We start from the raw sequence: 60,948 nt of genomic DNA, 5'->3' as shown, positions 1-60,948 counted from the left end.
GGATCGCAGCCCTTCTGACTGGCGTGAAATGATACCTCATTGTGTGTTTTTTTTTTTAATTTTTTTAAAAATTTTATTTTTTAAACTTTATATAATTGTATTAGTTTTGCCAAATATCAAAATGAATCCGCCACAGGTATACATGTGTTCCCCATCCTGAACCCTCCTCCCTCTTCCCTCCCCATTCCATCCCTCTGGGTCATCCCAGTGCACCAGCCCCAAGCATCCAGTATCGTGCATCGAACCTGGACTGGCGACTCGTTTCATACATGATATTTTACATGTTTCAATGCCATTCTCCCAAATCTTCCCACCCTCTCCCTCTCTCTCAGAGTCCATAAGACTGTTCTATACATCTGTGTCTCTTTTGCTGTCTCGTACACAGGGTTATTGTTACCATCTTTCTAAATTCCATATATATGCGTTAGTATACTGTATTGGTGTTTTTCTTTCTTGCTTACTTCACTCTGTATAATAGGCTCCAGTGTCATCCACCTCATTAGAACTGATTCAAATGTATTCTTTTTAATGGCTGAGTAATACTCCATTGTGTATATGTACCACCGCTTTCTTATCCATTCATCTGCTGATGGACATCTAGGTTGCTTCCATGTCCTGGCTGTTATAAACAGTGCTGCGATGAACATTGGGGTACACGTGTCTCTTTCCCTTCTGGTTTCCTCGGTGTGTATGCCCAGCAGTGGGATTGCTGGATCATAAGGCAGTTCTATTTCCAGTTTTTTCAGGCATCTCCACACTGTTCTCCATAGTGGCTGTACTAGTTTGCATTCCCACCAACAGTGTAAGAGGGTTCCCTTTTCTCCACACCCTCTCCAGCATTTATTACTTGTAGACCTTTGGATTGCAGCCATTCTGACTGGTGTGAAATGGTACCTCATAGTGGTTTTGATTTGCATTTCTCTGATAATGAGTGATGTTGAGCATCTTTTCATGTGTTTGTTAGCCATCTGTATGTCTTCTTTGGAGAAATGCCTATTTAGTTCTTTGGCCCATTTTTTGATTGGGTCATTTATTTTTCTGGAGTTGAGCTGTAGGAGTTGCTTGTATATTTTTGAGATTAGTTGTTTGTCAGTTGCTTCATTTGCTATTATCTTCTCCCATTCTGAAGGCTGTCTTTTCACCTTGCTAATAGTTTCCTTTGATGTGCAGAAGCTTTTAAGGTTAATTAGGTCCCATTTGTTTATTTTTGCTTTTATTTCCAATATTCTGGGAGGTGGGTCATAGAGGATCCTGCTGTGATGTATGTCGGAGAGTGTTTTGCCTATGTTCTCCTCTAGGAGTTTTATAGTTTCTGGTCTTACATTTAGATCTTTAATCCATTTTGAGTTTATTTTTGTGTATGGTGTTAGAAAGTGTTCTAGTTTCATTCTTTTACAAGTGGTTGACCAGATTTCCCAGCACAACTTGTGGTTTTGATTTGCATTTCTCTGATAATGAGTGATGTTGAGCATCTTTTCATGTGTTTGTTAGCCATCTGTATGTCTTCTTTGGAGAAATATCTATTTAGTTCTTTGGCTCATTTTTTGATTGGGTCATTTATTTTTCTGGAATTGAGCTGCAGGAGTTGCTTGTATATTTTTGAGATTAGTTGTTTGTCAGTTGCTTCATTTGCTATTATTTTCTCCCATTCTGAAGGCTGTCTTTTCACCTTGCTTATAGTTTCCTTTGTTGTGCAGAAGCTTTTAAGTTTAATTAGGTCCCATTTGTTTATTTTTGCTTTTATTTCCAATATTCTGGGAGGTGGGTCATAGAGGATCCTGCTGTGATGTATGTCGGAGAGTGTTTTGCCTATGTTCTCCTCTAGGAGTTTTATAGTTTCTGGTCTTACGTTTAGATCTTTAATCCATTTTGAGTTTATTTTTGTGTATGGTGTTAGAAAGTGTTCTAGTTTCATTCTTTTACAAGTGGTTGACCAGTTTTCCCAGCACCACTTGTTAAAAAGATTGTCTTTAATCCATTGTATATTCCTGCCTCCTTTGTCAAAGATAAGGTGTCCATATGTGTGTGGATTTATTTCTGGGCCTTCTATTTTGTTCCATTGATCTATATTTCTGTCTTTGTGCCAGTACCATACCGTCTTGATGACTGTGGCTTTGTAGTAGAGCCTGAAGTCAGGCAGGTTGATTCCTCAACCATGATCCCGTTGCCATTTACAGTCACAAAATTATTATATATATATATATATATGAAGTTTGCTCCACAAAACAATAAAGTAAATGGCAATAGGATCATACTTATCAATAATTACCTTAAACGTAAATGGGCTGAATGCCCCAACCAAAAGACAAAGACTGGCTGAATGGATACAAAAACAAGAACCCAAATACAAACCCTTTTTGTGTTTCCTGTCTAGAGATCCTTTAGCATTTGTTGGAGAGATGGCTTGGTGGTGCTGAATTCTCTCAGCTTTTGCTTGTCTGTAAAGCTTTTGATTTCTCCTTCATATTTGAATGAGATCCTTGCTGGACTTCCCTGGTGGCTCAGACGGTAAAGCGTCTGTCTACGATGTGGGAGACCCAGGTTCGATCCCTGGGTTGGGAAGATCCTTTGGAGAAGGAAATGGCAATCCACTCCAGTACTATTGCCTGGAAAATCCCATGGACAGAGGAGCCTGGTAGACTACAGTCCATGGGGTCGCAAAGAGTCGGACACGACTGAGCGACTTCACGTTCACGTTCTTGCTGGGTACAGTAATGTGGGCTGTAGGTTATTTTCTTTCATCACTTTAAGTATATCCTGCCATTCCCTCCTGGCCTGAAGAGTTTCTATTGAAAGATCAGCTGTTATCCTTATGGAAATCCCCTTGTATGTTATTTGTTGTTTTTCCCTTGCTGCTTTTAATATTTGTTCTTTGTGTTTGATCTTTGTTAATTTGATTAATATGTGTCTTGGGGTGTTTTGCCTTGGGTTTATCCTGTTTGGGACTCTCTGGGTTTCTTGGACTTGGGTGATTATTTCCTTCCCCGTTTTAGGGAAGTTTTCAACTATTATCTCCTCAAGTATTTTCTCATGGTCTTTCTTTTTGTCTTCTTCTTCTGGGACTCCTATGATTCAAATGTTGGGGCATTTAACATTGTCCCAGAGGTCTCTGAGATTATCCTCATTTCTTTTAATTCATTTTTCTTTTTTCCTCTCTGTTTCATTTGTTTCTACCATTCTATCTTCTACCTCACTTAACTTATCTTCTGCCTCCATTATTCTGCTGTGGGTCCCCTCCAGAGTGTTTTTGATCTCATTTACTGCATTATTCATTATATATTGACTCTTTTTTATTTCTTCTAGGTCCTTGTTAAACCTTTCTTGCATCTTCTCAATCCTTGTCTCCAGGCTATTAATCTGTGATTCCATTTTGATTTCAAGATTTTGGATCAATTTCACTATCATTATTCGGAATTCTCTATCAGGAAGATTCCCTATCTCTTTCTCTTTTGTTTGGTTTGGTGGGCATTTATCCTGTTCCTTTACCTGCTGGCTATTCCTCTGTCACTTCGTCTTGTTTAAACTGCTGAGTTTGGGGTGTCGTTTCTGTATTCTGGCAGTTTGTGGAGTTCTCTTTATTGTGGCATTTCCTCAGTGTGTGGGGGTTTGTACAGGTGGCTTGTCAAGGTTTCTTGGTTAGGGAAGGTTGTGTTGGTGTTCTGGTGGGTGGAGCTGTATTTCTTCTCTCTGGAGTGCAATGAAGTGTCCAGTAATGAGTTATGAGATGTCTATGGTTTGGGGGTGACTTAGGGCAGCCTGTATCTTGGAGCTCAGGGCTGTGTTCCTTTGTTGCTGGAGAATTTGCTTGGTATGTCTTGCCCTGGAGCTTGTTGGCCCTTGTGTGGTGCTTGGTTTCAGTGTATGTATGGAGGCGTTTGATGAGCTTCTGTCGTTTAATGTTCCCTGGAGTCAGGAGTTCCCTGGAGTTAGGGTTTGGACTTAAGCCTCCTGCTTCCAGTTATCGGTCTTATTTTTACAGTAGTTTCAAAACTTCTCCTTCTATACAGCACCACTGATAAAACATCTACATTAAAGATGAAAAGTTTCTCCACCATGAGGGCCACCCAGAGAGGCTCACAGCGTTACATGGAGAAGAGAAGAGGGAGGAGGGAGTTAGAGCTGACCCGAATGAGATGAGGTGGAATCAATAGAGGAGAGAGCAGGCTAGCCAGTAATCACTTCCTTATGTGCACTCCACAATTGGACCGCTCAGGATGTTCACAGAATTATACAGAGAAGAGAAGAAGGAGGAAGGAGACAGAGGTGGTCAGCAGGATAAAAGGGGGGAATGAAAAGGAGGGAGACAGATCCAGCCAGTAATCAGTTCCCTAAGTGTTCTCCACTGTCCGGAACACACAGAAATTCACAGAGTTGCATAGAGTAGAGAGGGGTTAGGGAGGAGACACAGGTGACCTGGTGGAGAAAAAGAAGAGTCCAAAGAGGGAGAAAGCAGTCAAGCCAGTAGTCTCGCTCCCTAGTGAAAAATGGGTACTGAAGATTGGGTTCTTAAAGGTACACAATTGGTAAGAAATACATCAAAGCAAAAATTAAAAATCTAGAGTAGAGTTTGGAATTTCAAAAATACAATGTTAAAGAAAAGAAGAAGGAAAAGAAAGAGAGAAAAAAACAAAGTCACAAAAATTATAAAGAAAATATAGGTACAAAATTGATAACAAATACCAAAAAGCCAAAGTTAAAAATCTAGAGTAGAGTCTGGAATTTCAAAAATACAATGTGAAAAAAAAACAATAATGAAAAGAAAGAGAAAAACAAACAAACAAACACAAACCAAGTTGCAAAAATTATAAAGAAAATATTGGTACAAAATTGATAACAAATACCAAAAAGCAAAAGTTAAAAATCTAGAGTAGAGTTTGGAATTTCAAAAATACAATGTTAAAGAAAAGAAGAAAAAAAAAACAAGGTCACAAAAATCAGAAAAAAAATATATATGAAGTTTGCTTTCTTAAAAAAAAATAGGGTCTCTCTTTTTTTTTTCAAAGTAATAGTAGGTTATAAAAGTGAAAATTTAAGGACTAATAGAGGACTTAAAATTTTTTTTAATTAAAAAAAAAAGATCATAAAAATAGTAAAAATATATCTAGGACTTCCTCTGATTTTGTTTTGGGTATTGTGGGGTCAGTTCATTTTCGGCTAGTTCCTTGGTCTGACTTATATTTCTCAAGGTCTATAGGCCCCTTCCTATGTATTCAGTTCTAACCACAGGGTTTTTAATCTATTGCCTGTAGCTTCCAAGGCGGTTCCCTCTGTTATAGCTTCTTCTGTTTGCTGGTCTCTTCAGTGTCTGGCTTCCGCCCTGACACAAAGGGGACGGTGGTGGACACTTTTTTCTTTCTTTCTTTTTTTTATTTTAGGCTCACTTGTTCAGTCGCGCTGTGGGGAGGGAGGGACGCTGCAAACAAATAACACTGGCGCGTGCTCGCAGTGCCTCAGCCACACTGGGCCTGCCTCCGCTTACAGCGTGTGTAGCCTCCGTGTCCACACTGCTCAGGCTCTAGGTTGCTCCACCAGGAACCATCCATGGCCGGCCCTGGGCTGCTTGCACCTCCCAGGTCCAAGCCGCTCAGGTTCAGGCACTCGGGTAGTCCTCAGAGGCGCAGACTCAGTTGGGCCAGCGTTTTGTGCCCTTCCCATGTCCGAGCAGCTCAGGTGATGAGGTTTTTGGCGAGCGCGATTGCTGCATATTATCACCTCCCCGCCGCTCGGTTATCTAGGTGTACAACTGGCGCACCTTCTCAGGTGGATGTTGACCGTCCAGACCCCCAAGAAGTTTTAGTTAGCAAAGAAGCCTGCTTACAGTTTTGTAGATAATGTCTCTCTGGGGCTGTGATTGCCCCCTTCCAGCTCTGGCTGCCTGTCACCAGAGGGGGACGGTCTGCAGCCGGCTATGTCTGTATAGTCCTTTGTTTCTTGCGGGGGCCTGGCAGTGTCTTAGGTTAGGGCTGGCTTTTTGTGTGGTAAATATCCCACAGTCTGGTTTGCTAGCCCAAATTATTTTGCTCAGATAGCGCTCGGGGTATTCAGGCCAGATCCTTATTCTAAGCGATACAGCCTGCGCCGTGCCTCCCTGCCCAGCCCCCGCTTGCTAATGGCAGAGGCAGGCGTCTGTGCTGCTTCTCCGCTGGGGGAGTTAGCGTAGGGCTCGTAATCTGCGGGTTTTAATTGTTTATTTATTTTTCCTCCCTGTTAAGTTGCTTGCTGTGCTTCCAAGGCTCGGCACAGATTCGGCAGTGAGCAGGTTTCCTGGTGTTTGGAAACTTCTCTCTTTTTAAGACCCCTTCCTGGGACAGAGCTCCGTCCCTCTCCCTTTTATCTCTTTTTTTGTCTTATATATTTTTTCCTACCTCCTTTGGAAGACGTGGGTTGTTTTTCTGGGTGCCTGATGTCCTCTGCCGGCATTCAGAAGTTGTTTTGTGGATTTACTCGGCATTTAAATGCTCTTTTGATGAATTTGTGGGGGAGAAAGTGTTCTCCCCGTCCTACTCCTCTGCCATCTTAGCTCCTCCACCCTGTCTCTGCTTTTGAATATGCTATCTAGGTTGGTTATAACTTGCCTTCCAAGGAGTAAGCATCTTTTAATTTCATGGGTTCAGTCACCATCTGCAGTGATTTTGGAGCCCCGAAAAATAAAGTCTGACACTGTTTCCACTCTTTCCCCATCTATATTCCATGAAGTGATGGGACCAGATGCCATGATCTTCGTTTTCTGAATCAACATTCAGCTTAAAGCCAACTTTTTCACTCTCCACTTTCATTTTCATCAAGAGGCCTTTTAGCTACTCTTCACTTTCTGCCATAAGGGTGGTGACATCTGCATATCTGAGGTTATTGATATTTCTCCCAGCAATCTTGATTCCAGCTTGTGCTTCGTCCAGCCAGGCGTTTCTCATGATGTACTCTGCATAGAAGTTAAATAAGCAGGGTGACAATATACAGCCTTGATGTACTCCTTTTCCTATTTGGAACCAGTCTGTTGTTCCATGTCCAGTTCTAGCTGTTGCTTCCTGACCTGCATAGAGGTTTCTCAAGAGGCAGGTCAGGTGCTCTGGTATTCCCATCTCTTTCAGAATTTTCCCGTTGATTGTGATCCACACAGGCAAAGGCTCTGGCATAGTCAATAAAGCAGAAATAGATGTTTCTCTGGAACTCTCTTGCTTTTTCCATGATCCAGTGGATGTTGGCAATTTGATCTCTGGTTCCTCTGCCTTTTCTAAAACCAGCTTGAACATCTGGAAGTTCACAGTTCACGTATTGCTGAAGCCTGGCTTAGAATTTTGAGCATTACTTTACTAGCATGTGAGATAGTGCAATTGTGCGCTCACAGTGTGGTCTGACACAATGTGGTCCACTGGAGAAGGGAATGGCAAACCACTTCAGTATTCTTGCCTTGAGAACCCCATGCAATTTCATCAAGTGTCCCATAAATCCTTCTTAATGAAAAGGTCTAATTCAGAATCGAGTGCTATAATTTGGCTGTCATGTTTTTCAGTTTCCTTCCATCTAGTTCACTTCAGCTTTTCCTTGACTTTTATGACTTTAACCCTTTTGAAGACCTCAACCAGTCATTGTGTAAAATGGCCTAAGGTTTTTCTGATATTCTCTGGAGTAGGTTAGGTTATGCACCTTTGGCAGGGATACCACAGATGTGATCCTGTGTTCTTCCCGATGCATCCTTTCAAGTGACATGCAGTTCTGAAATGTTCTACTACTGATGATGTTTGCATTGATCATTTGATTTAGGTGATGTCTGCAGATCACCTCCACTGTGAAGTATTTGGGAGAGGGGGAGGCACTTTGAGGAATTTTATTCCACAACAAAGTTTCAATTTTTATATTCACTTATTATATCAGCATGGGCTTCCCCAGTGACTCAGTGATAAAGAATTTGCCTGCCAATGCAGGAGACGCCAGAGACATGGGTTTGATCCCTGGGTCAGGAAGATCCCCTGGAGAGGAAACTGGCTATATGCTCCAGTTTTCTTGCCTGGATAATTCCAAGGACAGAGGAGCCTGGTGGGCTGCAGTCCCTGGGGTTGCAAAGAGCAGGCATACACACATTATATCAGTATGGACCCCTGGTTTCCTACTTTACTCCAATTACAATGAATCATAATTCATTGCTATCATTTATTTTGATGTTCATATTTTGCCTGATTTGGCAATAGGAGTCTCTGCCAGCTAAGTCTGTCATTTTGAATTGTCCCCATTATTCTCTGGCCACCTGTTTGTTTTCTCTCACAGGATGTTCTAAGAGTCACGTTGTACTTTTCCTCCTTCAGCCTGGAATCAGGTATTTTGCCAAAAAGCCCTTATTCCTCACAGAGGACAATGATATGTAAAAAACTAAGCACTGGGCACTAGAGTATCACTGTTCCCAGGTTCCATCTATGGATAGAGCTGGAGAATGAATACATTTACATAGTTTTATCTATTTAAACTGAATTCATATAACACGTCTTATTCCACTCTCACACTACAAGGTTAATTTTAGTTATTAAGTAAATTTCCTTTCCTCTGTTGGAAACTCCATAGCATGACAGTGAGAAACCAAGCTCCCACTGTCTGTAATACCTTTAAAAGTATCTGAGCATCTGCAAAGATTTGATCAATTTGCCTATATGTAATCAGTCTTTCAACTCTGCCATACTGTGGAATAGATGCTTTTCATTCAGTCGTTGATTCCCCTCACTGAGGCACCTCTTCTTCCACATCTCTTCACCTTCTCTACTGTGTTACATCTCTAGCACATCATGTTTGGTCACTGGGCCTTACAGGAAGGTGGGCAGAAACTTTTTACTCCTGTTTTCATCCATACTCCAAACACCTGCAAGAGTGCCTGTAACATGATACATGACCAATAAATATCAGTTGATTGAATCAATCTCTCCAATTATTTAGCATATTCCCCCAAGGTGGGCATTTTGAGAGCTTTCTTACTTTCTCATCCCACATGATTCCAGTACAGCAGCTTCTGAGGCTCCAAGGGTCAGGTCTCAAGTCTATGTGACCAGCCATGGGAGGACAGATTAGTAAAAGCTGGCCCAAAGGGAAAGCAATGTCTGTTAAGGATTTTGCTTAGCCTTTTTTTTTTTTTTAATTGACTTTTAATTCCTTTACAATGCTGTGTTAGTTTTTGCTGTGTAACAAAAGTCCAGGGCCAGATGGCTTCTTGGCAAGTTCTAACCAACATTCAGAGAAGAATTAGGTCTCATCCTTCTCAAACTTTTGCAAAAAATTGCAGAGTAAAGAACACTCCCAAGCTCATTCTATGAGCCCACCATTATTCTGATACCAAAACCAGACAAAGATATCACCAAAATATGAAAGACCAAGAAATTTTAAATTAAATCACAATTAAAAGACCAATATCACTGATGAGCATGGACACAAAAATCTTCAACAAAATAACTAGCAAACAGAATCCAATAACACAGTATAAGAATCATACCAGGATTGTGGGATCTCAGGGATACAAGGACTCTTCAATGTACACAAATCAATCAATGTGACACACCATACTAACAAATTAAAGAATAAAAACCATAAGATCATCTCAATAGGCACAGGAAAAGCAATTCACAAAATTAAACACACATTTATGATAAAAACTCTCTAGAAAGTAGACAGAGAGGGAACCTGCCTTAGCATAATAAAGGACATAAACAACAAACCCACAGGAAACATCATTCGCGATGGTGAAAAACTGAAAGCATATCCTCTAAGATAAAGAACAAGACAAGGATGTCTACTCTCGCCATTATTCAACATAGTTTTGGTAGCCCTAGCCACAGCAATCAGAGAAGAAAAAGAAGTAGAAGGAATCCAAATTGGAAAAGAAGTAGTAAAACTGTCACTGTTTGCAGATGACATGATATTATACGAAGAAAATTCGAAAGCTGTCACCAGAAAACTACCATAGCTAATCACTGAATTTGGTAAAGCAGCAGGATACACAGTGAATGCAGAAATTTCTTGCATTCCTGTACACTAACAATGAAAAAGCAGAAAATGAAGTTAAGGAAACAATCCCATTTACCATTGCAACAAAAACACACATGAAAAGATGCTCATCACTAATTACTAGAAAAATGCAGATCAAAACTACAATAAGGTATCAACTCACAGGGTCAAAATGGCAAGAATCAAAAAAAATCTACAAACAATAAATGCTGGAGAGGGTGTGGAGAAAAGGGAACCCTTTTGCACTGTTGGTGAGAATGTGGACTGATACAGCCATTATGGAGAGCAATATGGAAGTTCCTTAAAAAACTAAAAATAGAACTACCATATGATCCAGCAATCCATTCCTGGGCACATGCCTTGAGAAAACTGTAATTCTAAGAGACACGTGCACCCCAGGGTTCACTGCAGCACTGTCTACAGTAGCCAGGGCATGGAAGCAACCTAAGTGTCCACTGACTGATGAGTGGATAAAGAAGATGTGGTACATACATACAATGAAATGTTACTCAGCCATAAAAATGAACAAAAGTAAGTCATTTGTAGATAAGTGGATGGGCCCAGAGTGTGACCTACAGAGTAAAGTCAGAAAGAGAAAAACAAATATAGGTGTATGTGGACTCTAGGAAAGTGGCAGATAAATCTGTTTGCAGGACAGGAATGGAGACAGAGACATAGGGAAAGCACTTATGGACATGGCGGTGGGATGTCAGTGAGATGAACTGAGAGATCAGGATTGGTGTATGTGCACTGCCATGTGTAAAACAGATACCTAGTGGCGACCTATTGTACAATGCAGGGAACTCAGCTTGGTCCTCTGTGGTGAACTAGATGGATGGGATGGGGTGTGAGGCAGGGCTATGAGGGGATAAATGTATTCATAGAGCTGCTGCTGCTGCTACTAAGTCGCGTCAATCGTGTCCAACTCTGTGTGACCCCATAGATGGAGGCCACCAGGCTCTGCTGTCCCTGGGATTCTCCAGGCAAGAACACTGGAGTGGGTTGCCATATCCTCCAATATATAGAGCTAGTTCACTTTAAAGTGCAACAGATACAAACACAACATTCGAAAGCAACTACATTCCAAGAAAAAAATTTTAATTAAAAAAAATTTAAATTTTAAAAAGCCCCTTTTATTATGGAAAAACTATAGCATATACAAAAGTAGAGAAAATAATTCCCATGTCCTCTTGCCTAGCTTCAAAAATGGAACATATGGTCTATCTTGCTTTATCTATGAGCCTTATTCCGTCTGCCATCTCCCATTCCCCAGATCAGTTCAGTTCAGTTCAGTTGCACAGTTGTGTCCGACTCTTTGTGACCCCAGGAATTGCAGCACGCCAGGCCTCCATGTCCATCACCACCTCCCGGAGTTTACTCAAACTCACGTCCATCGAGTCAGTGATGTCATCCAGCCATCTCATCCCCTGTCGTCCCCTTCTCCTCCTGTCCCCAATCCTTCCCAGCATTAGAGTCTTTTCCAATGAGTCAACTCTTCGCATGAGGTGCCCAAAGTATTGGAGCTTCAGTTTTACCATCATTCCTTCCAAAGAACACCCAGGACTGATCTCCTTTAGAATGGACTGGTTGGATCACCTTGCAATCCAGGAGACTCTCAAGAGTCTTCTCCAACATAACAGTTCAAAAGCATCAATTCTTTGGTGCTCTGCTTTCTACACTACCAGCTCTCACATCCATATATGACTACCGGAAAAACCATAGCCTTGACTAGACGGACTTTTGTTGGCAAAGTAATGTCCCTGCTTTTCAATATGCTATCTAGGTTGGTATTAACTTTCCTTCCAAGGAGTAAGCGTCTTTTAATTTCGTGGCTGCAATCACCATCTGCAGTGATTTTGGAGCCCTCCAAAATTAAGTCTGACACTGTTTCCACTCTTTCCCCGTCTATTTCCCATGAAGTGATGGGACCAGATGCCATGATCTTCGTTTTCTGAATGTTGAGCTTTAAGCCAACTTTTTCACTCTCCACTTTCACTTTCATCAGGAGGCTTTTAGTTCCTCTTCACTTTCTGCCATAAGGGTGGTGTCATCTGCATATCTGAGGTTATTGGTATTTCTCCCGGCAATCTTGATTCCAGCTTGTGCCTCATCCAGCCTGGCATTTCGCATGATGTATTCTGCACAGAAATTAAATAAGCAGGCTGACAGTATACAGTCTATATGTGGCTGTACCAATTAACATTGCACAAAGGGTTCCTTTTGTCCACATCCTTGCCAACCTTGTTATTTCCTGTGTTTTTGATAATAGACTTTCTAACCGATATGAAGTGATATTGTATTGTGTTTTTGATTCACATTTCCTTGACGATTAGGATATTGAGCATGTTTGTGTATCTGTTGGCCATCTGCATGTCTTCTTTAGAAAAATATTTATTTAACTCTTCTGCTCAGTTTTAATTGAATTTTATGCTTTTCTTTTTTGCCACCGAGTTGCATGCGTTTATGTATTTTTGATGAAAACAAAAATATATTTTCGACTGATCAGATACATAATTTGCAAATATTTCCTCCTATTCAGTAAGCTGCCTTTCTATTTTGTTGATGGTTTCCTTTGCTCTGCAGAGGTTTTTTAGTTATTGGTTGGTGGGCTTTTTTATGATGTGCAGAAGCTGTTTATGTATCAAACAAAAAAGTCCTGTGGGGTATGAATACACTTTTCTTCATGGTATGTCTGTCTATAGACTTTGTTGACAATGTTTTTTTAGTATGTGAAAATTTTTATCTTCCTGTTCCCCCTCAACTCCCCCCCACCATATCAATTAAAAACATATGCAGAGTAAAGACACATTGTTAGATGCTGGGTGGGATACAGCAGATACAGCAGAGGTAGCAGACAGATAAGAAGGAAAAATGCATTACAGTGTCATGAGGTAATCAGGGAGCTAAGAGAACAGATAGGATTCATACAAAAGGGCAAATTGTGTGTGTGTATGTTAAGGAAGGCTTCTTGGCAGTAGGAAAATCTGAACTGAGTTTTCAAGAATAAGAAAGAAATTGGATGAAGTGGACATAGCAGGCCCTAGAAATAGTACAAAAAGATTTGGGAAACAACAAGGGCTGCCTGAGTGTAAAAGATAGTTTTAAATCTAGTCAGGAAGACCCAATTTTAATTCATTTGTCAGAGGATTGCAGTCACTACATATATGGATTTTTGTTGTTTGATTTAGTCACTACACTTTATTTTTGACAAATCAGAAGATTCTAAAGGGTACCATATATTGGAAGAACTGGGTTAAATAGCAATGAGATCCTAGGGGAAAACATTTAAAAACTTCTTTTAGCCTATTTTAGTTTTCTGCTTCTGTAAATTAAATGCTTATACATACATTATATATGTATGTATATATGTGTATTTTTATAAATATATATAAAATGTTTCAAATTTCCAAATGAAGCCTCAATTTACAGTAAATCAATTCAAAAAAGAATTGTTATTTTTGCAAAGTCAACGTAACTTACAATGTAACTGGACTGTAAGGCTTTTTAAAAAGAGATACAACTCTGTATGTTGGTTAAGAGTCTAGACTCTGTATGGGATTAAATTCTTTCTTTGCTGAGTAACTGGAGGCAAGATATCAAATCTCTCTATGTAAAATGGGGCTAACAGTACCTTCCTCCAAGGGTTGTTAAGGATATTCAACAACTTACGAAATGTAAAAGCACTTATAGTACAGGTAATTGCAGCCCTGAAATTAAAAGACGCTTACTCCTTGGAGGGAAAGTTATGACCAACCTAGATAGCATATTCAAAAGCAGAGATATTACTTTGCCAACAAAAGTCCATCTAGTCAAGGCTATAGTTTTTCCTTTGGTCATGTATGGATGTGAGAGTTGGACTGTGAAGAAAGCTGAGCACCGAAGAATTGATGCTTTTGAACTGTGGTGTTGGAGAAGACTCTTGAGAGTCCCTTGGACTGAAAGGAAATCCAATCGGTCCATCCTAAAGGAAATCAGACCTGAATATTCATTGGAAGGACTGATGCTGAAGCTGAAACTCCAATACTTTGGCCACCTGATTGGAAGAACAGACTCATTTGTAAAGACTGGGATGCTGGGAAAGATTGAAGGAAGGAAGAGTAGGGGAGGACAGAGGATGAGATGGTTGGATGGCATCACTGACTCAATGGACATGAGTCTGAGTAGACTCCGGGAGTTGGTGATGGACAGGGAGGCCTGGCATGCTGCAGTCCATGGGTTCTCAAAGAGTTGAACATGACTGAACAACTGAACTGAACTAAATCCTTTCCAGGGCTAAGTGAGGCAGGATAGGGAGTCTCTTTGCAGGCTGGCCATTACTCTCAGGGTGGAAGTAATTTTTTTAAAAGAGAGAGAACTGTGCACATGGATATATCCCTTCAGTCTATGAAATACTCTGCAAAGCTCTAAGACTTACAGTTAATATTTGAAAAAACATGGGGTGCCTGTTAAAGTAGCAGATTCTCAGGGCTTAATATCAACTTTGGTGGGGGGGGTATAGAAAACTCTTCTTTTTAAAAGTCAGTACCTCCAGTAGTTCTGCAGGTGGTCCATAAAGAAATAGAGTAATTGCCTCTGTTTTGTCTTAAAATACGATCTAACTGATCTTAAACACCACCCTTTCCCAACTATGAGCTTCATAACAAGTTATCTCCCAAGAACTACAGTGCCTCTGCTTGGCTCACCTTGCTTGCAAAACAACAGAAATTTGAAAAGCAAGCCAGGGGTGGAGGGTGGCACGAAGGTGACACAGGCATGACACAAGGGACACCATTCCCGGCCTCACCCACACCCTGCACGCTAGCTCCTTGTCTTCCTTGAAGCACTTACCCTTCCCAAACACAAACGCCCGCAGAAAATTTATCTGGAACAAAGGCAATGAGGCTTGGGCTTTTCTGAAGGATGACAGTCAAGTTCCTGGATTTCTACGCCTGCCGTGTAAATTCTCAGACAAGCATCTTTCATTGTTGCTGTTGTTATGGTCACTAAGTCATGTCTGACTCTTTCATGACCCCATGAACTGTAGCCCACCAGGCTCCTCTGTCTGTGGGATTTCCCACTCAAGAACACTGGAGTGGGCTGCCATTTCCTTCTCCAGGCAATCTTCCTGACCCAGGGATCGAACCTGCATTTCCTGCATTGGCAGGCTAATTCTTTACCACTGAGCCAAAAGAGAAGCCTCCATTTTTTATTAAGCCTCCATCATTTAATGACATGCTCAGTTTTACCTATAAGGCATAGACTTGGAACATTTTTCTTGAGAGATCACACATGCAAGAAAAAGATTTGAATTTAAGCTATCGCCTCCCTGCCCATAATTCAAGGATTCCAACTTGTGGCAAGACACCTCAGGGTCCTGCTCCAGAATGACTAGAAGTTAAACAAATTTTCTCACTTGAAAATCAGAACGTTCTCTCAAGCAGAACTTGAAAGAAAAGGAACTGCACAGGGTTTAATTAATCTCCTGTGTCCACAAAGGGTGGCTAAAGCGAGGGGAGGGTGCACACACCAGGCAACAAGCAGACCTGTGGCTGCTGAAGACAGAAGAGCATTCACGGTAAGCCTCGTTGCTTAGAACGATCAAAACCAACTCTCCTGGATAAGGAACTCTCTGCCAGACACAAAGCCAAAACCCAACTTCTTATGAAGTTTACCGAATCCTGATGTTATCTGTGTGCAAACTTTTAAAAATGGAATTCTCACCTTTCTCAGAAAGTAAAAGAGGAGATTTCAGAGTTCAACAGCCACCAAGTGAGTAACAAGTAACTTTGGAAACTATCACTAAGATCAGAGGGTCTGTCTTCTGCTTGGTCAAACTCACCTTGTAGAATTAAAGAGAAAGATCGGCCAGAAACAAACCAAAATGACACCAAAACCTGAAAAACCCTCCAAAACCCCCAAACCAATAAAAATTAAAAACCAAAAAACTCTGCAGATAGAATTAATACATTTGCCCTAACAGTTATTTATCCTGCCCATCCCTTTCCAGCATCATCTCCACCACCTCCTGTCCCTGTTTCTCCCCCCATCCTTATTCAAAGCTGTTTTCTTAACAAAGCACCCAATTAGGCAAGTAGTGATTCACACCAGGCAAATGTATACTTTCAAGAATTTGCATAGTTAGTTTCCCGCGTGTTTTTGGAGAGGCTTACCTTGATGAGGAAGTAAAACTCCAGCCTTTGCAAGCATTTGGTGGCTCCTGGGAACTGTTACTTCTCCCTGAAGCTATTTTTCTGGTGGAGCCAGGGAATTACCCTAGTAACAATGAGCACAATGATCACAGGTTTGATTATCTGCCCTGTCAGCTTCTTGCATGCAAGAGAACCTATAAACGAAAACACAGGTAGGCCTCTCCTTCTATGTACCTTAGTATGACCCTTAAATGGAATGCTAAGTGAACAGCAACAACCCAAGGAAGATACAGCACTCTGTCATCAAGTCTGTCCTTCCATTTCCCACAGATTCCTGCTCTACTAACTGGCCTGCTTTCAGATCAACTTCCTGTTAGAGGCGCTCTGATGGGCCTTTAATGGGTAGTTTTACTGAATGTTGGGTAGAGCTTACAGGAAAAGCAGGTGGACAGGCAGGGGGGCCTTTTACTCACTCCCAAAGGGGCTGTGGGCAAACTGCTGGACTTCAGTGAATTTCTGTTTCCTCATCTGTAAAATGCCAATGTTGACAATACCTTTTTCAAAGGGAGTTAAGTGAGTTAATACATATTTAGCTTTTTAGAATAATGCCTGGGACATGGCAAGCACTGTCTAAATTTGCTATAACAGTATAGAAGGTCCCCAACTTCATGATGGCTTACGGCTTTTCAACTTTGTAACGGTGTGAAGGTGGTATGCATTCAGTAGAAAATATAAAATGTGATCTTTTCCCAGGCTAGTGATATTTTTTGTTTATAAGGGTAAACAACCAATATACTTACAACCATTCTGTACCCAGACAACCATTCTGTCTTCCACTTTCAGAAGTGTATTCAGTATATTACATGAGATATTCAACACTTTATTTTAAAATAGGCTTTGCGTCAGATGATTTTGTTGGACTGTAGGCTAATATATCTGTCCCAGAAAAGTTTAAGGTATGCTGGGCAGAACTATGATGTTTGGTAGGTTAGGTGTATAGTATACATTTTTTTTACTTACTATATGTCTAACTTACAATAGGCTTATCAGAATGTAACCTCACCATAAATCAAGGAAGACCTGTAAATAGATTCCCCCTTTTTTCAATAACCCAGAACTCCTGATTAAGATCACCTGATAGAGTCCCAGAACACTGAAACTTCTTGAGAACTAATTTTGCATCATAAGAATATTCATTTAAACAATTATTAACTGGTAGCGAACTGCTAGGGCAGGAAGCTAACACCTTTTAAGGGATTTAAAATTCCAAAACATCCCCAGTACACCTTGAGATGAACTTACAAAAGAATAGTTTTATAAGAGTAGTTATATTCTGTTTGTGTTATCCCTAAATTCAGATGTTGACATCCTAAGGCCCCAAAGATGATATATTAGGAGATGGGGCCTTTGAGCGGTTCTCAGGTGATGAGGGTGCAGCCTTCATGAATGCGATTAGTGTGCTCATAAAACACACCCCACAGAGACCCTTCCGCCTTGTGAAGAGCAGCAAGAAAGCCCTGGTGATGAACCAGGAAGGGGACTTGCAGAAGAATCCAATGTGCTGGTGCCTTGATCTTGGACTTCCCAGCCCCCAGAGCTGTGAGAAATAAACTTCTATGGTTTATAAGTTTAAAATAAAAGTAGAAGAGTTATTTCTGATAACCATTATAAAAGAATAGCTGGATTTAAATGGTGTTTCTTGCAAGATGGAACAAGTTAAGTATACCCATTCAGATGGCTGAAGCATTTTACCAATATTTGTGGAAAAAATTTTTACTTGTCTTTAATAGACAATCTTATGGAGGCTGTGGACAAAATCTGAAGAAACGGAGCTTACAGAAATATCAAATAGCAATTTGGTTTTTTTTTTAAAGCTCTCATTTTTTTTTTTTTTTTCCCAGTTCCATGTTTGCTTTAGCCAACATGTATCTTTTTGGATGCTTACATTCCAAGACATGGTAAGGTTAATATTTCCAAGAGACTAAGAAAGAATTTTGAAAAAGGCACTCAGAGGCATATTTGCCTATTACCAGAAATCTAGGATTATTACCATAATGTTTTTCTATTCTTTAATGGTTGGATAAGATAGTTCAGTAATTTTTTTTCTGTAGTACCTGCCCCAAATACGGGAAGATCTGGACCTGGTGGGGTCAGCTTACAGAGGAGGGGACAGTCTATCAAGCCTTTCTATGCATTTTCTTGACCTTCGTCAAAACTATTTCCTCACTATCAATATTTCCGTAAGTTTCACACCAACTTGAGTGCCATCTGCAGTTCTTGACATTTGGTTCTCTGATTTTCCCCTCCGAAACATGTTAAGGACGTGTTTTGTATATATACAGCCAAGGTATTCTGTATATACTTCTCTCTTTTTTCTTTTCTTCTTCCTTTCTCCTTCTTTCTTTCTTTAATCTGATCTTCCTATACGTACCAAGAGGACATTTGATTAAAGTTAAGTGAAGTCGCTCAGTCATGTGCGACTCTTTGCGACCCCATGGACTGTAGCCCACAAGGCTTCTCCATCCATGGAATTTTCTAGGCAAGAGTACTGGAGTGGGTTTCCATTTTCTTCTCCAGGGGATCTTCCCTACCCGGGAATCGAACCCTGGTCTTCCACAATACGGTCAGACGCTTTACCGTCTGAGCCACCAGGAATAGAGCTCTCTTAGAAAGCCTTTTAGCAGGCTCCGCTAATGATTCAGTGGTAAAGAATCCGCCTTCCAATGCAGAAGACATGGGTTTGATCCCTGATCCAGGAAGATCCCATATGCTCCAGAGCAACTAAACCTGTGCACCATGACGACTGAGCCTATGTTCTTGAGCCAAGGACCTGCATTACTGAGCCCATGATCCCAACTACTGAAGCCCATGTGCCCTAGAGCCTGTGGTCCAAAACAAGAGAAGCCACCACAGTGAGAATGAGAAGCCCACACACTAGAGAGTAGCACTTTCTCTGCACCACTAGAGAAAAGCTCGCTCAATAATGAAGACACAAGACAGCCAGAAATAAAATAAATTAATTAAAAAAAAAATCCTTTTAGAGACCCCCTGGTGGTAAAGTAGTTAAGAACCCTGCCAATGCAGGGGACATGGGTTTGATCTCTGATCTGGGAAGATTCCACATGCCGTGGGGCAACTAAGCCCAGGCGCCACAACTACTGAGCCCAGGCTCTGCAACTATGAAACCTGGGAACCTGGATGGGGCCCATGCGTAGTAACAAGAGAAGCCCCTGCAACGAGTTCACCCACTACAACTAGAGATAGCCCCCGCTAGCAGCACCTAGAGAAAGCCTGCATACAGCAAGGAAGACCCAGAGCAGCCATACATAAATAAGTGAATAAACAAATAAAATGTAAAAAATCTTTAAGGTGTACAAGTCCACGTCTTCAATGTATCTATTTCAGTTCTAACTCCAGCCAGTGAGTATTTTTATGGCTTGAAACCAACATTAGGGTTTACCCATGGACACCAGTGGTGTTCTCTAAGAAATGTAGCCTTCTCAAGATACAGAGCCTCTGCAGAGAAAGCCTAAGAAGCAAAGACCTTCCTTGTCTCAGGTGACAAATAAACCTCCATCTCCCACAAAGTGAGACATCTTACATCACTGACCTCCTAACCTGGGTTACCAGAAAAGTGATAATGCGTGTGAATTTTCCCGTCAAAACCCGGCAACGAAGGTAGAGACCAAAAAGGCCCCTTTTGAATTTTCACACTTTATTAAGACACACTTCCCTGAGAGCCAGCATGTTTGGACAGAGAATGCTGCCTCTCACTTCATGTCTTAGGCTTCTAGCTGGCTGCGGACGCAAGTGTGACAGAAACTGTACCCCATAAGGGGCAGAAACCAGAGGGCACATTCTCACTGGTTATAAAGCCAAGCTCTCAATACATAAAACAAAACAAATGGAGAGTCTCATCTTATAGTTTTTCATCCTTATGATAAAGGAAAACATGACTCTATCTGGGAGGCCAAGAATCAGTCACCATAGGTGTTGATTACCAAAATCAAATTCACAAGAGTCACGATTCAATATCCATTTTCACAAATGTTTTTCTCCTGCCGCTGTGAATTTAGAAAGGGACAAAGAGAAGTCTTTATCCTTCTCTCTTGACTATGCTCTGTAGACAGAGATTTGCGAGACTGACATAGTAAGACCTCTTACCTTCTGCTGGTCTGTTGTCGGTTATCCCATATCTCAACTGCAGTCTCCAGGGAGAGTAGAGTGTCCCAGCCTTTCCCTGTCCCATCCTTATCACTAGAAACTGTACAGGAGGAAACATGTGTTTCCTTTTACCCTTTGCAGCTTTTCCCTGTGGCTCTGTAACCAAAGACAGATTAACAAGAGAAAAGGAAACAAAACATATACATCTCATGTATACTTGTAAGAAATGCAGGGTTGACTAACTCAAGGAGGAAGCCAGCATTTGGACTTACAGATTATCTTAACCAAAGAACAATATATTTTTAAGTGAGCAGCAAGACAGAGGAACAGAGTACTAGGCTTCCAAGAGTGGCAAACTGTGGGACAGTAAATACATTCGAGAATAAAGGAAGATAATAGCTAGTCAGCAAAGGCTCTTTTGCAGAGTCCTCAGGTACTGTCTTGGGGCTGATAAGTGTCTAGTGTTTCAAATGATTAATTTCTGCACACATTTATGTTTTACTTTCAGGAAAATAGAGGGAGGAAGAGGACTTTTCTTGAATCTGCTTCTTCTCAACTGCCTTCAGCTCAAAACAATCCTTGTGCCAAAGGGGAAGATTTTGGGGTGGCATAATTCTGCTATTCTTTTGTAGGTTTTACTATACTGTTTTCTTGCTTTACAATGACTGTTTATGTTCTAACATGAGAAAGTGAAGTAAGACATTGTCAGAAAGGACTTAGCAATGTTCACATGAGGCTTACTTATAACAGTAAAATATTGATTTACAAAGTAACTACTGAGAAACAACCAAAAGAGTCAGCATAGGATTCTGTGATCAACGTGGTGCTTTGCTATATACCTATCAGAACTGCAGGTAGAGTGTCACATTCTTTGTGGAAAGTGTACATAAAATACTTTTAAGTGAAAAAGATGAAGACAACATAATGAAAGCACATAAAAAACTTAGTGCAAATGAATATTAATCAAAGATGGGAGCACATTTTCCATTGTGTAATATGTTCATTCAGGGTTTTTCCTTTCTAGTTGCTCACATTCATAATCAAATATGAGGAAGTTCCTCTTTGGGCAATAGAGCTAATGCCAGTTCTTTCTGAGCAATGTCTTCAAGCAATATCATTTCATGATTTTCTTGCAATTAACTCTTAGGACATCAAAACTTTTAGCGTAAGTGAAGCAATAAACATTCCCTGCTTTCCACGTGTCTCCAAGGGTGGAGTTCCCAAACTGGTCAGAAAAGAGGGAAGTGAAAAGATGTTAAATAGCAAGTCCAGCTCACCTGGTCAACTTGGACATTTGGCTTCTGTCAACATGAAGGCTCTCCTTATTCTGGGGCTTCTGCTCTTTTCTGTTGCTGTCCAGGGCAAGAAATTTGAGAGGTGTGAGCTTGCCAGAACTCTGAAGAAACTTGGATTGGCTGGCTACAAGGGAGTCAGCCTGGCAAACTGTAAGTTAACTATTCTTCATCCTTCCAAATAGTCAGCCAGCTGTGGAACAGATACTAACTGAGGAAGAAGAATAAGAAAGGGACTTTGAGTGAATGGCTTTTTTTTAATGTCCCTTGAAGGGTTTGTACATTTACATTGGCTCAAACACATCAGCTCAGAATCAGATGTACCCAGGGAAGGATTGAGGCATGGGAGGGTCAAATTCTATACCATTCCAAGCATGCCAGGTCTTGCTGTACTCCTCTAGTGCCACTAAACTTGCCAGCTGGCACTTGTAGGGTGACTACAAGATATATTTCAGCCCTCAGCCATTTCCAGCTTGCAATTTGGGTTCTGCAAGCAAGAGTAAGGCAGTATTTTTGTCATTTTTAATCCCCCTACCATGATGCTGGGTTTTTAACAGCCAAGCTTTTTAAAAAATTACATTGAACTCTTAGAACGGGAACTGTAGGATCCTATTTCTCCTTAATCAATATCTACATAAGGATCCCTGAAATGTAGCATGAAATAACATTCTATTATTCTGCCTCTAGTTCATTAATTATTTGTCATTGTCTTCCACAGAATTCAAGATGTGCCCTAAGGAAAAGTTCCTTTGTATTTCAGTCCATACCTGTCCATGTCAACAATGTATTGTTCAGCGTGAATTCAGACATTTCCGCTCCATAACTATTTTTTAATACACGAGCAAATGGCTAGATGGATGGATGGATGACATAGTCTTTCCTATCCTATGATTCTTATTGTCTGGATTCTAATTTGATATCCAAATTCACCTTTAGGTATCATAAGAAATTTTCTTTCTCCTAGTAAATCCTTATTTTTCCTAGTACAAATATTTTTTTTCTTTTTTTTAATTTAATTTTATTTTTTAAACTTTACATAATTGTATTAGTTTTGCCAAATATCAAAATGAATCCGCCACAGGTATACATGTGTTCCCCATCCTGAACCCTCCTCCCTCCTCCCTCCCCATTCCATCCCTCTGGGTCGACCCAGTGCACCAGCCCCAAGCATCCAGTGTCGTGCATCGAACCTGGACTGGCAACTCGTTTCATACATGATATTTTACATGTTTCAATGACAAATATTTTTGCATTAGCATATGCATCTGCTGCTCGTGACCAAACCCATTGAACCACTCTGTTGATTTTTCTATTCTAGGCTCAATCTTACCTGGGGGATGGGAGCGATGGAAGACACAGCTATTTCAATATTTTTTACAACGTGTTATCTTGTTTCATTAGTATGAGCAAATGATTTGCTAACAAAAGAATTCTCCTAAGGGCCCCTAACATCAAATGTTAAAATATTTACAAGTGAAATATATCTTTATGCTTCTAAAATAAATCATTAGTAAAATAGAATTGTGCTATGAAATATAAGTCATATGATGTTGCTGTTTAATACTAAAAATACATTTTTTTTTCAGGGATGTGTTTGGCTGAAGGAGAAAGCAGTTATAACACACAAGCTACAAACTATAATCCTAAAAGCAAAAGCACTGATTATGGGATATTTCAGATCAACAGCAAATGGTGGTGTAATGATGGCAAAACCCCAAATGCAGTTAACGGCTGTGGCGTATCCTGCAGTGGTAAGACAAGACACTGTTGAGTGATGGCACAGGCCCCATTTGGTGGTACCTATAAGAGGAGAGACTTAGTACAAATGAAAAGGTCTTGAAGAGTTCATGAGGGACCCAGAAAAGCTCCATCTTAACTTCTAGAAACGGCTTTATCATCTACCTCATAATTCCTTAAGTCAGAAATCAAAAAGCTGGTATCACAGAAGGTTGCTGTTTGCTAACATACAAGAGTTGGAATGATCTATCACTGCATTGTAACTGGACATGTTGATGCTTTGTAAAGAGCAATGCCATTCCTACTAATTTACCTGGTTGGGAGAGGTTTAGGGATAATTTGGTTGTGTGGTCTTTTTAAAAATTTTGTCATATTTACTTCTTTTATGTATATATTATACAGTAGGGGTTTTTGGCTGAGTGATTTTAAAGTGAATTAGAAACATTTCACATTTCATTCCTAAATTCTTTAGTTTGCATATCTCAAACATGCACTTCCTATTTAATCACTGTCATTCTAACAAGTTAATATATGCATTTGTTTTTAATTGGGGTGAAGCACCTATTCTATTGAGTTCCTTTTAAAACTGAGATAATATATGCAATATTTAGGGCTTCCCAGGTGGGGCTAGTAGTAAAGGACCCTCCTGACAATCAGCAGATGTGAGATGCAGGTTCAATCCCTGGTTGGGAAGATCCTCTGAAGGAGGGTATGGCAACACACTCCAGCATTCTTGCCTAGGAAATCAACATAAACAGAGAAGCCTAGGGGGGCTACAGTCCATGGGGTCTCAGAGAGTCACACACGCACGTGTGCCACGCAATATTTATTGCATAAAATATTGGAGAAGTATTGCCAATTTGATATTGTTTAAATTTTAATATTAAAATTCCTATTAAAGAAGATTCATTTCTGGACATATCTTTTATATACACTTAGTTTAGTTTAAAAATTATTTGTATTATACAATAATCTGTGGTCATTGAATAAAAGTTCTACTACCCAGAGACTTATGACCACGGTAACTTGTGGTCTCCACATCTTCTTTCAGAATACACATCACTCACGTACATGACTGTAAAGCTATATAATCCACATTTGTACCCACATACAAACATGCAAGCAATAGGCTTCAACAAAAATGAAATTGTACTCTATTTACTACTTTACAATTTGCTTGTTATTGCACAATATCATTTTTCTCAACAAATATCAATCTTATTAATTTTTCTGGATGAATAGAATTTCACTAAATATCCTAACATTTATTAATCCAACTCTTGTATTGATACACACATCTTGGGTACATCACTTATTACTTTTCTTGTTTTGGAATGAATTTTCACTAGTAGAACTGCTGAGCAAAAAACTGCTAGATTGGTTTCTGCTTGTTTGTTTTTGTTTTGTTTTCAAAGTGTCCAGTGAAAAGAGAACCTTCTATCATATTAGTTAATAGCTTCAGAGCTTCCAAATGACATTGGCAAATGAAAAACAGAATGCTTTATTTCATGCCAAAGGGGATAGAATGGAGAGAGAGAGTTTTCTCCCAATATTCATAGATACAGGGACTCTTAAAAAAATAATTGTATTTGTTCTTTCCTCAGCCTAAGAGAATAAAGCTGGCTGAACCTAAAATTTACGTGAATTTCTGTGAACATTGTCCTCATTTCCCACCACCTCTTTTTCAGCTTTGCTGAAAGATGACATCACTCAAGCTGTAGCATGTGCAAAGAAGATTGTCAGTCAGCAAGGCATTACAGCATGGTATGTTATTTCTTTGTTTTTGTTTTCCATACAGTGTTGTTAAGATGTAATTGACACACAGTACTTCATAAATTTAAGGTGTACAGCATAATGACTTAGTACATCATGAAATGATTATCACAGTAAGTTTAGTGACCATCCATGATCTCAATGGATGCAAATTTAAAGAAATACAATGCAATACTGTTAAGCAATTATCCTTCATTTAAAAATAAATTAAAAACTTAAAGAAACAGAAGAAAAAAATTTGTGATGAAAAATCTTGTGATTTACTCTCTAATCTATTTTCATATGTGAGCACAGCAGTGTTAATTCTATTCTTCATGTTGTACATCACATCTCCAGTGTTTACTTATCTTATAATTGGAGGTTTGTAGTACTTTCCAATGCTTTCATCCAATTTCCCACCCCTCACCCCACCCACTGCTGCTGCTGCTGCTGCTAAGTCACTTCAGTCATGTCCGACTCTGAGCGACCCCATAGACGGCAGCCCACCAGGCTCCCCTGTCCCTGGGATTCTCCAGGCAAGAACACTGGAGTGGGTTGCCATTTCCTTCTCCAATGCATGAAAGTGAAAAGTGAAAGAGAAGTCATTCAGTCGTATCCGACTCTTAGCGACCCCATGGACTACAGCCTACCAGGCTCCTCCATCCATGGGATTTTCCAGGCAAAAGTACTGGAGTGGGGTGCCATTGCACCCCACCCACAATACCCACAATTGGTAACCACAAATCTGATTTCTTTTTCTGAGTTTGTTTGTGTTTCAAGTATAATGGACCTTCAACACTAGGTAAGTTCCCTCCCCAGAGCAAGGTATGGGTTAAGCATTAAAGGAGAGATGTGGGGTCTTCCCTAGTGGTTAAGAGTCTATGCTTTCAACACAGGAGGGGGTCTGGTACCTGGTTGGGAAACTGAGATACCACAGGCCATGTGGTGTGTGTGGCCAAAAAAAGGTGTGTGTGAGAGGGTAGGGAGAGGTTTTATCTTACTGTTATGAGAAAAGTGTGGGAAGATTCTCTAAGACCAAGGGAATTGAAAATGGAAAATCTAAATATTAAGATTTATGCTAAACAGTGTATTACATAGTAACAGTCTACTATCACCTCAATTTATTCTAAGGACTTCTAGAATTTTTAAGTTTTTCCACACTCTACCAATTCCTTGTCATATCTTGAAATTATTTTTGAAAGTAAGTAAATATGGAATATGCTTTGCAGTTGTGTTGTGGACTACACAAGACTCAACATTTGTGTTCAGCATTGTGTGCTCTACTGAAGCTTTGGGGAGATGTGAAGGCCTTGCTATACATGTCTCCAGTTAATAAATAAGCAATACTTGGATCTGTCTGTAGCTTGTATTTCATGGACTGATTAACTATTTTGTTCTCACAAAGGATTCGAAGTATGTATAACACAATGAAGATATGTTTTAATCTTATTATCATTTGTTTTATCTTTTTCTACAGGGTGGCATGGAAAAACAAGTGTCGAAACCGAGACCTCACGAGTTATGTTAAGGGTTGCAGAGTGTAACTGTGGAGTTTTCGTCTTCAGCTCATTTTGTCTCTTTTTCGTATTAAAGAAGTAATCGTTGAGTAAAAGGTTATACTACCACTCTTTCAAACAAATAATGTTTTTTCCAAAGCAGGAGCATATGGTCTTTCTTCTAAGAGGTTTGATGTTTACCTCACGTGTTGATTGTTTGATATTAGGCCAACAAAATTTTTCAGCTTGCTAACAGAACTAATGCTGGTGAATATTTGTCTAAAATCTTCATTATCAAATGTATCTCTGGCACATTTAGTTCCTCAAAGAGATAACCCAGACTTAATCTTGAATGGTATAAGTACTCCCTAATATTCAACAAAATATAACAAAAGATTAACTCTAAGCAAATTGATCTTAGGCATAGCCCCACCTGAGTAGGCATGTAAACTCTCATCTGTTCAGTCAAAAAGAGTAGAATGTCAAATGGCTAAAAATGGAAATAGCCCGTCAAGAATTTTGTTTTCAAAAGTGTGACCTTTGGTTTAAATGTTTTAGTAGAATGTTGCATTTACACAGCTTTAAAAATAAACTGAAAGTACATACATCAACCTATTTTAGCCTTTGTAAAGAACTCATTTAGGCATCCTCCTGATCCTGAAAGAATATAAATAAGAATTAGATGAGCTGTTGATTTTCCTTAGTTTTATTAGCTTAAATTCATGCATTATGACTAAATTCAGAAGCAGATGAGCTTGCAAGCATTGAATTAATTGCTATTCAATAGATGTGAAACTATGCATGTTGTAAAAGAAAAACATTTTCATTAAAAGCTTTGCAATTCATACTTTGTCTTCCTTTGTTTAGAGCCATTTAATGTCTCTGAAGAAATATGTATGTTATGGGAAATAATGATCTGACACTTAGTATTTCCTACATTCTCACCTGTACTGAAACAGGTGGATATTGCTAGAGAAATCCCTAAGCCTGCTGATAGCTCACTTAATGTTTTAAATGTTTAATCTTTTTTGGCTGTGCCATACAGCTTCAGGGACCTTAGTTCCCCAAGAGGGCTTGACTTCTTACTCTAAAGAGTGAAAGCACGGAGTCCTAACCATGGACCCACCAAGGATTTCCCCTCACTTAAAATTCATCAATACAAATCTCAAATGGGCCCTCACGTCTACCTGGTCATCATAGTCACTTCTCTGAAATCCTTCTGTGTTGGTGTCCTCACTCTCCAAAATGACTGTCACTATTTACTTCCCTCTTTTCAAAGTCCCAGCACACACACCAACCCCTGGCCTTCCATACTCTGCTCTCTGCAGATGACCTTACAGTCCGCCTTACAGTCTTAAGTCATCTGTCAGATGATATTACACTGACAGAACAGAAGCAACCTCATACAAACTCCTCCCCTCCTGGCCAGCATAGCAGAGCTAACATCTTTCCCTGGGCCCGCCCTCCCTTCTTTCCCCTTATCACTGGGATGAAGGGCTTCTGCTCCTCAAATGGCAGTCTCCAAATGCAGTCTATCACAGCCCTCTCACGACTCCAGTTTAGGCTGAGGGTTTCCTGCATCCCGATTTCTCCCTCTGCTGGATCATCCCCAGTACTGCACAAGCTGCCCTGGGAACGTTTCATCTTACAAAGAACTCTCCGTAGGCTCTACACAGCCCTCTAACTGCTGCGGCCAGTGCAGCAGGTAGGGATCAAAAGCTGTCGACACACAGTGCGGGAAAAAATAAACCAGAGTCAAAATTAAAGTTTTAAAGATGGGACCAGAGAACTAAGACTTCTTAGATCAAGAGCCCTGTTCTTCGGAGCCACATCATTTTTATTTAGTGTCTTGGCAACAGAAAGCATCTGTTGTGCGACGATGAAGTCAGCCTCCTGTGTCCCCGGTCATGTCTCCCATTTTATTGATTACTTTAAACTATCTTTGTTATTTTCTTTTACAAGGGGTTTCGTCTAGCTGGAGGGCATAGACCTGCATATGGAAAACATCTTGGGAAAACATCTTGGGAAAACATCTTGGTGTGTGCACAAGCAGCGATCTGAACCTGTGCTGACCTGGCTTTCCAAGGTCCACACTGTGTTTTTCCTCAGCTTACCAGGGCATGATGACCCCAACTAATCAACCTGATGTACTTTTGTTTGGGTTATGCTGTATTGCTATATTTTGCTTTTATTCTTTTCCCATGGTGATGTTCTCATGGCTTAGCCAGAGCAACAGGTGGCTGACTAGTAACCCCTGCAACCACCTACAACATTTTCAACTCCCATTCATAACACTTCTGGGATGAGATATCTATATTCACCCACTCCACGTCCTCACCTCCCTTTCTCTTTTCATCTCTTCTGAATTTGACTGCTGTCCTCACTCAGCTGAAAACGGCTCCAACAGGATTCCTCCCAGGATGCCTTGGGGCCAGTTCTAGTGATCACGTGATTTCTGTTCATGCTATTTGATGTCTCGGCAGCATTTGACAGAGTGAACCACTTGCTACTTCTAAAAACTTTTTCTTCCTCAGCTTCTCCTGCTTTATAATCAGCCTCATTGATGGTTTCTTCTCAGCCCTTCTTGGCTGGCTGTTTCTCTGCTGATTGATTTTTAAATGTTGGAGTGTCCCAGGGCTGAAGCCTATACCCATATTAGACATGTTTTATCTATTCATATATTTGTCTCTTTCAAAATAGAGTGTTTCCTACTTTTTGAAGTGCTTCCCTGATAGCTCAGTTGGTAATGAATCCACCTGCAAGGCAGGAGACCCCAGTTGGATTCCTGGGTTTGGAAGATCTGCTGGAGAAAGGATAGGCTACCCACTCCTGTATTCTTAGGCTTCCCTTGTGGCTCAGCTGGTAAAGAATCCGCCTGCAATGTGGGAGACCTAGGTTCGATCCCCGGGTTGGAAAGATCCCCTGGAGAAGGGAAAGTCTACCCACTCTAATATTTTGGCCTGGAGAATTCCATGGACTGTATTCCATGGGGTCTCAAAGAGTTGGAATGACTGAGCAACTTTCACTTTTATTTTTGAAGACTGAAATAATCTCAGTTTCCCACCAAATTTTCAAGTACAGTACATCCTTCTGTGTTTTCTTAACAGTTTGAGAATATACTGCCAACCTGGTGCCCAGTAGCTCTGAATTCTTCAGTGTGTAACTCCTCAAAACATCATCCAAACCAGGATGTGAACAAGGACAAATTCGGACCACCTAATCATTTGATCCTATGCAATTGCATCAAGTGTCCCATAAATCCTTCTTAATGAAAAGATCTAAATCAGAATCGAGTGTTATAATTTGGCTGTCATGTTTTTCAGTTTCCTTCTATCTAGTTCACTTCACCTTTTCCTTGACTTTTATGACTTCAACCCTTTTGAAGATGAGTCATTTCCTAGGCAGGTTGATAAGGAGTCTAAGGGTCCCCAAGGAGAGAGGGGTCTGAAATTCTCAAGGAGGAAGAAAGGACAAACTTTTTTTCTTTCTCCACATTCCTTAGGATATGTATCTTGCCTAACCACAGTCTCTGGATTAAACCTTCTGTTATCTTAAAATGTAAATTATGGGAGTAGGTCTGGTGAGGTCTTTACAACCTCCAGACAGTCTTTGGATTCATTGGAGAGTATATAATTTCATTGTTAACACTAGCAAGCGGGTACTCTTTCTACCTCCTTCTGATGCTTATGTCAGAAGCTTTCTCTATCTCCTTTATACTTTAATAAAACTTTATTACACAAAAGCTCTGAGTGATCAAGCCTCGTCTCTGGCCCCGGATTGAATTCTTCTCCTCCAGGGGCCAAGAATCCCGGTGTCTTCGCGTGATTCAACAACAACCTTTCATCTTGGGGGCTCGTCCGCGATCCTTCAGGACAAGGTAAGGAAGTTTGGAGCTTTAGTTCTTTGTTCTCTTAGCGAACACATTTTCTGCTGTGCTTTACTAACTGTACGGTGTGCTTGTGTGCATGAATGGCATGCCCTGCGTGGAGCAAGTAAGGAGCCCTGCTCCGCGGTTCCACGGTGATCTCATACGGCTTATGGCAGAAACCTGTCGGGGCGTTATACCGACCTGCCAATGCCAAGAGGCACCCAATGTCTGCTTCAGGAACCGACCAGAAATGGGCAAAGCGTGTGGACCGAACTCTCCTTTCTAGGTCAAACTTTTCCATCTCTTTGACCATTTCATAACTTCTTGGGAATTAGATGTAGTAACCTAATCTATTGGATCATAGACTTTCAAGGGACTTGTGATCTATACTGTTATTGTACTGTGGCTTAGGTCCCAAACTTGGATTGGTAGTCAAGAAAGTGCCTAGCCTCACTAGGAATCGAAAGTTAGGAAGCTAGATGGAGCTCTAGCTCCAAGAACATCTCTGAGGTTAAAGGTTACTCAGATTGGGACTGCAATGGGTTTTTTTCCTTTGGTAACACTGGCTCTTAGTGGATCAGAGGAGGCTGTTATACTGGTGTGGTGATGCTTGGAAAGAACATCTCAGTTTTATGTTCGCGTCATTGTAGTCAGGAAATACTCAGGGTCGTGCACAGGCACTCAGGTGACGAATGTTTCCCCTAGTAGTCTTAGCTTGGGAGGCATTCCAGAAGGTTACTCTGATTCACCCCGGGTGACATCAGAGGCAAGCAAGGTTAAAGGTGAAGAGCTGGACGTCAAGTAGGGATGCTATCAACTCTACGCCTGGTACATCCCCACCCCATCTCGGTGGTAGAACCGGGAGGGACGTGGACTGCGCCTGCATCGGTAAGGGACAGACTAAGTCCGACCAGGAAGGAAAAGCTTTTGGTGTAATGTCTGTCTACACCCCCATCTAGAGCAGGGAGGGACGCCTCTGGTAGAAAAATGGCCTTGGTCGCTTTTTTCTCTCTTACAGATGGGAGCTAACAATTCCAGCCTCACTCCTTTGAACTGTATCCTGAAAAACTGGGATAGATTTGATCCCCAGGGCTTAAAGAAGACACACCTAGTCTTCCTATGTGATACTGCATGGCCACGGTATCCATTGGAAGATGGAATGGTGGCCAGTTGGAGGGTCTCTTAAGTATAATACTGTTCTATAATTAGACTGGTTCTGTAAGGAACAAGGGAAATGGGTAGAAGTAGCATATGTGTTGCCCTTTTTTTCTCTGTGAAAGATGCCAGACTTATGTCCTAAGGGTATAGATTTGGGCGTGAAAACTTCAGCTCCCTCCTGTCCTCTTACTTTGCCCCCGTACCTGGAAATCCAAACTGAGATTCAAACTGCCCACATGGAGGTCTAAACAACTCCTGTCTCAGTACGACCTCAGACTACTCTGGTTTCAGTAGAAACTCAGACCATCGAAGTAAGAGATAAGATGGAGGACAGGAGACAAAGAGAAGAGGAAAAACAGGTTTCTCCAATCTATCCCTGGGATCATATGCGCAGAGCAGCCAGAGAGACTGAGGAACAGCCACACAAGCTGTTGCCTCTTTATGAAACACCCACCGGGAGAAATAATCAGTCTGTGAGAATTAATAAGCCTTTTTCTTATCAAGAAATACAAAGAATCAGGGAAGATCTGGGAGACTATTTAGAGGACCCAGAAAAATATATTAGAGCTTTTAAAGGTGTTACTCTGTTTTATGACCTCACTTGGAAGGATGTGATGTATATCTTGGGACAAACGGTGACTCCCGAGTCAAAGACTCGAGTTTTGGGAAAAGCGGTTGCTTATGGAGATGAATGGCTTGGTAATGAATCAGTAGGGAAGAGGGAGAACGAGATAGCGGCCCTCCCCACTGGGAATCAGGCGGTCCCAACTATAGAACCAGACTGGGACTACAACACAGCTAAAGAAAGATTGGATCAGAGTCATTTTGTTAGATGTATTTTTGAAGGACTTAGGCAGGCGCGTTCTAAGCCTTTAAACTATGGCAAATTGGCAGACATAGAACAGGAGGAGAAGGAAGCTCCTGGTAAATTCCTAGACAGACTGAGAGAAGGCCTTCGCAGACTCACTGAGATTGATCTGAAAGTGAAGAGGGAAAAGTGATCTTAAAGAATAGATTTCTCACTCAGTCGGCTCCAGATATCTGCCGTAAGCTATTACAACGGGGGTATGGACCAAATCAGCCTTTAGATACTCTGTTACAACTGGCTCAGACAGTCTATTATGGTAGGGAATATGAGGAAAAGAAAGAAAGGCAAAAAAAAGACAAAGGCGGAAGCCTTCGCCATGGCTACGAAAAACGTTCTTAAACAGCCTGAGAAAAGTGCCCAGAGGGGCCCCAGGTGAAAAGGGATGGGCTTGCTATTACTGTGGAAAGGAGGGGCACCTCAAGCGGGATTGCCCTCAGGCATCTAAGCTGCCCCCGGCTCCATGTCCCGTCTCCAAAGGACCACACTGGAAGAGAGACTGCCCCCAGAGGCGTAGGTCTCCGGGGTCGGACTCTCAAGACAATCAGGACTGAAGGTGCCCCAGGGGTCCCCACACAAGCTCCCGTCCTAATAACACCTGAGGAACCCCGGGTATTAATAATTGTGGGGGGCCAATCCGTCGATTTCCTTTTAGCTACTGGGGCAACTTATTCTGTGCTTACTGAAGCCCCTGGCCCACTTTCTTCCCGATCCGCTTCCATAATGGGACTGTCTGGACGAGCCAAAAGGTATTATTTCAGTTATTCTTTATCTTGGAACTGGGATTCTGTGCTGTTTTCACACGAGTTTCTGATCATGCCAGAATCTCCCTCACCCCTTTTGGGAAGGGATATACTGAGCAAGGTCCATGCCTCTGTTTTCATGAATATGGAGCCCTTCCTTTCTCTCCCTTTAGTTGAACAAAATGTAAATCCTAGAGTATGGGCTGATGGAAAATCTGTGGGTGGAGCTCAAAATGCTATTCCTGTAGTTGTTAAGCTCAAAGACCCACACGAATTTCCACATAAGAAGCAGTATCCACTGAAACCTGAAGTTAAGGAAGGGTTAAAACCCATCATTGAAAATTTAAAGGAGCAGGGACTATTAATTCCCTGTAACAGCCCTTGCAACACTCCTATTTTGGGTATAAAGAAATCGAATGGTAAATGAAGACTAGTTTAAGATTTACGAATAATAAATGAGGCTGTAGTTCCTTTACACCCCCGTGGTGCCTAATCCTTATACTCTATTGTCTGAAATTCCTGAACGGGCCAAATATTTCTCAGTAATTGATTTAAAGGATGCCTTCTATTCAGTGCCTTTGGCGGAAGAAAGTCAATTTCAATTTGCCTTTGAAGACCCTACACAGCCAGCTTCTCAGTTAACCTGGACAGTTTTGGCCCAGGGATTTCATGACAGTTCTCACTTATTTGGACAAAGTTTGTCACGGGATCTACAAAACTTTAATAGCTCTGAAGCGGTGGTGTCACAATATGTAGATGATATTTTGCTCTGTGCTGAGACAGAGGAAGCTTGTTCGCGAGCCTCAGAAGATTTCTTAAACTTTCTGGCAGGCTGTGGTTACAAGGCATCAAGAGAAAAGGCTCAGCTTTGTCAACAATCAGTTAGATATCTGGGCCTAATCATATCAGAAGGGACTAGGGCCATAGGCCCTGAGAGAATTAAACCTATACTAAATCATCCCCTACCTATGACTTTAAGACAATTGAGAGGATTTTTGGGAATCACAGGTTACTGTCGCATTTGGATTCCGGGTTACCGGGAACTTGTCCAGCCTTTATATAAACGTATAGCTGAAACTCAGCAGGCCCAAACCGACAAACTGGTTTGGTCTCCATAAACTCAAAAGGCTTTTAAAGTTCTTCAGACTGCTCTCCTGCAAGCTCCAGCTCTGAGCTTGCCCACAGGGTCAGAATTTAATTTGTTTGTCACTGAAAGAAAAGGTGTGGCATTGGGAGTTTTGACACAACCCCGAGGGCCTCACCAGCAACCTATTGCTTATCTAAGCAGAGAATTAGATGTAGTTTCACGTGGGTGACCCCACTGCCTAAGAGTAGTTGGGGCAGCGGCTTTATTAGCACCTGAAGCTTTAAAAATAATTAATGGATGAAACCTTATCTTACTGACTTCTCATGATGTGAGTGAAATCTTAAATTCTAAGGTTAATATTTGGATGACAGACAGTAGGCTTCTTAAATATCAGTCATTGTTGTTAGAAGGACCAGTAACTAAGCTTAAAGTTTGTGGAAATTTAAATCCTGCCACTTTCCTTCCTGAGAAGGAAAATGAAACACCTGATCACGATTGTTCTCAATTCCTAACTTTATGCAGCTTGGGAGGATCTAAAGGATACCCCATTAGACAATCCTGATATGGAAATATTTACAGATGGCAGTTCTTTTGTTAGGGATGGAAAGCGTAAAACAGGTTACGCCGTGGTGACTGCTGAACAGGTTTTGGAAGCAAAATCTCTTCCCCAGGGAACCAGTGCTCAGTTAGCGGAGCTTGTGGCTCTGACCTGAGCTCTCGAGTTAAGCAAAGGGCAGCGGATGGGCCTGATAATCTATGTGAGTCTACTTCTGCTGACTCCAAAAATCCTGAGTCTGCTGTTTGATCCTCAAGACAATGCCTTCCTGTTCTGGGCTCACTCCTAGGCTGCATTCCACAATCGGTCTAACTGCTGGGTCTGTGGAGCACTCCCCTTTTCATCAGTAAGGCTTCCAGAGGTAGACATCTCCACTTCAAGGAAAAGACTTTCTCCAAGTCTGTGAATACCTTCGACAACAATCACATGCAATGCCTCTTCTTCATCTGATGACATCTACCAACCCTAAAATGGACTGGTGCAACACGTTGCACTTTAACTATGGACATAATGTGACTTTTAATTTCGATTTTAACTTGTTTTAATGACTATGTTGCCTGCATCTGTAACTGTATAACTGGATTTGTTTTTAGCCACTTGAAAACTTTTAAGTTACAAAGGGTTGCTCAAACTCCTGCTACTGCTGTAACTTCCTCCAGCTACTATTTGGGGCCCCTGGATCAGATATCCTCAATATGAGGATTAGGAGAATATGTTGCCTCACCAATTTAGGGACAACGCCCCTTGTCAGCTCGGAAGCAGTTATGGAACAAAAACGACGCCCCTTTTCCCTAGGCAACATAATTCTCCTAAGAAAAGGGAGGAATGAGAGAGTCATTTCCTAGGCCGGTTGATAAGGAGTCTAGGGGTCCCCAAGGAGAGAGGGGTCTGGAATTCTCAAGGAGGAAGAAAGGACAAACTTTTTTTCTTTCTCCACATTCCTTAGGATTATATAACAATAATGTATCTTGCCTAAGGACTGTCTCTGGATTAAACCTTCCGTTATCTTAAAATGTAAATTATGGGAGTAGGTCTGGTGAGGTCTTTACAACCTCCAGACAGTCTTTGGATTCATTGGAGAGTATATAACTTCATTGTTAACACTAGCAAGCGGGTACTCTTTCTACCCTCTTCTGATGCCTATGTCAGAAGCTTTCTCTATCTCCTTTATACTTTAATAAAACTTTATTACACAAAAGCTCTGAGCGATCAAGCCTCATCTCTGGCCCCGGATTGAATTCTTCTCCTCCAGGGGCCAAGAATCCCGGTGTCTTCGCGTGATTCAACAAGAACCTTTCAAAGACCTCAACCAGTCATTGTGTAAAATGGCCAAAGGTTTTTCTGATACTCTCTGGAGTAGGTTAGGTTATGCACCTTTGGCAGGGATACCACAGATGTGATTCTGTGTTCTTCCCGATGCATTCTTTCAAGTGACATGCAGTTCTGAAATGTTCTACTACTGATGATGTTCGCATTGATCATTTGATTAAGGTGATGTCTGCAAATCACCTCCACTGTGAAGTATTTGGGAGAGCAGGAGGTACTTTGAGGAATTTTGTTCCACAGCAAAGTTTTGATTTTTATATTCACTTATTATATCAGCATGGGCTTCCCCAGTGACTCAGTGATAAAGAATTTGCCTGCCAATGCAGGGGACGCCAGAGACATGGGTTTGATCCCTGGGTCAGGAAGATCCCCTGGAGAAGGAATTGGCTATACGCTCCAGTTTTCTTGCCTGGATAATTCCAAGGACAGAGGAGCCTGGTGGGCTGCAGTCCCTGGGGTTGCAAAGAGCAGGCATACACACGATATATCAGTATGGACCCCTGGTTTCCTACTTTACTCCAATTACAATGAATCATAATTCATTGCTATCATTTATTTTGATGTTCCTAGTGTCCCTGATTTGGCCACGAGAGTCTCTGCCAGCTAACTCTGTCATTTGACTTGTCCCCATCATTCTCTGGGCACCTGTTTGTTTTCTCTCACAGGATGTTCTAAGAGTCACCTTGTTCTTTTCCTCCTTCAGCCTGGAATCAGGTATTTTGCCAAAAAGCCCTTATTCCTCACAGAGGACAATGATATTTAAAAAGCTAAGCACTGGGCACTAGAGTATCACTGTTCCCAGGTTCCATCTATGGATAGAGCTGGAGAATGTATGTATTTACATAATTTCATCTATTTAAACTGAATTCATATAACACGTCTTATTCCACTCTCACACTACAAGGTTAATTTTAGTTATTAAGTAAATTTCCTTTTCTATGTTGGTAACTCCATAGGATGACAGTGAGAAACCGAGCTCCCACTGTCTTTAATATCTTTAAACGTAACTGAGCACGTGCAAAGATATCATCAATTTGCCCATATGTAATCAATCTTTCAACACTGCCATACTATGGAATAGATGCTTTTCACTCAGTCGTTGATACCCCTCACTGGGGCATTCTTCTTCCACAGTAGAGAAGGTGAAGACCTTCTCTACTGTGTTACATCTCTAACACATCATGTTTGGCCACTGGCCTTATAGAAAGGTGGGCAAAAACTTTTTACTCCTGTTTACATCCATACTCCAAACATCTATAAGAGTGCCTGTAACATGACACATGACCAATAAATATCAGTTGATTGAATCAGTCACTCCAATTATTTAGCATATTCTCCCAAGCTGGGCATTTTGAGAGCTTTCTTACTTTCTCATCCCACGTGATTCCAGTACAGCAGCCTCTGAGGCTCCAAGGGTCAGGTCTCAAGTCAATGTGACCAGCCATGGGAGGACAGATTAGTAAAAGCTGGCCCAAGAGGGAAATCAGTGTCTGTTAAAAATTTTGCTTAGCGTTTTTTGTTTTTTTTTTAATTGACTTTTAATTCCTTTACAATGCTGTGTTAGTTTTTGCTGTGTAACAAAAGTCCAGGGCCAGATGGCTTCTTGGGCAAGTTCTAACAAACATTCAGAGAAGAATTAGCACTCATCCTTCTCAAACTTTTGCAAAAAATTGTAGAGTAAGGAACACTCCCAAGCTCATTCTATGAGGCCACCATTACTCTGATACCAAACCCAGGCAAAGATATCACCGAAATATGAAACACCAAGAAATTTTAAACTAAATCACAATTAAAAGACCAATATCACTGATGAGCATGGACACAAAAATCTTCAACAAAATAACTAGCAAACAGAATCCAACAACACATTAAAAGAATCATACCAGAATTATGGGATCCCAGGGATACAAGGACTCTTCAATGTACACAAATCAATCAATGTGACACACCATACTAACAAATTAAAGAATAAAAACCATAAGATCATCTCAATAGGTACAGGAAAAGCAGTTGACAAAATTCAACACACGTTTATGATAAAAACTCTCTAGAAAGTAGGCAGAGAGGGAACCTACCTTAACATAATAAAGGACATAAACAACAAATCCACAGCAAACATCATTTTCGATGGTGAAAAACTGAAAGCATATCCTCTAAGATAAGGAACAAGACAAGGATGTCTACTCTCGCCATTATTCAACATAGTTTTGGTAGCCCTAGCCACAGCAATCAGAGAAGAAAAAGAAGTAGAAGGAATCCAAATTGGAAAAGAAGTAGTAAAACTGTCACTGTTTGCAGATGACATGATATTATACGAAGAAAATTCGAAAGCTGTCACCAGAAAACTACCATAGCTAATCACTGAATTTGGTAAAGCTGCAGGATATAAAGTGAATGCAGAGAAATTTCTTGCATTCCTGTACACTAACAATGAAAAAGCAGAAAATGAAGTTAAGGAAACAATCCCATTTACCATTGCAACAAAAACACACATGAAAAGATGCTCATCACTAATTATTAGAAAAATGCAGATCAAAACTACAATAAGATATCCCCTCACATGGTCAGAATGGCCAGCATCAAAAAAAAAATCTACAAACAATAAATCCTGGAGAGGGTGTGGAGAAAAGGGAACCCTTTTGCACTGTTGGTGAGAATGTAGACTGATCAGCCATTATGGAGAACAATATGGAAGTTCCTTAAAAAACTAAAAATAGAACTACCATATGATCCAGCAATCCATTCCTGGGCACATGCCTTGAGAAAACTGTAATTCTAAGAGACACGCGCACCCCAGGGTTCACTGCAGCACTGTCTACAGTAGCCAGGACATGGAAGCAACCTAAGTGTCCACTGACTGATGAGTGGATAAAGAAGATGTGGTACATACATACAATGAAATGTTACTCAGCCATAAAAAGGAACAAAAATAAGTCATTTGTAGATGAGTGGATGGGCCCAGAGTGTGACATACAGAGTCAAGTCAGAAAGAGAAAACAAATATAGGTGTATGTGGACTCTAGGAAAGTGGCAGATAAATCTGTTTGCAGGACAGGAATGGAGACAGAGACATAGGGAAAGCACTTATGGACATGGCGGTGGGATGTCAATGAGATGAACTTGGAGATCAGGATTGGTGGATGTGCACTGCCATGTGTAAACCAGATACCTAGTGGCGACCTATTGTACAATGCAGGGAACTCAGCTCGGGCCTCTGTGGTGACCTAGATGGATGGGATGGGGTGTGAGGCAGGGCTATGAGGGGATAAATGTATTCATAGAGCTGCTGCTGCTACTACTAAGTCGCGTCAATCCTGTCCAACTCTGTGTGACCCCATAGATGGAGGCCACCAGGCTCTGCTGTCCCTGGGATTCTCCAGGCAAGAACACTGGAGTGGGTTGCCATATCCTCCAATATATAGAGCTAGTTTACTTTAAAGTGCAACAGATACAAACACAACATTCGAAAGCAACTACATTCCAAGAAAAAAATTTTAATTAAAAAAAAATTTAAATTTTAAAAAGCCCCTTTTATTATGGAAAAACTATAGCATATACAAAAGTAGAGAAAATAATTCCCATGTCCCCTTGCCTAGCTTCAAAAATGGAACATATGGTCTATCTTGCTTTATCTATGAGCCTTATTCCGTCTGCCATCTCCCATTCCCCAGTTCAGTTCAGTTCAGTTCAGTTGCACAGTTGTGTCTGACTCTTTGTGACCCCAGGAATCACAGCATGCCAGGCCTCCATGTCCATCACCACCTCCTGGAGTTTACTCAAACTCACGTCCATCGAGTCAGTGATGTCATCCAGCCATCTCATCCCCTGTCGTCCCCTTCTCCTCCTGTCCCCAATCCTTCCCAGCATTAGAGTCTTTTCCAATGAGTCAACTCTTCGCATGAGGTGCCCAAAGTATTGGAGTTTCAGTTTTACCATCATTCCTTCCAAAGAACACCCAGGACTGATCTCCTTTAGAATGGACTGGTTGGATCACCTTGCAATCCAAGAGACTCTCAAGAGTCTTCTCCAACATAACAGTTCAAAAGCATCAATTCTTTGGTGCTCTGCTTTCTACACTACCAGCTCTCACATCCATATATGACTACCAGAAAAACCATAGCCTTGACTAGACGGACTTTTGTTGGCAAAGTAATGTCCCTGCTTTTCAATATGCTATCTAGGTTGGTATTAACTTTCCTTCCAAGGAGTAAGCGTCTTTTAATTTCGTGGCTGCAATCACCATCTGCAGTGATTTTGGAGCCCTCCAAAATTAAGTCTGACACTGTTTCCACTCTTTCCCCGTCTATTTCCCATGAAGTGATGGGACCAGTTGCCATGATCTTCGTTTTCTGAATGTTGAGCTTTAAGCCAACTTTTTCACTCTCCACTTTCACTTTCATCAGGAGGCTTTTAGTTCCTCTTCACTTTCTGCCATAAGGGTGGTGTCATCTGCATATCTGAGGTTATTGATATTTCTCCTGGCAGTCTTGATTCCAGCTTGTGCCTCATCCAGCCTGGCATTTCGCATGATGTATTCTGCACAGAAATTAAATAAGCAGGCTGACAATATACAGACTAGATGTGGCTGTACCAATCAACATTGCACAAAGGTTTCCTTTTGTCCACATCCTTGCCAACCTTGGTATTTCTTGTGTTTTTGATAATAGACTTTCTAACCAATATGAAGTGATATTGCATTGTGTTTTCGATTCACATTTCCTTGATGATTACTGATATTGAGCGTGTTTGTGTATCTGTTGGCCATCTGCATGTCTTCTTTAGAAAAATATCTATTTAACTCTTCTGCTCAGTTTTAATTGAATTTTATGCTTTTTTTTTTTGGCCACTGAGTTGCATGCATTTATGTATTTTTGATAAAAACAAAAATATATTTTGGACTTATGAGATACATAATTTGCAAATATTTCCTCCTATTCAGTAAGCTGCCTTTCCATTTTGTTGATGGTTTCCTTTGCTCTGCAGAGGCTTTTTAGTTATTGGTTAGTGGACTTTTTTAATGATGTGTAGGAGCTGTTTATGTATCAAAGAAAAAAGTCATGTGGGGTATGAATACACTATTTCTTCATGGTATGTCTGTCTATAGACTTTGTTGACAATGCTTTTTTAGTATGTGGAAATTTTTATCTTCCTGTTTCCCCCTCAACTCCCCCACGCCATATCAAATAAAAACATATGCAGAGTAAAGACACATTGTTAGATGCTGGGTGGGATACGGCAGATACAGCAGAGGTAGCAGACAGATAAGAAGGAAAAATGCATTACAGTGTCATGTGGTAATCAGGGAGCTAAGAGAGCAGATAGTATTCATACAAAAGGGCAAATGGTGTGTGTGTACATTAAGGAAGGTTTCTTGGCAGTAGGAAAATGTGAACTGAGTTTTCAAGAATAAGAAAGAAATTGGATGAAGTGGACATAGCAGGCCTTGGAAATAGTATAGAAAGATTTGGGAAAAAACAAGGACTGCCTGAGTGTAATAGGTAGCTTTAAATCTAGTCAGGAAGACCCGATTTTGATTCATCAGAGGATTGCGTTCACTACATATATGGATTTTTGTTATTTGATTTAGTAACTACACTTTACTTTTGACAAGTCAGAAGATTCTAAAGGGTACCATATATTGGAAGAACTGGGTTAAATAGCAATGAGATCCTAGGGGAAAACATTTAAAAACTTCTTTAGCCTATTTTAGTTTTCTGCTTCTGTAGATTAAATGCTTACACATACATTATATATGTATGTATATATGTGTGTATGTTTATAGATATATATAAAACGTTTCAAATCTCCAAATGAAGCCTCAATTTACAGTAAATCAATTCAAAAAAGAAATGTTATTTTTGCAAAGTCAATATAACTTACAATGTAACTGGACTGAAAGGCTTTTAAAAAGAAATACAACTCTGTATGTTGGTTAAGAGTCTAGACTCTGTATGGAATTAAATTCTTTCTTTGCTGAGTAACTTGAGGCAAGATATCAAATCTCTCTATGCAAAATGGGGCTAACAGTACGTTCCTCCAAGGGTTGTAAAGGATATTCAATAAGTTATGAAATGTAAAAGTACTTATAGTACAGGTAACTGCAGCCATGAAATTAAAAGATGCTTGCTCCTTGGAGGGAAAGTTATGACCAACCTAGACAGCATATTCAAAAGCAGAGTTATTACTTTGCCAACAAAAGTCCATCTAGTCAAGGCTATGGTTTTTCCTTTGGTCATGTATGGATGTGAGAGTTGGACTGTGAAGAAAGCTGAGCACTGAAGAATTGATGCTTTTGAACTGGGGTGTTGGAGAACACTCAAGAGTCCCTTGGACTGCAAGGAGATCCAACCGGTCCATCCTAAAGGAAATCAGTCCTGAATATTCAGTGGAAGGACTGATGCTGAAGCTGAAACTCCAATACTTCGGCCACCTGATTGGAAGAACAGACTCATTTGTAAAGACCCTGATGCTGGGAAAGATTGAAGGCAGGAGGAGAAAGGGAGGACAGAGGATGAGATGGTTGGATGGCATCACTGACTCAATGGACATGAGTCTGAGTAGACTCCGGGAGTTGGTGATGGACAGGGAGGCCTGGCATGCTGCAGTCCATGGGTTCTCAAAGAGTTGAACATGACTGAACAACTGAACTGAACTAAATCCTTTCCAGGGCTAAGTGAGGCAGGATAGGGAGTCTCTTTGCAGGCTGGCCATTACTCTCAGTGTGGAAGTAAATTTTTTAAAGAGAGAGAACTGTGCACATGGATATATCCCTTCAGTCTATGAAATACTCTGCAAAGCTCTAAGACTTACAGTTAATATTTGAAAAAACATGGGGTGCCTGTTAAAGTAGCAGATTCTCAGGGCTTAATATCAACTTTGGTGGGGTGGGTATAGAAAACTCTTCTTTTTAAAAGTCAGTACCTTCAGTAGTTCTGCAGGTGGTCCATAAAGAAATAGAGTAATTGCCTCTGTTTTGTCTTAAAATACGATCTAACTGATCTTAAACACCACCCTTTCCCAACTATGAGCTTCATAACAAGTTATCTCCCAAGAACTACAGTGCCTCTGCTTGGCTCACCTTGCTTGCAAAACAACAGAAATTTGAAAAGCAAGCCAGGGGTGGAGGGTGGCACGAAGGTGACACAGGCATGACACAAAGGACACCATTCCCGGCCTCACCCACACCCTGCACGCTAGCTCCTTGTCTTCCTTGAAGCACTTACCCTTCCCAAACACACAAACGCCCGCAGAAAATTTATCTGGAACAAAGGCAATGAGGCTTGGGCTTTTCTGAAGGATGACAGTCAAGTTCCTGGATTTCTAAGCCTGCCGTGTAGATTCTCAGACAAGCATCTTTCATTGTTGCTGTTGTTATGGTCACTAAGTCATGTCTGACTCTTTCATGACCCCATGAACTGTAGCCCACCAGGCTTCTCTGTCTGTGGGATTTCCCACTCAAGAACACTGGAGTGGGCTGCCATTTCCTTCTCCAGGCAATCTTCCTGACCCAGGGATCGAACCTGCATCTCCTGCATTGGCAGGCTAATTCTTTACCACTGAGCCAAAAGGGAAGCCTCCATTTTTTATTAAGGCTCCATCATTTAATGACATGCTCAGTTTTACCTATAAGGCATAGACTTGGAACATTTTCCTTGAGAGATCACACATGCAAGAAAAAGATTTGAATTTAAGCTATCGCCTCCCTGCCCATAATTCAAGGATTCTAACTTGTGGCAAGACACCTCAGGGTCCTGCTCCAGAATGACTAGAAGTTAAACAAATTTTCTCACTTGAAAATCAGAACGTTCTCTCAAGCAGAACTTGAAAGAAAAGGAACTGCACAGGGTTTAATTAATCTCCTGTGTCCACAAAGGGTGGCTAAAGCGAGGGGAGGGTGCACACACCAGGCAACAAGCAGACCTGTGGCTGCTGAAGACAGAAGAGCATTCACGGTAAGCCTCGTTGCTTAGAACGATCAAAACCAACTCTCCTGGATAAGGAACTCTCTGCCAGACACAAAGCCAAAACCCAACTTCTTATGAAGTTTACCGAATCCTGATGTTATCTGTGTGCAAACTTTTAAAAATGGAATTCTCACCTTTCTCAGAAAGTAAAAGAGGAGATTTCAGAGTTCAACAGCCACCAAGTGAGTAACAAGTAACTTTGGAAACTATCACTAAGATCAGAGGGTCTGTCTTCTGCTTGGTCAAACTCACCTTGTAGAATTAAAGAGAAAGATCGGCCAGAAACAAACCAAAATGACACCAAAACCTGAAAAGCCCTCCAAAACCCCCAAACCAATAAAAATTAAAAACCAAAAACTCTGCAGATAGAATTAATACATTTGCCCTAACAGTTATTTATCCTGCCCATTCCTTTCCAGCACCATCTCCACCACCTCCTGTCCCTGTTTCTCCCCCCATCCTTATTCAAAGCTGTTTTCTTAACAAAGCACCCAATTAGGCAAGTAGTGATTCACACCAGGCAAATGTATACTTTCAAGAATTTGCATAGTTAGTTTCCCGCGTGTTTTCGGAGAGGTTTATCTTGATGAGGAAGTAAAACTCCAGCCTTTGCAAGCATTTGGTGGCTCCTGGGAACTGTTACTTCTCCCTGAAGCTATTTTTCTGGTGGAGCCAGGGAATTACCCTAGTAACAATGAGCACAATGATCACAAGGTTTGATTATCTGCCCTGTCAGCTTCTTGCATGCAAGAGAACCTATAAACGAAAACACAGGTAGGCCTCTCCTTTTATGTACCTTAGTATGACCCTTAAATGGAATGCTAAGTGAACAGCAACAACAAAAGGAAGATACAGCACTCTGTCATCAAGTCTGTCCTTCCATTTCCCACAGATTCCTGCTCTACTAACTGGCCTGCTTTCAGATCAACTTCCTGTTAGAGGCACTCTGATGGGCCTTTAATGGGTAGTTTTACTGAATGTTGGGTAGAGCTTACAGGAAAAGCAGGTGGACAGGCAGGGGGGCCTTTTACTCACTCCCAAAGGGGCTGTGGGCAAACTGCTGGACTTCAGTGAATTTCTGTTTCCTCATCTGTAAAATGCCAATGTTGACAATACCTTTTTCAAAGGGAGTTAAGTGAGTTAATACATATTTAGCTTTTTAGAATAATGCCTGGGACATGGCAAGCACTGTCTAAATTTGCTATAACAGTATAGAAGGTCCCCAACTTCATGATGGCTTACGGCTTTTCAACTTTGTAACGGTGTGAAGGTGGTATGCATTCAGTAGAAAATATAAAATGTGATCTTTTCCCAGGCTAGTGATATTTTTTGTTTATAAGGGTAAACAACCAATATACTTACAACCATTCTGTACCCAGACAAACATTCTGTCTTCCACTTTCAGAAGTGTATTCAGTATATTACATGAGATATTCAACACTTTATTTTAAAATAGGCTTTGCGTCAGATGATTTTGTTGGACTGTAGGCTAATATATCTGTCCCGGAAAAATTTAAGGTATGCTGAGCAGAACTATGATGTTTGGTAGGTTAGGTGTATAGTATACATTTTTTTTACTTACTATATGTCTAACTTACAATAGGCTTATCAGAATGTAACCTCACCATAAATCAAGGAAGACCTGTAAATAGATTCCCCCTTTTTTCAATAACCCAGAACTCCTGATTAAGATCACCTGATAGAGTCCCAGAACACTGAAACTTCTTGAGAACTAATTTTGCATCATAAGAATATTCATTTAAACAATTATTAACTGGTAGCGAACTGCTAGGGCAGGAAGCTAACACCTTTTAAGGGATTTAAAATTCCAAAACATCCCAACTACACCTTGAGATGAACTTACAAAAGAATAGTTTTATAAGAGTAGTTATATTCTGTTTGTGTTATCCCTAAATTCAGATGTTGACATCCTAAGGCCCCAAAGATGATATATTAGGAGATGGGGCCTTTGAGCGGTTCTCAGGTGATGAGGGTGCAGCCTTCATGAATGGGATTAGTGGGCTCATAAAACACACCCCACAGAGACCCTTCCACCTTGTGAAGAGCAGCAAGAAAGCACTGGTGATGAACCAGAAAGGGGACTTGCAGAAGAATCCAATGTGCTGGTGCCTTGATCTTGGACTTCCCAGCCCCCAGAGCTGTGAGAAATAAACTTCTATGGTTTATAAGTTTAAAATAAAAGTAGAAGAGTTATTTCTGATAACTATTATAAAAGAATGCTGTATCTAAATGGTGTTTCTTGCAAGATGGAACAAGTTAAGTATACCCAATTCAGATGGCTAAAGCATTTTACCAATATTTGTGGAAAAATTTTTTACTTCTCTTTAATAGACAATCTTATGGAGGCCATGGACAAAATCTGAAGAAACGGAGCTTACAGAAATATCAAATAGCAATTTGTTTTTTTTAAAAAATTGTGTTTCTCGTTTTTTTTTTTTCCCCAGTTCCATGTTTGCTTTAGCCAACATTTGTCTTTTTGGATGCTTACATTTCAAAGACATGGTAAGGTCAATATTTCCAAGGGACTAAGAAAGAATTTCGAAAAAGGAACTCAGAGGCATATTTGCCTACCGTAATGTTTTTCTTTTCTTTAATGGTTGGATAAGATAGTTCAATAATTTTTTTTCTGTAGTACCTGCCCCAAATACGGGAAGGTCTGGACCTGGTGGGGTCAGCTTACAGAGGAGGGGACAGTCTATCAAGCCTTTTTGTGCATTTTCTTGACCTTCGTCAAAACCATTTCCTCACTATCAATATTTCCATAAGTTTCACACCAACCTGAGTGCCATCTGCAGTTCTTGACATTTGGTTCTCTGAATTTCCCCTCCAAAACATGTTAAGGAAGTGTTTTGTGTATATACAGCCAAGGTATTCTGTATATACTTCTCTCTTGTTTCTTTTCTTCTTCCTTTGTCTTTCTTTCTTTAATGTGATCTTCTTATAGGTACCAAGAGGACATTTGTTTAAGATTAAGTGAAGTGGCCTAGTCGTGTCCGACTCTTTCCGACCCCATGGACTGTAGACCACCAGGCTCCTCCATCCATGGAATTTTCTAGGCAAGAGTACTGGAGTGGGTTGCCATTTCCTTCTCCAGGGCATCTTCCCGACCCAGAGATCAAACCCAGGTCTTCTGCAACACGGGCAGACGCTTTACTGTCTGAGCCACCAGGGAATAGAGCTCTCTTAAAAATCCTTTTAGCAGGCTCCCCTAATGATTCAGTGGTAAAGAATCCACCTTCCAATGCACAGGACATGGTTATGATCCCTGATCCAGGAAGATCCCATATGCTCCAGAGCAACTAAGCCTGTGCACCACGACGTCTGAGCCTCTGTTCTTGAGCCTAGGACCTGAATTACTGAGCCCATGAATCCCAACTACTGAAGCCCATGTGCCCTAGAGCCTGTGGTACAAAACAAGAGAAGCCACCACAGTGAGAATGAGAAGCCCACACACTAGAGAGTAGCACTTTCTCTGCACGACTAGAGAAAAGCTCGCGCAGCAATGAAGACCCAGGACAGCCAGCAATAGAATAAATTAATTAAAAAAAAAATCCTTTTAGAGACCCCCTGGTGGTAAAGTAATTAAGAACCCTGCCAATGCAGGGGACATGGGTTTGATCTCTGATCTGGAGGATTCCACATGCCGTGGGGCAACTAAGCCCAGGCGCCACAACTACTGAGCCCACGCTCTGCAACTATGGAACCTGGGAACCTGGATGGAGCCCATGCGCAGTAACAAGAGTAGCCCCTGCAACGAGTTCACCCACTACAACTAGAGATAGCCCCCGCTAGCAGCACCTAGAGAAAGCCTGCATACAGCAAGGAAGACCCAGAGCAGCCATACATAAACAAGTGAACAAACAAATAAAATGTAAAAAATCTTTTAGGTGTACAAGTCCAAATCTTCAATGTATCTATTTCAGTTCTGACTCCAGCCAGTGAGTATTTTTATGGCTTAAAACCAACATTAGGGTTTACCCAGGGACACCAGTGGTGTTCTCTAAGAAATGTTGCCTTCTCAAGATGCAGAGCCTCTGCAGAGAAAGCCTAAGAAGCAAAGACCTTCCTTGTCTCAGGTGACAAATAAACCTCTATCTCCCACAAAGTGAGACATCTTAAATCACTGACCTCCTAACCTGGGTTACCAGACTAGTGACAATGCTGTGTGAATTTTCCCCTCAAAACCAGGCAACGAAGGTAGAGACCAAAAAGGTCCCTTATGAATTTGCACACTTTATTAAGACACACTTCCCTGAGAGCCAGCATGTTTGGACAGAGAATGCTGCCTCTCACTTCATGTCTTAGGCTTCTAGCTGGCTGTGGATGCAAGTGTGACAGAAACCTGGACCCCATAAGGGGCAGAAACCAGAGGGCACATTCTCACTGGTTATAAAGCCAAGCTCTCAATACATAAAACAAAACAAATGGAGAGTCTCATCTTATAGTTTTTCATCCTTATGATAAAGGAAAACATGACTCTATCTGGGAGGCCAAGAATCAGTCACCATAGGTGTTGATTACCAAAATCAAATTCACAAGAGTCATGATTCAATATCCATTTTCACAAATGTTTTACTCCTGCCGCTGTGAATTTGGAAAGGGACAAAGAGAAATCTTTATTCTTCTCTCCTGACTATGCTGTATAGACAGAGATTTGCGAGACTGACATGGTAAGACCTCTTATCTTCTGCTGGTCTGTTGTCGGTTATCCCATATCTCAACTGCAGTCTCCAGGGAGAGTGGAGCGTTCTAGCATTTCGCTGTCCCATCCTCATCACTAGAAACTGTGCAGGAAGAGATATGTGTTTCCTTTTACCCTTTTCAGCTTTTCGCTGCGGCTCTGTAACCAAAGATAGATTAACCAGAGAAAAGGAAACAAGTATATTAACATATACATCTCATGTATACTTGTAAGAAATGCAGGGATGACTAACTCAAGGAGGAAGCCAGCATTTGGACTTACAGATTATCTTAACCAAAGAACAGTATATTTTTAAGTGAGCAAAAAGACAGAGGAACAGAGTACTAGGCTTCCAAGAGTGGCAAATTGTGGGACAGTAAATACATTAGAGAATAATGGAAGATAATAGCTAGTCAGTAAAGGCTGTCTTGCAGAGTCCTCAGGTGCTGTCTTGGGCTGATAAGTGTCTAGTGTTTTAAATGATTAATTTCTGCACACATTTATGTTTTACTTTCAGGAAAATAGAGGGAGGAAGAGGACTTTTCTTAAATCTGCTTCTTCTCAACTGCCTTCAGCTCAAAACAATCCTTGTGCCAAACGGAAAGATTTTGGGTGGCATAGTTCTGCTATTCTTTTGTAGGTTTTACTATACTGTTTTCTTGCTTTACAATGACTCTTTATGTTCTAACATGAGAAAGTGAAGTAAGACATTGTCAGAAAGGACTTAGCAATGTTCACATGAGGCTTACTTAAAACAGTAAAATATTGATTTACAAATTAAGAACTGAGAAACAACCAAAAGAGTCAGCATAGGATTCTGTGATCAACGTGGTGCTTTGCTATATACCTATCAGAACAACAGGCAGAGTGTCACATTCTTTGTGGAAAGTGTACATAAAATACTTTTAAGTGAAAAAGATGAAGACAACATAATGAAAGCACATAAAAAACTTAATGCAAATGAATGTTAATCAAAGATGGGAGCACATTTTCCATTGTATAATATGTTCATTCATGGTTTTTTCCTTTCTAGTTGCTCACATTCATAATCAAATAGGAGGAAGTTCCTCTTTGGGCAATAGAGCTAATGCCAGTACTTTCTGAGCAATGTCTTCAAGCAATATCATTTCATGATTTTCTTGCAATTAACTCTTAGGACATCAAAACTTTTAGCTTAAATGCAGCAATAAACATTCCCTGCTTTCCACATGTCTCCAAGGGTGGAGCTCCCAAACTGGTCAGAAAAGGGGGAAGTGAAAAGATGTTAAATAGCAAGTCCAGCTCACCTGGTCAACTTGGACATTTGGCTTCTGTCAACATGAAGGCTCTCCTTATTCTGGGGCTTCTGCTCCTTTCTGTTGCTGTCCAGGGCAAGAAATTTGAGAGGTGTGAGCTTGCCAGAACTCTGAAGAAACTTGGATTGGCTGGCTACAAGGGAGTCAGCCTGGCAAACTGTAAGTTAACTATTCTTCATCCTTCCAAATAGTCAGCCAGCTGTGGAACAGATACTAACTGAGGAAGAAGAATAAGAAAGGGACTTTGAATGAATGGCTTTTTTTTTTTTTCCTTGAAGGGTTTGTACATTTACATTGGCTCAAACACATCAGCTCAGAATCAGATGTACCCAGGGAAGGATTGAGGCATGGGAGGGTCAAATTCTATACCATTCTAAGCATGCCAGGTCTTGCTGTACTCCTCTAGTGCCACTAAACTTGCCAGCTGGCACTTGTAGGGTGACTACAAGATATATTTCAGCCCTCAGCCATTTCCAGCTTGCAATTTGGGTTCAGCAAGCAAGAGTAAGGCAGTATTTTTGTCCTTTTTAATCCCCCTACCATGATGCTGGGTTTTTAACAGCCAAGCTTTTTAAAAAATTACATTGAACTCTTAGAAAAGGGACTGTAGGAACCTGTTTCTCTTCAATCAATATCTACATAAGGATCCCTGAAATGTAGCATGAAATAGCATTCTATTATTCTGCCTCTAGTTCATAAATTATTTGTCATTTTCTTCCACAGAATTCAAGATGTGCCCTAAGGAAAAGTTCCTTTGTATTTCAGTCCATTGTATTTTTCAGAGTGAATTCAGACATTTCCGCTCCATAACTATTTTTTAATACATGAGCAAATGGCTAGATGGATGGATGGATGACATAGTCTTTCCTATCCTGTGATTCTTATTGTCTGGATTCTAATTTGATATCCAAATTCACGTTTAGGTATCATAAGAAATTTTGTTTCTCCTAGTAAATCCCTATTTTTGCTAGTACAAATATTTTTATATTAGCATATGCATCTGCTGCCAGTGACCAAACCCATTTAATCACTCTGTTCATTTTTCTATTCTAGGCTCAATCTTACCTGGGGGATGGGAGCGATGGAAGACACAGCTATTTCAATATTTTTTACAACGTGTTATCTTGTTTCATTAGTATTAGCAAATGATTTGCTAACAAAAGAATTCTCCTAAGGGCCCCTAACATCAAATGTTAAAATATTTACAAGTGAAATATATCTTTATGCTTCTAAAATAAATCATTAGTAAAATAGAATTGTGCTATGAAATATAAGTCATATGATGTTGCTGTTTAATACTAAAAATACATTTTTTTTTCAGGGATGTGTTTGGCTGAAGGAGAAAGCAGTTATAACACACAAGCTACAAACTATAATCCTAAAAGCAAAAGCACTGATTATGGGATATTTCAGATCAACAGCAAATGGTGGTGTAATGATGGCAAAACCCCAAATGCAGTTAACGGCTGTGGCGTATCCTGCAGTGGTAAGACAAGACACTGTTGAGTGATGGCACAGGCCCCATTTGGTGGTACCTATAAGAGGAGAGACTTAGTACAAATGAAAAGGTCTTGAAGAGTTCATGAGGGACCCAGAAAAGCTCCATCTTAACTTCTAGAAACGGCTTTATCATCTACCTCATAATTCCTTAAGTCAGAAATCAAAAAGCTGGTATCACAGAAGGTTGCTGTTTGCTAACATACAAGAGTTGGAATGATCTATCACTGCATTGTAACTGGACATGTTGATGCTTTGTAAAGAGCAATGCCATTCCTACTAATTTACCTGGTTGGGAGAGGTTTAGGGATAATTTGGTTGTGTGGTCTTTTTAAAAATTTTGTCATATTTACTTCTTTTATGTATATATTATACAGTAGGGGTTTTTGGCTGAGTGATTTTAAAGTGAATTAGAAACATTTCACATTTCATTCCTAAATTCTTTAGTTTGCATATCTCAAACATGCACTTCCTATTTAATCACTGTCATTCTAACAAGTTAATATATGCATTTGTTTTTAATTGGGGTGAAGCACCTATTCTATTGAGTTCCTTTTAAAACTGAGATAATATATGCAATATTTAGGGCTTCCCAGGTGGGGCTAGTAGTAAAGGACCCTCCTGACAATCAGCAGATGTGAGATGCAGGTTCAATCCCTGGTTGGGAAGATCCTCTGAAGGAGGGTATGGCAACACACTCCAGCATTCTTGCCTAGGAAATCAACATAAACAGAGAAGCCTAGGGGGGCTACAGTCCATGGGGTCTCAGAGAGTCACACACGCACGTGTGCCACGCAATATTTATTGCATAAAATATTGGAGAAGTATTGCCAATTTGATATTGTTTAAATTTTAATATTAAAATTCCTATTAAAGAAGATTCATTTCTGGACATATCTTTTATATACACTTAGTTTAGTTTAAAAATTATTTGTATTATACAATAATCTGTGGTCATTGAATAAAAGTTCTACTACCCAGAGACTTATGACCACGGTAACTTGTGGTCTCCACATCTTCTTTCAGAATACACATCACTCACGTACATGACTGTAAAGCTATATAATCCACATTTGTACCCACATACAAACATGCAAGCAATAGGCTTCAACAAAAATGAAATTGTACTCTATTTACTACTTTACAATTTGCTTGTTATTGCACAATATCATTTTTCTCAACAAATATCAATCTTATTAATTTTTCTGGATGAATAGAATTTCACTAAATATCCTAACATTTATTAATCCAACTCTTGTATTGATACACACATCTTGGGTACATCACTTATTACTTTTCTTGTTTTGGAATGAATTTTCACTAGTAGAACTGCTGAGCAAAAAACTGCTAGATTGGTTTCTGCTTGTTTGTTTTTGTTTTGTTTTCAAAGTGTCCAGTGAAAAGAGAACCTTCTATCATATTAGTTAATAGCTTCAGAGCTTCCAAATGACATTGGCAAATGAAAAACAGAATGCTTTATTTCATGCCAAAGGGGATAGAATGGAGAGAGAGAGTTTTCTCCCAATATTCATAGATACAGGGACTCTTAAAAAAATAATTGTATTTGTTCTTTCCTCAGCCTAAGAGAATAAAGCTGGCTGAACCTAAAATTTACGTGAATTTCTGTGAACATTGTCCTCATTTCCCACCACCCCTTTTTCAGCTTTGCTGAAAGATGACATCACTCAAGCTGTAGCATGTGCAAAGAAGATTGTCAGTCAGCAAGGCATTACAGCATGGTATGTTATTTCTTTGTTTTTGTTTTCCATACAGTGTTGTTAAGATGTAATTGACACACAGTACTTCATAAATTTAAGGTGTACAGCATAATGACTTAGTACATCATGAAATGATTATCACAGTAAGTTTAGTGACCATCCATGATCTCAATGGATGCAAATTTAAAGAAATACAATGCAATACTGTTAAGCAATTATCCTTCATTTAAAAATAAATTAAAAACTTAAAGAAACAGAAGAAAAAAATTTGTGATGAAAAATCTTGTGATTTACTCTCTAATCTATTTTCATATGTGAGCACAGCAGTGTTAATTCTATTCATCATGTTGTACATCACATCTCCAGTGTTTACTTATCTTATAATTGGAGGTTTGTAGTACTTTCCAATGCTTTCATCCAATTTCCCACCCCTCACCCCACCCACTGCTGCTGCTGCTGCTGCTAAGTCACTTCAGTCATGTCCGACTCTGCGTGAACCCATAGACAGCAGCCCACCAGGCTCCCCTGTCCCTGGGATTCTCCAGGCAAGAACACTGGAGTGGGTTGCCATTTCCTTCTCCAATGCATGAAAGTGAAAAGTGAAAGAGAAGTCATTCAGTCGTATCCGACTCTTAGCGACCCCATGGACTACAGCCTACCAGGCTCCTCCATCCATGGGATTTTCCAGGCAAAAGTACTGGAGTGGGGTGCCATTGCACCCCACCCACAATACCCACAATTGGTAACCACAAATCTGATTTCTTTTTCTGAGTTTGTTTGTGTTTCAAGTATAATGGACCTTCAACACTAGGTAAGTTCCCTTCACAGAGCAAGGTATGGGTTAAGCATTAAAGGAGAGATGTGGGGTCTTCACTAGTGGTTAAGAGTCTATGCTTTCAACACAGGAGGGGGTCTGGTACCTGGTTGGGAAACTGAGATACCACAGGCCATGTGGTGTGTGTGGCCAAAAAAAGGTGTGTGTGAGAGGGTAGGGAGAGGTTTTATCTTACTGTTATGAGCAAAGTGTGGGAAGATTCTCTAAGACCAAGGGAATTGAAAATGGAAAATCTAAATATTAAGATTTATGCTAAACAGTGTATTACATAGTAACAGTCTACTATCACCTCAATTTATTCTAAGGACTTCTAGAATTTTTAAGTTTTTCCACACTCTACCAATTCCTTGTCATATCTTGAAATTATTTTTGAAAGTAAGTAAATATGGAATACACTTTGCAGTTGTGTTGTGGACTACACAAGACTCAACATCTGTGTTCAGCATTGTGTGCTCTACTGAAGCCTTGGGGAGATGTGAAGGCCTTGCTATACATGTCTCCAGTTAATTAATAAGCAATACTTGGATCTGTCTGTAGCTTGTATTTCATGGACTGATTAACTATTTTGTTCTCACAAAGGATTTGAAGTATGTATAACACAATGAAGATATGTTTTAATCTTATTATCATTTGTTTTATCTTTTTCTACAGGGTGGCATGGAAAAACAAGTGTCGAAACCGAGACCTCACGAGTTATGTTAAGGGTTGCGGAGTGTAACTGTGGAGTTTTCGTCTTCAGCTCATTTTGTCTCTTTTTCGTATTAAAGAAGTAATCGTTGAGTAAAAGGTTATACTACCACTCTTTCAAACAAATAATGTTTTTTCCAAAGCAGGAGCATATGGTCTTTCTTCTAAGAGGTTTGATGTTTACCTCACGTGTTGATTGTTTGATATTAGGCCTACAAAATTTTTCAGCTTGCTAACAGAACTAATGCTGGTGAATATTTGTCTAAAATCTTCATTATCAAATGTATCTCTGGCACATTTAGTTCCTCAAAGAGATAACCCAGACTTAATCTTGAATGGTAAAAGTACTCCCTAATATTCAACAAAATATAACAAAAGATTAACTCTAAGCAAATTGATCTTAGGCATAGCCCCACCTGAGTAGGCATGTAAACTCTCATCTGTTCAGTCAAAAAGAGTAGAATGTCAAATGGCTAAAAATGGAAATAGCCCGTCAAGAATTTTGTTTTCCTAAGTGTGACCTTTGGTTTAAATGTTTTAGTAGAATGTTGCATTTACACAGCTTTAAAAATAAACTGAAAGTACATACATCAACCTATTTTAGCCTTTGTAAAGAACTCATTTAGGCATCCTCCTGATCCTGAAAGAATATAAATAAGAATTAGATGAGCTGTTGATTTTCCTTAGTTTTATTAGCTTAAATTCATGCATTATGACTAAATTCAGAAGCAGATGAGCTTGCAAGCATTGAATTAATTGCTATTCAATAGATGTGAAACTATGCATGTTGTAAAAGAAAAACATTTTCATTAAAACCTTTGCAATTCATACTTTGTCTTCCTTTGTTTAGAGCCATTTAATGTCTCTGAAGAAATACGTATGTATTGGGAAATAATGATCTGACACTTAGTATTTCCTACATTCTCACCTGTATTGAAACGGGTGGATATTGCTAGAGAAATCCATAAGCCTGCTGATAGCTCACTTAATGTTTTAAATGTTTAATCTTTTTTGGCTGTGCCATACAGCTTCAGGGACCTTAGTTCCCCAAGAGGGCTTGACTTCTTACTCTAAAGAGTGAAAGCACGGAGTCCTAACCATGGACCCACCAAGGATTTCCCCTCACTTAAAATTCATCAATACAAATCTCAAATGGGCCCTCACGTCTACCTGGTCATCATAGTCACTTCTCTGAAATCCTTCTGTGTTGGTGTCCTCACTCTCCAAAATGACTGTCACTATTTACTTCCCTCTTTTCAAAGTCCCAGCACACACACCAACCCCTGGCCTTCCATACTCTGCTCTCTGCAGATGACCTTACAGTCCGCCTTACAGTCTTAAGTCATCTGTCAGATGATATTACACTGACAGAACAGAAGCAACCTCATACAAACTCCTCCCCTCCTGGCCAGCATAGCAGAGCTAACATCTTTCCCTGGGCCCGCCCTCCCTTCTTTCCCCTTATCACTGGGATGAAGGGCTTCTGCTCCTCAAATGGCAGTCTCCAAATGCAGTCTATCACAGCCCTCTCACGACTCCAGTTTAGGCTGAGGGTTTCCTGCATCCCGATTTCTCCCTCTGCTGGATTATCCCCAGCACTGCATGAGCTGCCCTGGGAACATAATTCATTTTACAAAGAACTCATAGGCTCTACACAGCCCTCTAACTGCTGCGGCCAGTGCAGCAGGAAGGGATCAAAAGTGGTCGATGCACAGTTTGGGAAAAAATAAACTAGAGTCAATATTAAAGTTTTAAAGATGGGACCAGGGAACTCAAGACCTCTTAGATCAAGAGCCCTGTTCTTCGGAGCCACATCATTTTTATTTAGTGTCTTGGCAACAGAAAGCATCTGTTGTGCGACGATGAAGTCAGCCTCCTGTGTCCCCGGTCATGTCTCCCATTTTATTGATTACTTTAAACTATCTTTGTTATTTTCTTTTACAAGGGGTTTCATCTAGCTGGAGGGCATAGACCTGCATATGGAAAACATCTTGGGAAAACATCTTGGTGTGTGCACAAGCAGCGATCTGAACCTGCGCTGACCTGGCGTTCCAAGGTCCACACTGTGTTTTTCCTCAGCTTACCAGGGCATGATAACCCCAACTAATCAACCTGATGTACTTTTGTTTGGGTTATGCTGTATTGCTATATTTTGCTTTTATTCTTTTCCCATGGCGATTTTCTCACCACTTAGCCAGAACAACAGGTGGCTAACTATTAACCCCTGCAACCACCTACAACATTTTCGACTCCCTTTTATAACAACACTTCTGGGATGAGATATCTATATTTACCCACTCCATGTCCTCACCTCCCTTTCTCTTTTCATCTCTTCTGAATTTGACTGCTGTCCTCACTCAGCTGAAAACGGCTCCAACAGGACTCCTCCCAGGATGCCTTGGGGCCAATGCTAGTGATCACCTGATTTCTGCTCATCTACTTGATCTCTCAGCAGCATTTGACACCTGAACCACTTGCTACTTCTGAAAACTTTTTCTTCCTCAGCTTCTCCTGCTTTATATTCTGCCTCACTGATGGTTTCTTCTCAGCCCTGCTTGGCTGTCTGTTTCTCTGCTGATTGATTTTTAAATGTTGGAGCCTATAATCATATTAAACATGTTTTATCTATTCATATATTTGCCTCTTTCAAAATAGAGTGTTTCCTACTTTTTGAAGTGCTTCCTTGATAGCTCAGTTGGTAATGAATCCACCTGCAAGGCAGGAGACCCCAGTTGGATTCCTGGGTTGGGAAGATCTGCTGGAGAAGGGATAGGCTACCCACTCCTTATGCTTCCCTTGTGGCTCAGCCAGTAAAGAATCTGCCTGCAATGTGGGAGACCTAGGTTCGATCCCCAGGTTGGGAAGATCCCCTGGAGAAGGGAAAGGCTACCCACTCCAATATTTTGGCCTGGAGAATTCCATGAACTGTATAGTCCATGGGGTCGCAAAGAGTTGGAAATGACTGAGTAACTTTCACTTTTCTTTTTGAAGACTGAAATAATCTCAGTTTCCCACCAAATTTTCAAGTACAGTATATAGCCTTCTGTGTTTTCTTAACAGTTTGAGAATATCCTGCGAACATGGTGCCCAGTGGCTCTGAATTCTTCAGTGTGTAACTCCTCAAAACATCATCCAAACCAGAAGGTGAACATGGACAAATTCGGACCACCTAATCATTTGGTCCTATACAATTTCATCAAGTGTCCCATAAATCCTTCTTAATGAAAAGGTCTAATTCAGAATCGAGTGCTATAATTTGGCTGTCATGTTTTTCAGTTTCCTTCCATCTAGTTCACTTCAGCTTTTCCTTGACTTTTATGACTTTAACCCTTTTGAAGACCTCAACCAGTCATTGTGTAAAATGGCCTAAGGTTTTTCTGATACTCTCTGGAGTAGGTTAGGTTATGCACCTTTGGCAGGGATACCACAGATGTGATCCTGTGTTCTTCCCGATGCATCCTTTCAAGTGACATGCAGTTCTGAAATGTTCTACTACTGATGATGTTCGTATTGATCATTTGATTAAGGTGATGTCTGCAAATCACCTCCACTGTGAAGTATTTGGGAGAGGGGGAGGTACTTTGAGGAATTTTGTTCCACAACAAAGTTTCAATTTTTATATTCACTTATTATATCAGCATGGGCTTCCCCAGTGACTCAGTGATAAAGAATTTGCCTGCCAATGCAGGGGACGCCAAAGACATGGGTTTGATCCCTGGGTCAGGAAGATCCCCTAGAGAGGAAACTGGCTATACGCTCCAGTTTTCTTGCCTGGATAATTCCAAGGTCAGAGGAGCCTGGTGAGCTGCAGTCCATGGGGTTGCAAAGAGCAGGCATACACCCGTTATATCAGTATGGACCCCTGGTTTCCTACTTTACTCCAATTACAATGAATCATAATTCATTGCTATCATTTATTTTGATGTTCCTAGTGTCCCTGATTTGGCCATGAGAGTCTCTGCCAGCTAACTCTGTCATTTTGACTTGTCCCCATCATTCTCTGGGCACCTGCTTGTTTTCTCTCACAGGATGTTCTAAGAGTCACCTTGTTCTTTTCCTCCTTCAGCCTGGAATCAGGTATTTTGCCAAAAAGCCCTTATTCCTCACAGAGGACAATGGTATTTAAAAAACTAAGCAATATGTGAACCGTGAACTTCCTGATGCTCAAGCTGGTTTTAGATAAGGTAGAGGAACCAGAGATCAAATTGCCAACATCCGCTGGCTCATAGAAAAAGCAAGAGAGTTCCAGAAAAACATCTATTTCTGCTTTATTGACTATGCCAAAGCCTTTGACTGTGTGGATCACAATAAACTGTGGAAAATTCTTCATGAAATGGGAATACCAGACCACCTGATCTGCCTCTTGAGAAATTTGTATGCAGGTCAGGAAGCAACAGTTCGAACTGGACATGGAACAACAGACTGGTTCCAAATAGGAAAAGGAGTTCGTCAAGGCTGTATATTGTCACCCTGTTTACTTAACTTGTATTCAGAGTACATCATGAGAAAGGCTGGACTGGAAGAAACACAAGCTGGAATCAAGACTGCCGGGAGAATATCAATAACCTCAGATATGCAGATGACACCACCCTTATGGCAGAAAGTGAAGAGGAACTAAAAAGCCTCTTGATGAAAGTGAAAGTGGGGAGTGAAAAAGTTGGCTTAAAGCTCAACATTCAGAAAACGAAGATCATGGCATTCGGTCCCATCACTTCATGGGAAATGGGGAAACAGTGGAAACAGTGTCAGACTTTATTTTTCTGGGCTCCAAAATCACTGCAGAAGGTGACTGCAACCATGAAATTAAAAGACGCTTACTCCTTGGAAGGAAAGTTATGACCAACCTAGATAGCATATTCAAAAGCAGAGACATTACTTTGCCGACAAAGTTTCGTCTAGTCAAGGCTATGGTTTTTCCTGTGGTCATGTATGGATGTGAGAGTTGAACTCTGAAGAAGGCTGAGTGTCGAAGAATTGATGCTTTTGAAAAACTGTGGTGTTGGAGAAGACTCTTGAGAGTCCCTTGGGCTGCAAGGAGATCCAACCAGTCCATTCTGAAGGAGATCAGCCCTGGGATTTCTTTGGAAGGACTGATGCTAAAGCTGAAACTCCAGTACTTTGGCCACCTCATGCAAAGAGTTGATTCATTGGAAAAGACCCTGATGCTGGGAGGGATTGGGGGCAGGAGGAGAAGGGGATGACAGAGGATGAGATGGCTGAATGGCATCACTGACTTGATGGACATGAGACTCAGTGAACTCCGGGAGTTGGTGATGGACAGGGAGGCCTGGCGTGCTGCGATTCATGGGGTTGCAAAGAGTCAGACATGACTCAGTGACTGATCTGATCTGATCTGAAGCACTGGGCACTAGAGTATCATTGTTCCCAGGTTCCATCTATGGATAGAGCTGGAGAATGTATATACATTACATAATTTTATCTATTTAAACTGAATTCATATAACACCTCTTATTCCACTCTCACCCTACAAGATTAATTTTAGTTATTAAGTAAATTTCCTTTTCTATGTCGGTAACTCTATAGGATGACAGTGAGAAACCGAGCTCCCGCTGTCTGTAATATCTGTAAACATATCTGAGCATATGCAAAGATTTGATCAATTTGCCTATATGTAATCAATCTTTCAACACTGCCATACTGTGGAATATATGCTTTTCACTCAGTCGTTGATACCCCTCACTGGGGCACCTCTTCTTCCACATCTCTTCACCTTCTCTACTGTGTTACATCTCTAACACATCATGTTTGGCCACTGGCCTTACAGGAAGGGTGGGCAGAAACATTTTACTCCTGTTTACATCCATACTCCAAACACCTATAAGAGTGCCTATAACATGATACATGACCAATAAATATCAGTTGACTGAATCAATCTCTCCATTTATTTAGCATATTCCCCCAAGGTGGGCATTTTGAGAGCTTTCTTACTTTCTCATCCCACATGATTCCAGTACAGCAGCTTCTGAGGCTCCAAGGGTCAGGTCTCAAGTCCATGTGACCAGCCATGGGACGACAGATTAGTAAAAGCTGGCCCAAGAGGGAAAGCAACGTCTGTTAAGGACTTTGCTTAGCCTTT

General features: G+C 40.7%; 2 protein-coding genes and 1 long non-coding RNA gene across 6 annotated transcripts; 2 read left to right on the top strand and 1 right to left on the bottom strand.

Moving 5' to 3' along the window:
- Positions 1–7,205: 7,205 nt before the first annotated feature.
- LOC112584574 lies at positions 7,206–57,237 on the bottom strand. Of its 4 annotated transcripts, none has more exons than XR_006550545.2 (5): positions 57,163–57,236; positions 50,106–50,331; positions 21,551–21,776; positions 20,274–20,429; positions 7,206–8,857 (listed from the first exon to the last, which is right to left on the bottom strand). It is a non-coding gene; the product is annotated as an uncharacterized LOC112584574 (long non-coding RNA). The 4 variants fall into 4 exon arrangements; XR_006640956.1 differs by lacking the exon at positions 7,206–8,857 and adding an exon at positions 12,060–12,119 and having other exon boundaries at positions 57,163–57,237; XR_006640958.1 differs by lacking the exon at positions 7,206–8,857 and adding an exon at positions 15,325–16,233 and having other exon boundaries at positions 57,163–57,237.
- On the top strand, positions 21,350–27,395 carry LOC102398384 (lysozyme C, tracheal isozyme). Its single transcript, XM_025283945.3, has 4 exons — positions 21,350–21,718; positions 23,152–23,316; positions 24,991–25,066; positions 26,532–27,395. Exons 1-4 carry the CDS (start codon positions 21,526–21,528, stop codon positions 26,596–26,598), a joined length of 501 nt encoding a protein of 166 aa, XP_025139730.3. The 5' UTR covers positions 21,350–21,525; the 3' UTR covers positions 26,599–27,395.
- LOC112584572 (lysozyme C, tracheal isozyme) lies at positions 50,051–55,679 on the top strand. Its single transcript, XM_025283946.3, has 4 exons — positions 50,051–50,273; positions 51,436–51,600; positions 53,275–53,350; positions 54,816–55,679. Exons 1-4 carry the CDS (start codon positions 50,081–50,083, stop codon positions 54,880–54,882), a joined length of 501 nt encoding a protein of 166 aa, XP_025139731.2. The 5' UTR covers positions 50,051–50,080; the 3' UTR covers positions 54,883–55,679.
- Positions 57,238–60,948: the final 3,711 nt, after the last annotated feature.

The sequence above is a fragment of the Bubalus bubalis genome, chromosome 4, assembly GCF_019923935.1.
Source record: "Bubalus bubalis isolate 160015118507 breed Murrah chromosome 4, NDDB_SH_1, whole genome shotgun sequence".
Lineage (NCBI taxonomy): Eukaryota > Metazoa > Chordata > Mammalia > Artiodactyla > Bovidae > Bubalus > Bubalus bubalis.
This window is presented reverse-complemented; position numbering and strand designations above follow the sequence as displayed.

Excerpts from the sequence above, each read along its gene's own strand:
- LOC102398384 (XM_025283945.3), top strand. The coding sequence starts at position 21,526 with ATGTTAAATAGCAAGTCCAGCTCACCTGGTCAACTTGGACATTTGGCT. Across the intron at positions 23,317-24,990 it reads CTGTGGCGTATCCTGCAGTG|CTTTGCTGAAAGATGACATC; the intron begins GTAAGACAAGAC and ends CCTCTTTTTCAG. Across the intron at positions 25,067-26,531 it reads CAGCAAGGCATTACAGCATG|GGTGGCATGGAAAAACAAGT; the intron begins GTATGTTATTTC and ends CTTTTTCTACAG.
- LOC112584572 (XM_025283946.3), top strand. The coding sequence starts at position 50,081 with ATGTTAAATAGCAAGTCCAGCTCACCTGGTCAACTTGGACATTTGGCT. Across the intron at positions 51,601-53,274 it reads CTGTGGCGTATCCTGCAGTG|CTTTGCTGAAAGATGACATC; the intron begins GTAAGACAAGAC and ends CCCCTTTTTCAG. Across the intron at positions 53,351-54,815 it reads CAGCAAGGCATTACAGCATG|GGTGGCATGGAAAAACAAGT; the intron begins GTATGTTATTTC and ends CTTTTTCTACAG.